This window comes from Amphiura filiformis, chromosome 3, assembly GCF_039555335.1.
Source record: "Amphiura filiformis chromosome 3, Afil_fr2py, whole genome shotgun sequence".
Classification (NCBI taxonomy): Eukaryota; Metazoa; Echinodermata; class Ophiuroidea; order Amphilepidida; family Amphiuridae; genus Amphiura; species Amphiura filiformis.
Genome location: NC_092630.1, coordinates 26,769,961 through 26,836,581, shown reverse-complemented (window position 1 = coordinate 26,836,581; position 66,621 = coordinate 26,769,961). Strand labels below are relative to the sequence as shown.

General features: G+C 36.8%; 4 protein-coding genes and 1 long non-coding RNA gene across 5 annotated transcripts; 2 read left to right on the top strand and 3 right to left on the bottom strand.

The window, feature by feature from the left end:
• Positions 1–11,373: 11,373 nt before the first annotated feature.
• LOC140148290 (uncharacterized) lies at positions 11,374–18,097 on the bottom strand. The gene is made up of 7 exons (XM_072170186.1): positions 17,927–18,097; positions 14,649–15,680; positions 13,863–13,992; positions 13,479–13,643; positions 12,838–12,986; positions 12,354–12,463; positions 11,374–11,818 (listed from the first exon to the last, which is right to left on the bottom strand). The coding sequence occupies exons 1-7, from the start codon at positions 18,084–18,086 to the stop codon at positions 11,597–11,599; spliced, it is 1,968 nt and encodes a 655-aa protein (XP_072026287.1). The 5' UTR covers positions 18,087–18,097; the 3' UTR covers positions 11,374–11,596.
• A 6,667-nt stretch (positions 18,098–24,764) lies between these two features.
• Positions 24,765–37,864, bottom strand: LOC140148291 (uncharacterized). The gene is made up of 7 exons (XM_072170187.1): positions 37,583–37,864; positions 33,037–34,071; positions 31,669–31,798; positions 30,316–30,480; positions 28,367–28,515; positions 26,465–26,568; positions 24,765–25,931 (listed from the first exon to the last, which is right to left on the bottom strand). The coding sequence occupies exons 2-7, from the start codon at positions 34,067–34,069 to the stop codon at positions 25,710–25,712; spliced, it is 1,803 nt and encodes a 600-aa protein (XP_072026288.1). The 5' UTR covers positions 34,070–34,071; positions 37,583–37,864; the 3' UTR covers positions 24,765–25,709.
• A 4,601-nt stretch (positions 37,865–42,465) lies between these two features.
• LOC140147162 (toll-like receptor 6) lies at positions 42,466–44,830 on the top strand. Its single transcript, XM_072168942.1, has one exon. The coding sequence runs from the start codon at positions 42,530–42,532 to the stop codon at positions 44,828–44,830; it is 2,301 nt and encodes a 766-aa protein (XP_072025043.1). The 5' UTR covers positions 42,466–42,529.
• A 10,029-nt stretch (positions 44,831–54,859) lies between these two features.
• Positions 54,860–59,537, top strand: LOC140147161 (uncharacterized). Its single transcript, XM_072168941.1, has 2 exons — positions 54,860–55,881; positions 56,225–59,537. Exons 1-2 carry the CDS (start codon positions 54,946–54,948, stop codon positions 57,617–57,619), a joined length of 2,331 nt encoding a protein of 776 aa, XP_072025042.1. The 5' UTR covers positions 54,860–54,945; the 3' UTR covers positions 57,620–59,537.
• Positions 59,538–59,600: 63 nt separating this feature from the next.
• On the bottom strand, positions 59,601–63,207 carry LOC140148289 (uncharacterized). The gene is made up of 2 exons (XR_011858464.1): positions 61,408–63,207; positions 59,601–60,733 (listed from the first exon to the last, which is right to left on the bottom strand). It is a non-coding gene; the product is annotated as an uncharacterized lncRNA (long non-coding RNA).
• Between the last annotated feature and the right edge of the window lie 3,414 nt (positions 63,208–66,621).

Sequence of the window (66,621 nt, the reverse complement as noted above, 5' to 3'; positions counted from 1 at the left end):
TAGGCCTATGCACCATTGGGAGCTATTGGGGAATTGCCGCACCTGATTAAGGTTGTTCATTTCGTAAATGGTCTATGATTTTGTGCGGTCAATAGCGGGAAATGGGTGTATTTTTTGTTTGCTTTTGTCTTGCTTTTTGGAAACGCTCATGCTCGCTATGTTGTGTTTTGCCTCGTTTATAATGTCTGTCGCAAGGTGGTATTTGAGGCATTGTGGAAGTGCTCTAAACATGTTTTAAAAATATAGACTAATTGAGTAGGGCAAAGAACACTGATCAATACGCCTTATGTTTTAAGCTAATCGGACATACTGTTTTTATAATTCACACATTTTAAATTTGGTTGTATTGTATTATTTTTATCAATTATCAATGAACCAATATGACTCGAAAGTGCTCATGAACATTTTTATTTAATAATAGAATACTGGTTTTAAACTTGGTCAAAGTGTTCCTAATGACTTCCAGATAATTAATTAGTTAGTTGCCCTACTTTGCATAGTTAATTATGCAAATTAGCTAATTATTTATGCAAATATGCAAATTAGAGGGCGGCTAGACAATATAATACATAAGAACATATTAGAAACACTTTGAAGGCAAAAGTCTGCAAAATAAAAGTAGCATGAACTTTATGAGCATCAGCATATCACAATAGCTGGCAAATAGAAAATTGCATATTTAATGTCTTTAGGTGTTGAAAAGTTTTTCTATTTAAAAGCTGGCAGGGTAACATTTGCACTTAAACATGTTAAATTGAGAGCATTTCATTAGTTTCCGCTAAATGCCAATAATGCGCATATGCCCCCATAATCATGATAATGTCATATAGGCCTATATAGGCTCACATAGTGTTTTACATCTCAATGTCGCTCCGGTTATGCGCCAACGAAAATATTTGCACCTATAGGCCAAGATAAAAAAAACATTCCTTCTTCTTTATCGTAAAAAAAAAAAAAAAAAACGAAGAAAAGAAGAAAAACAAAACAAAAAAACAAAAAACAAAAAACAATCTCACAGATGTGACGGCCATACTATGATTCAAATGTTTAAAAAATGACAGAATAAAATGTTCCGAAAGTCATAACAGAAGAAGATCAAAAGAAGGTTGATTAGTGCGGTGGTTATGCCAATATGGCTCGGCCCAATTGAAAAGAAGACCTGTTCTAAAAGTCATCACAAAAGAAGGTTGATGTTTCAAGTTTTTTTTCATTTGTTTTACGTGTCAATATCGCTCCGGTTCGTTACCAAACATACTGGCACTATAGTGCTATCGGGAGCATATCCAGCTTTCTTAGTCGAGGGGAGGGATTTCAGGTGTGGGGACCAAAAAATCCCGGTTGCATCATTTTGACCTGGGACATATAAATAGGCCTATACCGTTATTTTTAAAAGAGACTGTCATGACTGAAGGCTGTAGCCTACATGTTAAGTTCGAGCTTCCAAAAAAGGGCTTTATTGAGACATTAATTTTTAATGTGGTCCATGATCGGGATGAATTTTGGTAAAAACCGGGCTCTTTGCCCCTTTTCTTTTCCTTTGCCTTCTCGGTTATCTCTTTAATTTTTTGTCAAGGGGCTTTTTCCTCTTTAAGTTTTTGTCAAGGAGACACTCTTTCCCCTTTCCCATCCCTCCCGCTGGCTGCGCTACTTTGTCTGCACTGTATGAAAACATTACTTCTTTAGTTTTCGTTAACTATTTAGAAGCCGACAGGGCAACTATTAAAGTAAGACTACTTAGAACATTTGCACTTGAATGAAAATATTTCTTCATATAGGTCTAGTCAAACAAATCAAACTCAAATGATTTATGTTCAAATTACATACCTTTAAAATCTTCTGAAAGTCACAAAGCCATTTACTAATTAATTTCTAGAATATACCTCAAATACCACCTTAAGATCTAAGCATGACGACATCATAAACTTTTTTTTTATTGTCATTGCATGCTATTTAGCTCTTTTACTGCTAGCAACATTTGGCATTTATTGAACATTGACTTCAACGTACCACACCACCAGGTTCAACTAAGTTAGCAGATAAAGGTAAAACCAGTTATTGACTTTTCTCCTCAATAAGCAAACACTTATTGATTGGCTTGAGCAAATAGTCCGGGCGATTTGTATCGCACAGGGCTCAAAACTCATCAATGCTAATTGTATCTGAATATAGCTGAACGAGATTTGAAATTTGCGATAAAAAATGCTGTTATTTTAATCGATAACAAAGGAAATGTGTATGACATTTTTCAATATTTAATTACCTACTGAATACGCTGAGAATATCTCATCAAACTGAAAAAAAAGTCGGGTCAGATGGGGTATGAAAAGTCGGGTATGAGAAGTAGGTCACAAATTGTACCGACCCACCATCTTGTAGACCTATTAAATATTTCTTTAATGTGCATGCATCGTGCGAAAGTTGAAAGGAAAAGGAGGTCGGAAACCAACCATCTTGTAGTCTTAATTCTTTTGGCCAATAGAGCTAAATAGTTACTAAACACCTTCAGAAGACATAGCATGTGTTGCAGTCAGATAGTTAATAAAAAATATTAATGTGCATGAAAATCAGGAGAAAATTATTTCGAAACCATCTTGTAGGCCTAGGCCTATATAAAAAATTTTTAATGTGCATGTATCATGCGAAAGTCGGAGAAAAACGAAGTCAGGAACCCGTCTTGTAGGCTTATTCTTTTGCACCAATAGAGCTAAATAGATAACTAAATACCTTCAGAAGCGTCTTCATCTAACAGCTACACATGCTATGTCTTCTGGTGGTATTTAGTTAACTATTTAGGTCTGCAAAAGAATAAGCCTGCAAGATGTTCCGACTTTGTTTTCTCATGACTTTCCCATACAGTGGCACGTTAATATTTTTCTTTAACCATGCATAGACAACTGCTATAATTATGGGCAATTCCGTATGAGAGATGGCAAAACAGCAAAATTTAAATTTTATCAAACCTCTATGAAATTACATTTCCTGTGTGGACAAATTCATAAATTGTAAGGAACTGAAAACCGTTTTGGAATAACTTAAGTGGTTTTCCTGAAAATCCGATTTGAAATTTGAACATTTTTTTGGCTTGACTTAAGGACCCTTGGCTAAATTTTACAAAATTCAATAAATCCTTGAATCAAAAACTTATTCTTATGTATACTTTCTACTTTTACATGTTTTAACCCTGGAAATGGATCTTATTTGGTAAAGCACTTTGTACAAGTGGTTATGGTATTTGCAGGAGAGAATTGTCAAATCTGCCCATTTTTTGTTGTAATTCCGTTACCGAAATATGAAAGAAGTTTTCCTCATGAGCTTATTTCTTGCTGAATTATTCTGTAATTGTAAATTCTCTTCCTTCATCAGTCTACTTAAAGCCTAAAACACCAATTTCTAAAATAGTTCAATGTATTCCTATTAAAACATTGGTAACGGAATTACATTGGTAACGCAATTACATAATTACAACCTGATTTCTGGAGGCTACAGTTTGATCAAGTAAAGGATTTTATATGATGCTTTATCCCATAAACTGAGCCAGGACTACAGAGTTTGAAACCAGTGACCATAAAAACAAAGAATGACTGAATAATTATGCATGTATGTCGCCCATTCCCATTAATTACCATGAAATATTATATTGTTTTCCCATAAACAAAATTTGTTAGTAGGTATATCCTCCCAATAGTTTTCAGTTTACCATACAGGTGACTTCTATTTTGGTTGATATTAGCATTGAAGTGTTAAAACAACCATTTCTGATAATCAGATGTTCAAGAATTGGGATTTTTCAGGTAAACTTACAAGGATGTAACTCCATTTTTATTTTTGTAATTCCGTTACCGCTGCCATTATTTAGACTATAAGGTTGTGTATGGAGTACCCATGAACACATAACCCAAATCCTGCCAGGATATAATTGACACCATACTAAGGGACGCACCATTAGATTCTCAGGGTGGGGGTAGGAAGTTTTCAAAAAAAAAAAACTTCACCCACTACATGAGCAAAAAAAAAAACTTTCCCCACCAACACTAAAAAAAAAAAAACCTTCCCCACCTAACTGTGTATAATGCATGAAATTTAAAAAAAAAAAAAAACTTGCTGCCTTTGGCGGCGAAAAAAAATTCTTCCCCGACCCTAACTTCCTACCCCCTGAGTATCAAATGGTGCGTCCCTAACAACGACTGACTTGCATATTGGCATCATACACCATTTTATTAAAAAGAACAATGTCATGTCGTTTTCCAAATAAGCAATTTTAGGAGGTATATCCCTAACAGTTTTTAATTTGACAAACAGGATTTGTATTATGGTTGATATTAAAGTTGGTAACATTTGAAGTGTTAACACATCCATTTCTGATGATCTGATGTTTAAAATGTTACAAAATTTCCATTTTTCCAGGTAAATTTCTGAAAATGTAATTCCGTTACCATTTTTGTAATTCAGTTACCGCTGCCTTTTAGGGGAAAAAAGGTCGACCATGGAGTATCCAGAAAATGTAACCCAACAAAATCCTTCCAGGGTTTAGTTGACACCATACAAACAAAGATTGACTTGTATGGTCACCACTTACCACAATTACTTTGAAATTTTATGTTGTTTTCTAAATCAACAAATTTAGTAAATCAATTATGGATGGGCTGTATAGGGGTAAAAAAACGGGTGATGTTTTAAATTCCTTAGGGCTCCAGCTTATTTGGTGCAGTAGGATCTCCTGAGCATTTTGACACCATTTTCATTGAAATTGGCCAAAAAATGAGTTGATGCAGTCCAAAAAACAATTTGGAGAGGGGGGTCTGTGGGGGGGTCTGACAATTACCATTTCGCGTCGAATGTCTATGTAACTTTTTTATTCTATGTCCTATTTTACTGATTTTGGTGCTGTTTTCTATGTTTTTGAGGTCAAGGAATTCAATGAGAGTGGTTAATTACATTTTGGGGTACAATTTATATGTGAAATTTTGTATTTTCCATTATTGATATAGTTTTTATCCTATCTACAGAAGTTACATGACCAAATTTGAAATACAGGCGACTTGTATTATGGTTGATATTAAAGTTGGGAACTTGTAAAGTGTTAACAAAGCCATTTCGGACAATCTGATGTTTAAGAAATGTTATTTATTGTGGTATATTTCAGAGACGTAATTCCGTTACCATTTTTCGTAATTCCGTTACCGCTGCCGTTTTTGGGAAAAGGTCTAGTACAGGAATATCCATAAAATATAGCTGAAACAATTCATGCCAGGTTATAGTTGACACCATAGGTAATAAGAATCAAGATCAACCTAAGGCCAATACCTGATAGATTTCATAGAAATTCTTTTTGAAAGTCAAGGGAAAAATAAGACCCAAATTTGTGCCGTAATTCCGTTACCAGTACTCTTTGGGTCTTGGATCTTTCCACATGCAGGAAGTTTCAAATTGTTATTTCTATATGATAGCAGAGGTATCATCTGACCTGATAAAAGTTTTCATAATCAGTTTGACCATAATACTAAGCCACATCATTTATAACTGGGGCCAAAATTGCTCTGAATTGTAATTCCGTTACCGCGGAATTGCCCACATATAGGCCTACATACCCAGTACAGTCTTCTAATTGACATTAAACTGTTTTACTGTGGAAAACATGAACGATGTTAGGCCTACTGCAGAATATGATGCACGGTCAAATTAACTACAATGCATCTAAGGGTCAATATTACTTAACTTATGATCCTATGTCAACTCCCAAGAACATGACCTGTGCATGCTTATTATTACAAACTACTGGAAAAATACTACAGCCAATAGACCAATCACAAAAGCAATGTATCTGGTACTTTGGGATAATGAGTACATCATTCTGCGCTTGTGAAATGTATCCATAAAAGCTGATAAGGTATATGCCTACGCCCGCCTCACTTCGAACAAGTACATATAACATTTCCCATAGTCCACCAGTCTAAAATATCCCTAATAAATTTACAAAATAACGCAACAGTAAACCCACAGTTCCGCCTTCTTATTGTTACACAGTATTATTGTATACATCATAGTGTACCCCTACTTGAAGCCTAACCGCGAGATACCAACGTTACAATATAATAAAATAAACCCACTCCACACTCCCCAACCACTATCCTAGCTACGCCTATACAGGGTTCTAAAAAGAAACAAACATCTAAACACAACCACGCAACGTTTCACCCAATACCATACCATCACCCAAGAACCAAGAACCTTACACACGAACCGCGAATGCCGAAAACCGCGCAACCCGAGAACCGCTCTAGTGGCCGGTTATTTTTCACACAGCGACGTTAACTAGGCAATGTACTATTACCTATAACATTAACTAAAACACCAAAGTACGAATATTTCCAAACATCTAAATTAGCTAAAATTTAGGACATGTTAAAAACTATATTTTCTAGAACTTTAGAAGAGTACTTTTAATATTGGCCGGTTATTTTTCACACAGCGACGTTAACTAGTCATATCCCCATACTGTTAACGTAGGGCTATTTGTAAAGGTCACGCGTCAATGGGAAAGAGCACTGTGTATTGTGTATAGGAAAACGGACAGTAACTGCAGTATGATAACACTGCCGATACGACGCGAGACTTTATAACAAAAAACTATCCTTAACAATTACTACATACAGAAAGGTGCTCATTTTTGTTCTCTAGGGAATGTTGGTGAAGACGTCATGTACATTTTTGCTTGATTTTCTAATTTGTTAATATGGTACTACACCCCCTGATCAATTTTGTGACTAATTTTGCTTTTTTTTTTCCACAAAATAACTACACACTAGTAAAAAAGTTATGTATATTATAGGGTAAGGAATCCAATTACTTCACTGAAATTTCAGTGATTCAAGACAAGTGGTTCATTACATATGTGTTACGAAATGAGGTACATTCTAGCGGTACCTCTTTTCTAATCATAAATAACGTACCTCTTGTCTTGAGTCACTGAAACTCCCGTGTAGTAACTGGATTCCTTGCCCCTATAATATACATAACCCATTCTCTTCTAAAAATAGGTCTACCGTATGCATATACTTACTTTGATACAATCTAGATCTGAAAAATGGGCTGGTATGAGCGAAGTATTCTAGCCAATACTTTGGTATGAGCAAATATTGTGAACAGTTGAGTGCAGTGGAGGACAACTTCGAGCTGAAATTGTTGATGAACCCATCATCGGAGACTATATAGTACGAATTATGGATCAAAAGTCTCAGGATTCCGATACCAGATCTATTTTTGATTCGAACATTATTTTTACGTATTTTTGTGAGACCTGCGAGCACATCAGACATATCGAATTGCATTTTGAAAACGAAGAACGTCCTTCTGATATCAAATAATTTTGATCTTTTGGAATTCGCGATATAATATATATTTTATGGCAAATGATTAAAAATATATTTTTGAAATTTTAAGTATTAAGTAAATTCTATAAATCTAATATGTACTTTAAGGTGTATGTAGCTGGGATGAAAAGCCGTCCATCATATGAACATTTTGACTTTTCGTATTGAAGATATAGATTTTTCCCCAGACAATTAAATTGATAAATACGCATGTACGTCACCTGTAGTATATATATTATAATATACCGTTGCACCTTTCGCGCATTGATTTGGTGTAATGCGCCCTGAAGTACACGCATGTTCTGCATGTACTTCAGGGCGTGAACCACCAAATAACTTCTCCATTGAAAAGCACGTAAAAATCAACTTTTTAAAGCGGCGTTTTCTACCAGGCGTGACAATATTTTTTCACTTTTTAACGTCATCCCTGTAATAATTAAGGACTGAAATTTCATTTAAGCTTCAATTTTGGGGAAAATTACAGATTAAGTTTTTTATTAAAAAATGTTGAAAAGCGACGCCGCTATTTCAACGCCAAAACTAGCATTAAAACTTGTTCCGTTAGCGGTAATTCGGATAGGGCCTACTTTTCTTGTGAAATAGATTTGTATAACTTCATATCTATTTTAGTCATAAATAGGTTAGCATCTTTCATTTAAATCAGAACATGCCAACCTCACGAAAAACCATGGTCCCTAAGGACACCACGTTGTCTCCAGTAGCCATATACTCATCACCATTGCACCTTTCGCGCAGTGATTTGGTGTAATGCGCCCTTCACCTGACAAAACCATTTTGCGGGTTTGTCTGCTCACTTCACAAACCCATCATACATTCGGAAGGCTTGCTCTGCTCAGTACCAATATTATGATATACTTACCTCTAAACATCGTCCAACTTGTTCTAACGAGAATGTTACTGGTTTCACAGGTAGGCCGATCATCCTCATATGTCAATGTTCTGAGAGCCAAACCTGAGAATAATGCCAAAAACACAAAACCCGTCGCCAGAAAATAAGACTGAAGTTTTGTACGCGCCATTTCACTCTCAATGCTCAACAGCTCTCAACGGCGATTATGCTTACTATGTGTTCTATATGAACTTTACCAAACTGTTACCTTTATTGTTCAATCGCAACTTCCTGAACTTTTCATATAGTTGTAGGGCGTACAACACCAAATCCTTACAATTGGTGTAATCGTTGACAGAAAAAAGGTCGTATTTATTCAATCACCTATATTCAAACATACAAATTCAAAGGAATAAAGAAATCAACAAACATGCAAGACAACTGGTGCCTTTACTGACTACCAGGCATGGCATAAACGAAATACATGTACATATTACATACACACACAAACGTTAAGGTTAGCAACTAGACTAGGCCACAAAAAGAAAATTGTTTGATTGGCGTAACATAATTTTTTTTTTACTTTTAAAGCTGTAAATTGCGTTTGATAAAGGCCTTGGAACTTTTTTCTTCCTTTTTTAATTTAATCAATAAATTAATTAATTAATTAATTAAATTTTTTGGCAAAAAAACAAAACACTCTAGGGTCGGGCCTAATTTTAGGGTTGGTCGGGTTACTTACGGCAATCAAACAATTTTCTTTTTGTGGCCCTATTTTAAACAGTTGCGATTTGGTAGTTCACAGCATCTTGCGAAATGCGAATGTTACTGAGCTTTGGCAAAAATTGCATTGATCATTTCATAGCAAGTGTGTAGAATTCCTAGAAGAATTCAAATATCACAGATATACTTTTATAAGTCCTGTGGTTCTTGAGTTATGTTGTAAAGAGGGCTGAAACAACAACACTTTTGTGAAACGTACATAACTCAAAACAACAATAAATCAAGCAAGTTTTCAAAGTATATGATTTATAGAATGAACTTTTGCAAAACATCAAAGTGTTATTTTTCAATAATATATTGATTTAGATAATGAAAATTGGCTGCTTCGACCAACAATACAACGTGTACCCTTAAACACGGAACACCTAACAGCACATTGAGCAACAGGCGACAGATACCCACCCTGATACGGGCTATCATGCGATATTGACATTCCACTCTTTTTCATGCCTTGCCTGAAAGATGGAAAAAGAAGACGTGAGAGCCATTTTGGAGATGTCATTCTTCAGATCTTTGCATTTGATGTGTGACTTGTAGCACAATACAAAAGAGGAGAAAGCAATCACTCGCCGTGGGTTTTAGGGAGCACGCATTTGAAAAACAACAACAACAACAATAAAAAAAAATTAAAAACAAAACAAAAATCCGGCAACATGAAAACCTTTTTTGATCTGGTGAACAAGGTGCATTTAAAACGGACGTAAACCATGTAAACGAAAGCTATTCAAACGGATTCTGGCAATTATGTATAAACATACAAAGATAATGTAAAACTATATCCAACGCACTAACATTTCTGGGATATTTTAAATTGGTGAGAAAACTTGATTTTAAAGAAAAGTTTATATACGTCTTTTATACGTTTCTTGTAGAGAAATTAGCTACATGTATTTGAATGGGGCTCCAATTTTGTCAATACTGCTGTTTTCTTCTTCTTTTGTGTCATATTTTTCATTTCAAAATTCCTAATGAACAATTTGAATGACTTATCCTTCCACTTTTAGGCAAATTATAAACAATTTTAATTTTGTTGCACTTACGCTGGGATCACTGAATGGGCCTTTAAATAATCGGATTTAGAATGTTATTCTACTTGGAATCTCAAAATATGGATTTACAGAGCAAGTATGTGGGATAATTTTGCAATTCAATTAATACTCAAATTTGATGATATTTATCTTTTGTTTTTGAGTATTAATAAAAACATTTTGTGGCCAAAAAAAAGAATGGTTAAAAAAAAAAAAGAAAAAAAAAAGAAAAGAAAAAAAAAAATCCCGACCGTCCGACCCAACTTTCCCATTTTCCCACTTGAGGGCAACACAACAATATTTTTTTGGCCTAAATACTTCTTAATTGATACAAAAATGCTATTACTAATAACTTTTTTCGTTATCACTATTCCTATACGAAAACGTTATAAAGAACGAACCTGTTTGTAAACTTTATTGTTTCATAGTTTTATTTACTCGGGAATTAAAAAAAAAAACAATAACAGCGCCGCGAATAACTTTGTTTCAATCTATATCTACGCTTAAAGTTTTTAACTGCTCTTGTTCCCCTGAACTCTTATTACTTCACTTTAATACTAATCCCGGGTACTAATCGCGTCAATATTTTTTGAGACATACGTGTACGTCTCGCTCACTTTACTGAGTCTACTATTTAAACTACTAGTACTACTTTATTGTTTCATATTTTTTATTACTCAGGAATTAAAAACAATATTTAACACCGCCGCAAATAACTTTGTTTTAATCTACATTTGTATACACATCTGCTAACTGCTTAACTGCTCTTGTTTTCCTGAACCTTTATCATGTTTATTACTTTATTTTAATTAATACTAATCGCGTTAAAATTTTGAGACATGCATGTACGTCTCGCTTCACTTTACTGTTCTATCAAGTCCACAAATTCATCAGGATTGTCCATTAATTATATACATACAAATCAAATCCAGTATAAAATACCTCAATGACGTTTCGTGCTGTAACACAGCACTTTCTCAAATTGAATGCCACATAAAACGCTCAGAAACCATCTAGTTCACCCAAAGATAAACGGGACGTCAAAACTACAGCAGATTGTGTTTATGAAATTCCTTGCTTAGGTTGCCCAAAATCTAACATCGGTGAAACTTCAGACTCTTTGGTACGAGAATGAAAGAGCACAAATCTGAATCAGACGCAGCTTCGGAAAACCCTACTCCAGGGCACAAAGAAAAACATCTGTAGAAAGCGCCTAGGAAATCCGCTCTTACGGACCATGTCGCTGAAGACAATCACGTGATCGGTTGGGTCGAAGCCAAGATAAAAGACATTGAAACCAACAGAAAAATTAGACATATAAAGGAATCAATTTGGATACGAAAGAGGGGGCAGGTATAGTGATTGTGGAAACTACTTCCTTCCGCACATCCATGAGCAGCTACTAACAGCGCCACCTACGTCAGCTACCAACAGGAAGCAACAGACGTCTAAGGTCAAAGCTGGTCATTCAATTTGAGAAAGTGCTGTGTTTTCGTCATTGAGGTATGCAACATCACCTATTTTACACTGGATTTGTTTTAGAACTATGTAAATAATTATACTCTTTAAACTACCCTGCTGTCCAACATCAACTTGAGTGTACCAGCAGTTTTCAGCTTTCGTGGCATTTTGAACTGATTATAAGATGCCGTTGAATTAACGATGATGTAATCTTGCAGCGCCTTGAATGTGCCTGATTTGACGAGGTAAACAAGAGGTGGTAAAATTGTCCCAGCATTTCGATAGCCTCTGTAGTAGTTGTTGCGTTCCTGTAGAGCCTCGTCAAACTGCAATGAAAAAAGGGTGTTTTTTTTATTAATAAGTCATGAACTTGAAATTAATATTTCCACAATTGTGTACAAAATCTCTCACATATTTTTATTTTTTATCACCGTCGTCATTCCACCGAGCTAAGTTATTACCAATCATGCATTACTAACTGTGTCGCGATTCTTATTTTTCTCACAAGATTTGATTGCTGTCTGCGAGGGGAAGCTTTGGTGTCAACATACGACATATACTACTTGTACTATATAGTATTTCGATACCATGATTTATAACAAAAATCTACCAAGCAATCCTATCTATCAACATCTTTGTTTACTGGCTTCTCATCGACCCCCGATCTCAAACTTTCCCTACTACTCAAAAGAACACATCAACATTCTCATGATTGTCGTCGAATCATCATCATCATCATCATCATCATCATCATCATCATCTATCATCATCATCATCATCATCATCATCATCATCATCATCATCTATCATCATCATCATCATCATCATCATCTATCATCATCGCAACCACCACTAGCATACCTGTTGTTGGTGTTTGTCATCCAATGCGATGTTGCCTTTTCCTTCACCCTCCAATTCGACAAAAATGAGGTAAAATTGAGACCCCTCGTCGTATTCAACTAGACCTATGGCTGAATAAAAACAATCAATAAATTAAACTGAAAATGAACATCAGGGGAACAGATTTCACATCGGATCATGTAAGCTGGTTTTCGAGAAGGGGGAAGAACGAGAGATTAGATTAGATACGAAACATCATTGAGAAATGCAAGGAGCGCAATTAATTCCAAACTACGTTTCATCAACTACTTCAAAGCGTTCGATGGTGATGATCGGTCAAATTTATTCAGGAGTACCGTAGACGGCTGTGCATGTAGAGGTAAACCTGCCCCAAGAAGGGCGTTCAAATGGACATATGGCATAAAGGCAGGGATAGAAATATGCCGGCTGACTATATTATAGTATAAGTTTACCAAATATCAATAATAATAATAATATACTCAACCTTCACTCATTCCAGAAAGAAGTGTGTTTTCAGCAGATGTCCAGTTCGCAATCTTTGTTTCTGCTATATTGTTCACCATGTGCTGAACAGCTTCATCCACAGATAACTCCGTCACCTTCTCAGCTCGTAAGTTCAGTAACTGTCCAGATCTATTTTATTAGAGAAACAAAGATCGGTCTTTAAATAATCTACACCCGGGATCTACACGTCCTTGGTAAAAATACATCCAACACAGACACTAAAGGGTACGCAATTCCCTGGACGTGAATGGGATCATATTTCCGCTAGCGAGTTATTTTTTCTTCTATCTGTTTTTGTCTCTCCTAATTCTTCTTGTAATTGTAAGCTACATGCCTAGGCTGGCTATTTTGAAAGAAATGTCAATTGCGATGTTTTTTTATACATTTAAAATTTAATATAATCAGCTCAAAACGCAAACGAAGTGAAGCTAAAACATATTTTGACACATTTTTGGGCGTGTGCTCCGGCTCCTTATTCTATTATCCTCAATAATTGGAAGCATGTAAAGTGTACTCATGGTGTGATAGTGCTCTTTTCTGGTTTTCCCAAAGCTATTAGTTAAGCATGTTTCGGAGCGAAACAAGTGTCTAAGCAAACGCAAGTAACCAAAAAGGACTCACCTATACATGAACTTGATGACGGGCAGGTTGTAGTAAAAATCCACAACTTTGACGACGTCACCAAACCGATACCTATAAAATCCACACAATGGACTAACGAACATCTCATAGGTCTCGCCTTTCTTTACCTCGTCCAGAAGCAATGTCTTTGGGTCAGCTTCATTGCTGAAAGTGTTGATATCAGTGATCAAAAAGAAAGGGAAGAAAGTTGAAGAAACTTATGGTTAAAAAATCTAAGTATAAAAACACATAAATAGGGTAAAAGCATTAATGTAGCGAGTAAAAGCGAGTAAGACAGTGAAGAATAAACGCACAGCTAGAATATCACAGTAAAAAGGCTACAGATATTATGTGTCATGATTTTTCTATTTATTTTATGCTTACATGTTTTCTTCTGGTATGAACTCATAAATACACAGATTGGGTAGCAATGCATATTTGTCTTCATCACACCATAGATTTACACCATAGTCTCCTTCAGTACTGGCATACATAGGAGAGACGATTGGTACACCTTGATTTAAAAAAAAATAGGGTCAGTCCTCAGTTTAAACTAATTTATCAAATGTTTTTGTTTAATATTATTATCAAAAATTCTCGTTTTCATATCTGTACTGACAATGAAAATAGCATTCTTACGTATTGTTTCGTTTGAGGAAATTAAACCAAATTTCTTGTGTGTAAAATTCAGTCAAAAAGGAACTAGTCCGCAGAATAGGTTGCTCCTAAAAGCTAGGCTGTCCGGACTGAAAGTATCCTGTCCATTTATTTTATGTGTAACTTCGGGCGCTGTCTTCTGTTTTAGCTATCAGTGGACAAGATTTTCAAGATGGGCCAAGCTGACCCGCTACAAATGACTTTTAGTGTGTGCGCGAAGCGCGCAAAAATTGCAAATGTAATGAAATAGGCCTAAATTGTGGACAAAAAGGACAAACGGGAAGATAACATTTGGTCAATTTTGTCATAGTATGTGCCCCCCCAGACCCTGTGCCCCTCTCATGGTCGATGCCCCCCATATGATAACTCACGCTACGCCACTGATGTATACAGCAAACAATATGACACGTAATGCCCATTTCTAGAAATTGAAGCGGCAAACGTTGCAGTTACTAAGTGACATAATGGGAACATAATTATTTAACCAGTTTTCGCTTTTAAATATTTTCTTACCTTTTGCGTATTTCTCTTGCAGTTTTTGAGTAAAGTCAGCCGTATTAATTCCAAAGATATACTTCAGATGAGGCCATACCCGTCGCATGATGCCGTTAAATCCTTTCTCAAATTCCCTTCTCAGTTCCTCGGCCCTTTCTGGTTCTGGTAATAGCGCCTTTTCACAAGCTTCTCTTACTTCTGTAGATATCTTCAAATCTTTGTCAACAGTTCCAGTCTTAATATCATGAACAAATTGTTCCCAGTGATTTTCGACATTTGACATGGCTTTGTGGATTTGAGAACTAAATGGACCAATCCATCGTCCGATGTCAGGATCACGAAGACCAAACAGCAGAGTGAGATAATGGGCTTCGTGTTCAGTGCTGATATTCGTTGCTTCCCATGGAACACTTAAAACCTGCTTAAAAATAAATTTCATATCGTCTGTGAACAGATGCAGTGGGCCGACAACATCACCGCCAGGAGTTTTAGTGGGTCTGGGATTCACGTACAACATAAGATCTTTTTGTAACGGACTGGGATTACCGTATTTTCTTCCACTAGCAGCCTGCCAAAGAGCTTGACATGCGGTGGCTTGACTAGAATACCGAGACTTAGGTAGTGGTAAGAGTTTCCCTTTACCAGTTGTTCCAGAAGTGATTCCAAATCGCATTAGCGTTTCGCAGATCAACACGTTCTTCTCACCATCGGCCATTCGTTGTATATATTCCTCATAATGATCGTATGAAGTGAGCGGATGATAATTTCGAAGATCTTCAAGGGATTTAATATTGCTAAACATGTGGCGCTTTCCGTAAACGGTATTGGCATCTCCCTTCATTCTGCTTTTCAGGAAATCTTCTTGGGCTCGTCTAGGATCCTTAGCACGTGCATCAAATTTGCGCAACACAATTCCACTAAAGAGCATTAGCATTTGATTAAAGATATACAACAGCAAAATACTGGGCAACGTGTGATATTTGCTGGCTCGTACGGAAGAAATGTGGAAACATACCGCAGCCAAGAATAAAGTTGTTACCATAGATGAGACTGAAATGAAGAAAGAAAACCAGAAACTTACATGAGCTTGATCATATGACAAAAATTGAAAATTTAATCGGAGACTAACAGTACGCATTATGTATGAAAATAAGTCTCAGGATTCCAATGCAAGAATTGTTTGAATTATTTCTGGTTCGAAAATTAATTTTTAGACCCGCTTTTTGGACCAGTTTTTTATTTGGTCATATGGGATCATGTTTTATTTCCGGGTCAAATTCACCAGTTGATTTACAACTGTGTGACACCCTTCAAATTGGCTCAAATTTAGTGTATGGTGTAATTAAAAGTGAAAAGGTTATAATTTAGTTTACAAGTTTTAGCCCTATCGGAGTCGGTTTGCTGTTACCGCCCGCCAGTTTTCGGAGAGTTCGTCCGGTTGTCATTTGCAGTTCGTGTTGTGGCGGACTAAGGGCGCATATCAACTTATAATATAAAAACAGGGAAATCTGTTCCAACTGACCAGCAGGGAGCAAAAGGAAGGATACACTAGCAAATGACATACAATAAAACTGACCCCTGAAACTGAAACAATGGGGGAATAACACAAAAGGTATAAACAAAGTTAAAAGCCCGACGTTTCGAAAAGACAAAGCTTTTCTTTTTCAAGGAATACAATTAGAGGCCTGCTCTTATACAGTACAGTGGAGACCAGCAATAATCCCATAAAAAGATAGGGATAAAAATATGCATTGATTGAAACATTGATCAAGAAAATAAAAGAATCTACAGAACAGTGGCAGTTTGGGCGGGCTAGCGGACAGCCAATGTGAAAAACATGAAAACCATAACAACAACCACAGTATAGAGAGCCAAATGAGAAAAAAGACTGGGAAAAGGCACTTGGCAAAGCAGGTCACATATTTATATTAAAATCCACAATATAGCGGGTAGGAGTGTGGTGTAACAAATGAATTTGCAATATCTTTATTGTCTCCATTGGTGCATAATTATTTATTTGAACACGAAGTAGAGAAATTGTATTCAGTAGCCGTCTGTAATATACATTCTGCACGTAACCGACCGATCCCGAAAAACACAGGAGTTTGCATGGTCAGTTAGTTTATCATGTTTATCTAAGAAGATAATTCATGTGTATACAAAATGACCGTTACTTACTACAGTGAGCACGGTAAGCAAACAATATAATCAATAGAGTGTAACTAGGGGTCTGCCTATTTTCTTTGGAATAGGGGGGTCATGAATATACTGGAGTCATACAATTTTTATGCCCAAAATAGGGGGTGTCCTAATGCATACACCAAAACTAGCTTGGCGTTATAAAATTATTAAGGGCTGGTGAGGGCTACGCGGCCGGGCTACGCGAGCATTCTTTTAACTTTTAACAATACAATCTGTAAGTTACATAATGCAATTTTTTGCGCACGCATTCTTTACACTTACGAAATGTTTGCATGTTGCGCGCCCTTTCATAATGTTCACTTACAATCTAGGTTTTTGCGCGCTTCATGCCTTAGTTCCAACAATGGATTGAGTCTGTGTCGACAGAAGGGGGGGGGCGCATAAAACTTTTCAGGCCGAGATAGAGGGGGTCATAAAAGTTTTAGCTCGCGATAGGGTCATACAAAATTGGCTCCGGTCACCGACATATTCATGACCCCTCCAGAAAAAAAAATGACATCCCCATTACTGTTGTCCTCCCCCCGGTGTTGTTCACCATGATGTTGTTTCACACTGTATGTAAGCTTAACCTATGTTTCATTTACGAATAATTTATCAATAAGTGATGATGAGTATGTAGTACCCTAATACAACATAAATCGCGCGGTGTTTCTTGATGCAATGATGCAACAGGTATACAAAATATTAATAAATCGTCGGTCGTAACATATAGTTGCGCGGATGACGTATGTGAAGGCATGTGTTTAAGAGTCTATATGTAGGACAAAAAAGGACAAAACTATATTTTCTAGAATTTCAGAGAATACTTTAAATATTGGCCGGTTATTTAGGCATTAACTAGGCAATGTCCTATTACCTATAACATACACTATAACACCAAAGTGCGAATATTTCCAAACATCTACATTAGCTAAAAATTTAGGACATGTTACAAAACTATATTTTCTAGAATTTCAGAGAATATTTTTATACACTATTTGTAGAGGTCACGCGTCAATGGTGAGAGCACTGTGTATTGTGTATAGGAAAACGGACAGTAACTGCATTTTGCAATATATATTTACTCCCGGTATTTACTCCCGGTATTTACTTACCTCTAAAAATCGCCCAACTTGTTCTAACGAGGAAGTGACTAGTTTCACGAGTATGTGTATCATCCTCGTATGTCAATGTTCTGAGAACCAAACCTGAGAATAATGCCAAAAACACAAAACCTGTCGCCAGAAAATAAGACTGAAGTTTTGTCCGTGCCATTTGAAATCAATGCCGGGCTCAACAATGCTCAACTACATGTATTTCGAGTTATTAATTGTGCTTTATACTGTTACTATGGTCCGACTTGACCGGAACTTCCTGAACTTAGGGCCGCACCATTTGATACCAGGGGGCATAGTTGTAGGGCGCACAACACCAAATCTCTGCACGTGGTGGAATTGTATATAGATGGCCAAAGGTCTCTTTCTAATTGGTATTTATTATGACCATATCTATGCAGGTATATATGACTGGTAGACACGGGGCCCATTGTTGTTGATAAGGCTGATAAGGAAGTATAATGAGATGAGACACTGACAAATAAGTAGATTCAGAATGTTATCGCCATTACGATTTAGAGCTGGGGTGCACATCATATATTTTAGGTGGGTATGTTCCCCCGGAATTTAATACAGGTGGTAGGTAGAAGCTGTAAAGTAAAAAGGGGTCTCTTGGAACAGTTTTTTCTTGGCTTTATATGGGTGAACATCACCTGAAAAAGAAACAGAAATGTGAGGAATGAGCAATTTAGAACTGAAATTATCAAAATCAAGGGTCTTTCGGAGCTGGAAAATCCAAAAAGGGGGCTCTATATTTCAGGGGGAACATAGATATAATATGTGTTAAGGCTACATGCTCTTTTTGGTTGAAATTTTTGGCGAGAAATAATCCCGCCAAAACATTAAAGTAATCTTTTCCCACAACTAAATATCATAGTCAGGAAATTAATGATGCATCTGGTAGCTTAGATCATAACTTTCATATAATTTAGTTGCAATTATCCCAGAAAATTCTTGATTTGTTTTTACAGAGTCTTGAATTGACGAGGTTTATAATCAAAAAACGTCACTCGGTGTATTTTTTGAAATTCGAGGCCATAACTCTTCTCAAATTAGCCTCAAATCATAATTTATTATATACACGTGTAGCAAACACCAATGGGAATAATTGGACGTTGTTTGCGGAGCCTAAATTTGATTTGATTTTATTTCACAATATTTCTAGCGTGAGAATTTTGACCTGTCAATCCCTTTTCGGATTTCGCATCCGAATTCATTAAAATATGATATTTTGAATAAATAATGAGTACGCTTACCTTTCTGCAACACTTCCCGGTACCATTGCGCATCTGGTGACAGCCAACATTTTGGCTGAAAACAGTCCCTTCCTATCATTTTTGAACAAAATATACCTCGAAATTACGTACATGACACGTATATATTGGCACAGCGAGGAAATGAAGAGAGCTATTTACGGTGGGGTAGGCTATTGGAAGCTATTATGGTACCAGGCATGTCAAGCAGATGCATACATAAGGGCGGTATATTCAAATGCTATTGTCTGGATCATTGAGTATCGATCGCGCAAGTAGGCTTATACACGTAGGGTGTGTTGTCATAAATTACAATTTTTGACATAAATTACAAGGACGTCTTGCATGACCCAGCGTTTTTATTATATTTATTAGAAAATTAATCGTCGTTTATTACGATCGAGTCCTAAGAGTCATACCAGTTCAATTCATTAAAATTAATTTGTATTAAATGAAAAACAAACAGACAAGTAGAGTCCAATATCTTACTATGACTGTATTCCTACCAAAATCTGCTTTTCAATACACTAGAAACGTGTTGATATGTATATCTTTGAAAATCGTCAGACATTAACCACAGGTACCGCCGTGGCACAGTGGCATCGTTCACTGTTCAGCATCCATAGGCAGTAGTTCCAAACCCTGGTGTAAATTTTAGTATTTTTTATTCTTTCACGAATACGCTGTGCCGTTTTTCAAACACGCCCCTGAATGAAATTCATGGGCAAGTACCCTTAAGTACTCCTCTCCCCGGACCCCGGATTTAGAGAGCGAGTGTGGGTGGATTTTTCCGGCTGGATGGGGAGCAATGGGTGGGCAAAATGAAATCGGGGGAACAAACATCGATTGAATGTGTAAATGTTGGCATTTTTGGCCAAAAAAAAGGGAACAGGTGATGCATGCTCCTACCCCATCACTGCCCCTGTATTGTATTAGACAAAGTACGTAGGCCTATATGGTGGTATGGTGTTCTTAAAAAATGCCATGTAAGGGACGCACCATTTGATTTCCACACTTTTGACGTAAAAACAATTTCCCCCACTATTATGAGCAACAAAAAAAAAAGACAAAAACAAAACAAAACAGAACAAAACAAAAAAAGCATTCCCCACTATCACTAAAATAACAAAATGCATAATGAAATTAAAACATAACAACTGGGCATTACCTAGTGAAAACAATCTCGACACCTCCGGCAAAAAAAGTGTATTCCAGTAGGATTTTTCCATTCTTTGGGATCTTTAAAAAAATCGACCTACCGACCTAAATCAATTTTGAGCTGAAAGAGAAAACAGATCTTTTTGGCCTTGTGATAGGTATGTTTGTTCTTGGCCAAAATATATATAAAACATCTTTATCCAACCGTAAAACCTACCAAATTTTGATATCATTTCTGACATTGAAAGAAAATTTCCTTTCAGAAACATTTGTCACTTTTTAATGGGGGTTGAATTTTGAAAACGTGGGACAAATTGAGCATTTCTCGCATCTTCAAAAACTCTCCATCTGAGGAAGCATTGGGCTATTACAATTGAAACCCACACTACCCCTGTGGAAGATTTAGCTAAAGTCTTCTACAGAGGGAGTATGAGAGTTTGAAATACTCACTCCAGCTGTAGCAGATATAGGTAAAGCCATAATACAAGAGAAGTATGGGTTTCAAAATGATTAACCCCGACCAATTACATTTGAAAAACATACTCCCCTTGTGGAAGATATTTCTGAAATCTTCCACATGGGTAGTGTGGATTTGAACTGGAATAGCCCATTTAGCGTAATCAATCAACCAGTACGGTGCTACTTGAAGTCAACACCAGGCAACATAAAATTCAACTGCACCCATTTTTACGTCCGAGATCATATTTTCAAAACATTCTTATTAAATGAGCCCTGGGTTTCTGCAATTTTTAGCTGAAAGATGTGGTTATCATAATGTAGACACTGAATGATAGTGAAAAACACATTTTAAAATGTCACTAGATTCGTTGGGACCCACTATTTAAGGGACTTCTTGTATATTGCACTTTTCCTTCTTGTTGGTGTTGCAGATGACAAGTTTATATCTATTCTTTACATACACTGTACATAGTAACGAGTCGGAATGACTCGAGGCCAAATACCCTTTTCCCAGTTCTCGCACGAATGCATAACAACGTTAACAACACACTGTATGATTAAGGGGGTACTACACCCCTCAATAAATTTGTGTCTATTTTTGCATTTTTCTCAAAACTAATAACACAGTGGTAACAAAAGTTATGTATATTATAGGGGCAAGGAATCCAGTTACTACACTGGAATTTCAGTGACCTATGATAAGCGGTTTGTCATTTATGATAAGAAAAGAGGTACCACCAGAATGTACCTCGTTTCCTATCATATATACCGAACCGCTTGTCTTGAGTCACTGAAATTTCAGTGTAGTAATTGGATTCCTTGCCCCAATAATATACATAACTTTTGTTACCAGTGTGTTATTTTTTTTTGAGAAAAATGCAAAAATAGTCACAAATTTACCACAGGGGTGTAGTACCCCCTTAAGTTAACAAAATCTAAATCTTTATGAAAAGTATGATACGATTGATAATGATCCTGCACATAAACATAAGCGCATACCACTTTATAAATCAAACTACTAATTGCTACTTATCCGGCAGTCTTCTTCTTGTTGATTAAAAAGTTCTGTTGCACTCAATGTCCCGGGTGACTGATGCATACCCTGCGAAAGATTACTGTTCAATGAAGTCCACGGTATACTTGAATTTATAAAAAATTTATCTGCTGCGCACAGATGACAATTAGTGCTGCTTTCAACAATCACTCTTTCTACAGAATAGGCTTTTTGGGGGGCGCCCGCCTTAAGCGGGCGCCAACCTTATAGGCATGACTTTGTGAAAAGCTTCTAATTTCACTCTTGCTAAAATTATGCCCACAATTTGCTTGGATTTGATTTTATTATTGTTTTCTGATATGCAGGGGATAAAATCTTGTGCGTATATTCTTTGTTTAAAATACAAAATTAATGGACTTATAATAAAAAATCCTTTAAAAAAGGAATGGGCGCCCAATGTGAGCTTTGGACGTGATATTGTGAATTCCATGGCATGGTGTTTAGATTTGATATTATAATGATTTTTTCTAGGGAAGAGTAGAAGATGATCAAATGCAAATGTGTTTGATTGGGGAAGGTGTATCACAGGACCGTTTTGGATGAAATAAATTGAATTGGAATGAAGCTGTCGTGTCAATTTGCGATTATGTGGGGTGGGGGAGTTCTGTTTTTGGGGCATATTGTAGTGATGGTATTGCTTTGGATATTGAATATTGTTGAATTTCGTTATGCATGGGGGTATATGATGGATAGTATAGAAGACGCAAGTAAGTAAGCTCCCCTGGCAAAATATTGGGGGGTTATCCCCATCCTGGATCTACGCCTATGTTGACCAAAAGAAAAGTTTTTAGGAATGTATAACGTCTGTGATACATATACATCATCTACTTGCTAATACACTGAAAATCTAATAGAGATGAAGGATAAAAAACAATTACAGAACATTCATTCTTCATAAAAGTAGCTATGGGTATACAATGTTTACAAGATAAGAACGTTAATGTTTTGTACATGAACGTAACGTCTTTGATACATAGTTGTTAACACACTGAAAATCTGACTAGAGATTTACAATTTGATGATATCCAAAAGAATACTTAGCATTGAAGAATTTAAAAAAGTTACAGAACTTTCATTTGTTAACATACACGTAGCAACAAATTGAAAATACAAACGTAACGTTTTGTTCATAAACGTAACATCCTCGACACATCTATGATCCGCATAATTTGTTGATTAATGTCATATACAGTCACAAAAGATTTATGGTCTGATCATTTTATCATTTTAAGGGGGACCCGATATTGCATTTGGAAGAACCAGTCTTTTCAATAACTATCAAAACTGCTGGGTACCAAACTTTTTGATACAGCTTGTACATGTTGTATAGTAATTTCAATTACACCATGCAGATAGATAAGACCTTGGTAAGATAAGCATGTTAATTGTTATGTCACTATCACTCTCTTGATCTTGATAAGATGCCTACTCATACACTGTACCCTGCTGCCTGCTTATTAAACAGGGACAACTATACAACATACATGTGTACATTCATTGAATGACTTTGAAACTTTGGGTACAAAAACTCATACTCTGCAAGTTAGGTCAACTTTTGCACTATGATTGTTTATTTGAGGTTATTGGACTATGCCATTGAGATTAGGCTATTGTGGTCTATAGTGTTGGTCACCGTCTATCGGGTTCTAAGAGGCGGTAAACTGGTTTAAGTTAAGCCCGTACAAAGGTCACGGGTTATTTGGTGTTTTAATTAATTTTGTATTTTAAACAAAGAATATACGCACAAGATTTTATCCCATGCATATCAGAAAACAATAATAAAATCAAATCCAAGCAAATTGTGGTTTTATTTCTGAGCTGGGCATAATTTTAGCAAAACAATTGCGAAGTAAATCTAGCAAGACCGAAATTAGAAGCATTTTGCAAAGTGAAGCCTAATAATGGGGCCGCCGCCGTAGCGGGCGCCCCAAAAACACCAAATAAATCGTGACCTTTGTACCGGGCTTAACCAGTTTACCGCCTCTTAGAACCCGATACACGGTGACCAACACTATGGACCACAATAGCCTAATCTCAATGGCATAGTCCAATAACCTCAATAAACAATCATAGTGCCAAATTTGACCTAACTTGCAGAGTATGAGTTTTTGTACCCAAAGTTTCAAAGTCATTCAATGAATGTACAAATGTATATTGTATAGTTGTCCTTGGTACAGTGTATGAATAGGCATCTTATGAAGATCAAGATAGTGATGTTGACATAAAAATTAACATGCTTATCTTACCAAGGTCTTATCTATCTGCATGGTGTAATTGAAAATTATTGTTTTAAGGATGAAACAACTGGCAAGTTCTTTTGCATGGAAATTAGAACAAATTACTATACAAGCTGTATCAAAAAGTTTGGTACCCAGCAGTTTTGATAGATATTGAAAAGCCTGGTTCTTCCAATTGCAATATCGGGTCCCCCTTAAAATGATAAAATGATCAGACCATAAATCTTTTGTGACTGTTTATGGCATTAATCAACAAATTATGCGGATCCTAGATGTGTCGAGGATGTTACGTTTATGAACAAAACGTTACGTTTGTATTTTCAACATTGTTAATCATTGCTACGTGTATGTTAACAAATGAAAGTTCTGTAAATTCTTCAATGCTAAGTATTCTTTTGGATATCATCAAATTGTAAATCTCTAGTCAGATTTTCAGTGTGTTAACAACTATGTATCAAAGACGTTACGTTCATGTACAAAACATTAACGTTCTTATCTTGTAAACATTGTATACCCATAGCTACTTTTATGAAGAATGAATGTTCTGTAATTGTTGTTTTTTATCCTTCATCTCTATTAGATTTTCAGTGTATTAGCAAGTAGAAGCAATATCATCACTACAATATACCCCCAAAACAGAACCCCCACCCCACATAATCGCAAATTGACACGACAGCTTCATTCCAATTCAATTTATTTCATCCAAAACGGTCCTGTGATACACCTTCCCCAATCAAACACATTTGCATTTGATCATCTTCTACTCTTCCCTGAGTAGATCATTATAATATCAAATCTAAACACCATGCCATGAAATTCACCATATCACGTCCAAACTGACATTGGGCGCCCCATTCCTTTTTTAAAGGAATTTTTATTCTGCACTAGTCCACTTTATTGACAGCTGTGTTGTTCCAGCAAGCTTACAATTATTTTTTTATTATATTTGCTATTTATAGCTTCAGCAGCAAAAAGATTGCACTTCGCGCGTGAGCAATGGTCAGCTTACAAATTGAATATTTTTATTCGATCAAATTATAATAAGAATATTTCATTTGGTGAAATATGAATATGAGTCCATATTTCACCACATGAAAATAATCATACCATTGTACTCATAAACATTCAATATTAATAATGTTACGCTGAACCATGACTTCACCTACAATCGCGTTCATTTCCCCTGAGAAACAAATGTTTCTCGTGTCACATTCATTGGTTACTGAAAACCAATCAGAGACTCCGTTAGTAAATTACTAGCCGTGCATGAATATTGTATATATAATTGCACGGGCGCGCACTCCGCGTAGTACTCGCGGTGCTTTCGGACGCATTCATTTTTCTTGCGAGTGGACGCATTTATATTTGCTTGCCTTTTCCAACATTTTTGGTAACAATTTTGAAATAAAAATAGCAAAAATCACGAGATTTTTTTCTCGTGTAAGAAATATGTTCATAAATGCGTATCACTTGTACTGAGATGTTGATGCGTCTAATGCACTCCCCCCCCCCCTTTCGGGGCTCGTGCATTAGACACATCAACATCTCAGTACGCGTGCATTATTTTGTACAATCTCACTCCCAACAACATGAACAAGTGATACGCATTTATTAACCTATAATTAAACTACTCTGCTATCCAACATCAAGTTAAGTGTGCCAACAGTTTTCAGTTTTCGTGGCATTTTGTACTGATTATAAGATGTCGTTGTATTAGCGACGATGTACTCTTGTAGTGCCTTGAATGTGCCTGGTTTGACAAGGTAAACACGAGGTGGGGAAATTGTCCCAGCATTTCGATAACCTCTGTAGTAGTTGTTGCTTTCCTGTAGAGCCTCGTCAAACTGCAAAGAAGAAATGTGTGATCAACAAACATGCACATAACTATTCTCTCATATATATTTTTTCAACGTCATCGTCATGATCGTCCATTCATTCATCCCAATATTTTAAATTTATATCTATTTAAAAGACACATCGATTTTTCTTCAACTTGAACAATGTTGAAAGTGATTTACAAAGATCATAATTCTACTACTTTTCCATTTCGGCACCTGGATTTAAGAATCGACCGAGCAATTATTTGAGAAGCAAACAATACTTTCTAGTAAAGTGTTCCTCCTATTGTCGGTATCACAAACCCTCTCCTCCTCGTCCCCCTCCCCCCCCCACACACACACCATCAGAACTCTTTAACTATTCCTACTAGTAACAACATGAACACTCATCAACATTGTCATCCACAATAACATCGTCATAATTTATTCATCATCATCGTCATCACCACCACCATCATCATCATCCATCGTCATCATCCTCATCCTCCCCTTCTTCCTCCTCCTCCTCCTCATCATCAACACCAACAACAATAACATACCTGTTGCTGGTGTTCGTCATCCAGTACGATGTTTCCATTTCTCGTATCCTCCAATTCGACAAAAATTAGGTAGAATTGAGACCCCTCATCGTACTCAACTTTGACTGATTAAAAACAATAAACACATTAAAGTGAAAAGCAACTAAAAGAAGACTCATGATGGGCTAAACATCTGGCAGAGATCAAGCTACGCTTTCATAGTAGGGGCAACAGTATTCTCCATAACCGGGCACCAAGCAATATGACCAAGAATTATAACTAACGAGACGATGCATTTGAAATGTGCTGTTATAGGCGACTTCTGATTGCAAGTCAGAGAGACGGCATCAGGAGCTTTCTATCAGGGTATTAAAAGAAAGCTTCAGTACTTTTGGTCATATCATGATGAAGGCGATCAGCATTGAAAAGCAAGTACGGTATTCGATCAAACTCAAAAGCAATCAAAATCATCACGCATGTCGGTGAATTTTACTGACTACAGGGTGTCCCATCAAGAAAGCATAATCTGGTGAATGCGCCCTTGAATGCGGCGATAAAATGTGTTTTTACGTGTTTTATATGTGAAAGCTCTGGTTTTCTGCAAATTATACTTTACAAGATTGCAAACACTGAATGATTGATGACAACACATTTTGAAATATCACCAACTTTGCTGGAACCCGCTTTTTATGTTAACCTTTTGTAAACCAACTTGTAAAATTTCATGTAAACAAATCCAATTGATTATTTGGTAAAATGATGTTAAACATACCTAACAAAGGTCTTTTCGTGCTACATCGTAGCACTTTCTCAAATCGACTGACCAATTATCCCAGTTCTCCTGGTCTGCTTCCTGTCGGAGCTTGACGTTGGTGGCGCTGTTTTAGGTGGTTTTAGGAGTTGGTCATAGATGTGCGGCAGGAATTGGACCCTCTTTTCCGTATCCAAATCGCTTCTTTTATGTGTCTTCTATTTCTATTTTCCTCTCTGTCCTTTATGCTTGTGTCATCCCAATAATTTATTGATCACATGATTGTCCTCCGCTACATGATCAGTAAGAGCGGATTTGTTGACCTCTCTGGTGACCGAGGCCTTCCTCTGAGCTCTGGTATAAGCCTTAGTTGGGGTTTTTCTGCTTCGGTTTTGTGTTCTTTTAGCCGCGTACCTAGCACTCTAGAGGTTTCACCAATGTAGGTTTTTGCGACAAGGGATTTCGTAAACGCATTCGGCTGTTTGTAATGAATCGCGTTTGTCTTTTGGGTGGACCAGAATGTTTATTAATGTCTGGTGTGGCTTAAATGATGTTTGAATACCATGCTTATTGAATACCCTCCTGGCACGCTGCGAAAGACCCTCTTTGTAGGGGATGACGACCATACCTCTGGTGACCGACTGTGACGGTTCCTTTTTTTGGGGTTTCTTTTTGAAACCCATTCTGGGTACCCACATAGTTTGAGGGCTTCCTTGATTTTGCTTTCTCCCATTCGCTTGTCTTCCTCCTCCTCTGTAATGACTTTATCCTTTCTATCCATAAGGGTTCGAATGACGCTGAGTTTAATGGAGCCATCAGGTTTCTTGACAATGAGGGTGTCAAGGAAGGCGAATTTGATGTTACCGGTTTTGTCTATCTGATTAATGTGTGAGGTGAGCTGTTCCGCTGATACTTTCTTGACAATTTCAAACTCCGACAGGAAGCAGACGAGGACTGGGAGAATTGGTCAGTCGATTTGAGAAAGTGCTACGATGTAGCACGAATCGTCATTGTTAAGTATGTTTAACATCATTTTACCAAATAATCAATTGGATTTGTTTACATGAAATTTTACAAATGATATCTATTGACAATCCTGATGAACTTGTTTACGAGACCCCTTGTCTATATTATAGTAAAATTATGCCAAATATCACGAATATATACTCAACCTTCACTCATTCCAGAAAGAAGTGTGTTTTCAGCAGATGTCCAGTTCGCAATCTTTGCTTCTGTCATATTCTTCACCATGTGCCGAACAGCTTCACCAACTGACAACTCCGTCACCTTCTCAGCTCTTAAGTTCAGCAGCTGTCCGGATCTATTTTTTAACGAAACGGAGATTGGACTTTACATTCGTACACATTATCAATCATTATGGTATTTTCTTAGATCTGTATTATAGCTTTGTGGGTATTTCTGTTTAATCAGGGATATACATCCCTGGTTTAATTAGGCCTCAGTCAAATCAGTATACCAGCTTGCCTCCGGCTCCTTGGTGACAATAATTATTACGCCCAACACCAACTAAGGGGGATAGGTAATTGGTTCCGGATGGGCGTGAAAGAAGCCATTCACATCAGGACAAGCAAAAGCGATTTGAGCAAGGATCTGGGCCACAGACTTTCCGGAGCTTAAAACTCCTTACTGCGTCAGAGCACGTCACGTGACTCACGTCACGGTTCAACAGTCTCTGACCAGTAACTGGCATATTTTACCAGTCCATCTACCGAGTGAACAAGGAATAGTGCTACATTCCGAAAACTCTCAGGTGAGCTAATTTCCGCTTTGAGTATAAACAGTTTAATTTTCTTCAACAGGATAGGTAATTGCCTCGACGAGTTCGCATGTCGTGTATTCCGCCGGCCGGTGAGTTCTCTTTCACTTGCTACGTAATTCGCTTATAATCCCACTTAGGCAATATGGCTAGTGGGTTTTCTGAAGTGCGGCAGTGACACCAATGTTTTTTGCGTAAGCGTGCCGACAAACATGCGTCCCTACCAACCGGGTGAACCAAAGTGAAGACCTGAGCGCAAGAAGACCGTATGTCCACTTGGCCCCTCAACATAATTTATATACACTAAAGTTGCGTATAGTTTCGTATAGTTTGGTAATGTTTTATACATGTTCAGGGTCCAAACCAAATTTTTCACAACCTTTCATGATGTTTTCACCCTGGAACGTGTATTAAACATTATAAAACCCTAAGAAACTATACGTAACTTTAGCGTATACATGTTGAGGGGCCAAGTGAACTTACGGCAATGAGGTAGAAAGGATAGAGTGCCCTGCTCGCCGAATCTGTGAAGCCGGTTTGGGTCCCGGTTTGGGTGCTGTATTTTTACACAAAGTTGAACAAATCATGTATTAAAACGCATTAAATTTCCCAGTATACCATTGTTTTTATCAAAAAATTGCTGAATTATAAAGGCAAGCACGCCTGAATCTGGTATATCACCAGTGTTGCCACTCTAAACAACTCTACCACTTTTCGAAATTTCGCCTTCAGTCGCCGTTCCTGTAGAGCCCTCATGGCAACGGGCGAATGAACTAGATTTAGGAGCGTGCTTGCCTTTATTATTCAGCAATATTTTGATAAAAAAATGGTACACAGTAAAGTTGAATATGCTAAAACAAGTAATTTATTTAATTTTATTAATCCATACATGCTAGAGTAAATTGAGTTCCCATTTTAGTTGCATTTGATGCTAATTTTGTTAGGTCCCTTCATTTCATAATGGCTTATTCAGTGTGTGATTGTCAATGAAACGGCAACGTACCAGCTCGAGCTCAGCGATCTATGTTTTTCTACGTTATTGACTTACGGTCTTCTTGCGCTCAGGTCTTCAAGTATAGACGGGACTTTTTTGTAAAGAAATGTCAATATCGATGTTTTGCTTTATACCAAAATAAATTATAAATTAGCATGATGTTTTTTGTAAAAGTAACCCGCTCCGCAAACGATATCTTGGGCGTGGCCTCTTGTTCTTTATTGCATTACCTTCAATAATTGAATCAACGCGGGCCTTTCAATATAGCCCATTAGGTAGTATGAACACTAATGAACCTAATTAATACAAAGTGTAATTTGCGCGGATAGCGTAAAGTATAAAGGACTTACCTGTACATGAACTTGACGACGGGTAGGTTGTAGTAAAAATCCACAACTTTAATGACGTCACCAAACCGATACCTATAAAATCCACACAAGGTACTAACGAACATTTCATACGTCTCGCCTTTCTTTACCTCGTCAAGAAACAGCGTCTTTGGGTCAGCTTCATTGCTGAATGTATTGATATTCGTGATCAAAACAGAGAGGGAAGAAACAGCAGTCAAAATTAATGGGTAAATTTTCACGGGAAAATTTTCTGGACACGTGACACCCAAGAGGGCAGACATATTAGCATTATGGAAAGTGACCCCGAGCACAGCGGGTGGTCTACTAATGTATTTGAATAAGAGTAATTCCTCCATGCACAATAAGTTACTTGTTGCACGTTAATAATAATAATATGGTGAGAGTTTCCGTAGATAAGGGACCGGTCACAAACACTTGTTAGGGTGAGCCTGATGCAAAAAGGGGGGCCCTGAAAATTTTTGACCCTCCTAAGGGGGGGCCCTGAAAAAAATGACCTCAAATTTTGAGTTTATATGCTTTTCTATGGGGTTGACCCATGATGTCAAAAAGGGGGGCGGGCTGACATTTTTGAGGTCTGTAAAGGGGGACCCGAAAAATTTTCGCGATGAAATTTGTTTGCATCAGGCCCCCCTAACAAGTGTTTGTGAAATATATTTTTGATATTGCGTTTTGATGATATTGTGACGAAATTAAGATTGTATAATATTCAATAAATTAATTGTGCACGAATTTCTATTGAAATTGCGGCCAAGAATACTATTCCAATTCAAAATGATTTAAAGACTTAAATAGCGATGTCACCGCCAGGGATCAGGGATCAGGCTTGAGGTTACACTCACATTGATCGCTCATTTCAAATTATAAATTTTGGTTTTTCTTTTGTTCAGAAACCAAAAATCAAGGGATTAAAAATTGGAGCAGTTCTGATCTGCAATCATAACACTGTTGTGCTGGGAGGACACAGTGTAGAGTATATAACCATAAGTATATATAATGGCCTATTGTGCTAACATTTTCATGATCGAATTCAAAACAAAGGGTACAGACAAAGATATGAATAATGACATCACTCAAGAGCTTAGGCAGGATAATAGAAACCACGTGACCAAAACCAAAACTAAAACTCAATATTTGATACGCATTGGTCACGTGTCCAGATAATTTTCCCCGAGAAAATTTACCTATTAATGGTATGGTTAAAAATGGTAAAGAAATTGTATCGAGTAAAACTTAATTTTCGTGACAAATTAACAAACTTAAGTAAGATTGTTTCAAAGATTTGTCTTAAAAGATGCTTTTTTGATTCATGTATTTTTTTCGTGTTATACTTACATGTTTTCTTCTGGTATGAACTCGTATATACAACAGTCGGGTAGCAAGGCATATTTGTCTTCATCACACCATAGATTTATACCATAGTCTCCTTCAGTACTGGTATACATAGGCGAGATGATTGGTAAACCTTGATTTTAAACAAAAATGGGTCATAGATTCATTTCATCAGAATGAAAAACATTTAAAGACGTTTTGGAGTAGCAATGAAAGCAGAATAACTGACGTAATTTTAACCAAAAAATTAATAATTGTGATCCATCAAAAAAACAAATCTTTTATCAATTTTGAATTTAGCCCATGTACATCAAAAACGGTGCAAAAACCCTTTCATTCTCTTTCTTTTTTTAAAGTTTTTACTATTACTATGAACCATTGTTGCTGCTGTTTCAGATACAATGTTTCAAACACTCCAAAGAAAGAATGTGGCCATACATTGTTCTGTTGCTACAATGATCATGTTATTCGCCGTAGAAGTGATCATGTAATCCGTGATGTACCATAGCATGCAATAGGTTAGAACAATATTTGAATATATCGGACAGCACTAGCACGTCGCACATGTATAAGATTAGTATCTTTAAAAAGATTGATTTGATTTACCATTGGGCCAGATGGGCTCGTACCCAGGAACCCCAAATTATCATGTGCATCTTCATGTTAAGCTCGAAAACACTGGGGGAATAGGATATTGCAAAATATTGCACTGGCTCTTTAAGTAAAATTCACCTTTATTCCGGGCTAAAATAGTCTTTTTCAAATGTACTACTAGTCAAATCGGAACAAAATATGCTCGTCTGCCTCTAAACTTTTTGCTTCCGCCGCCACTGTCGCTCTTATGTAGTCTGTATGCGTTCCTCGCAGCAGTAATTTAGACATTGATTTTTATTACATATTTAAAGGTAATGGTGATAAGTATATAAATCACACACCTTTGCGCTAAATATTAACGCTTATTTATTTCTTTATTTGTTTGGCAAAATAGCCAGGCGAAACACAATACTGAACAATACTGAAATTTAAGGGTAGCCCAACATCAAACATACTAAAACATCAGATGATACCTCATTGCACTGGAAAAAGAAGGGTCCTTGCACTTCCCCGTCAAAATTTAAATTTGAACTTTGAGGAGCACAATCAAACTATGCAAGGTTTGTCTTATCCAATGCACAAACCCGCGTTGATTTGTACAGATTTTATCTCAACGAACAGTACTTGTGCAAGTAAACCTATAAATTTGTGAAACATGTTATAAACCATTTACCATGAAAAGTAAGTGAATGTGCGGATTTAAAGTTACTGACATAATCTTGTTGACATAATAATGCGAACATCGCCAGTTCAGTTTCGCTTTTTAAAATTTCTTACCCTTTGCGTATTTCTCTTTCAGCTTTTGAGTGAAGTCACCTGTATTGATTCCAAAGATGTACTTCAGATGAGGCCACACCCGTTGCATGATGCCATCAAATCCTTTCTCAAATTCCCTTCTCAGTTCCTCGGCCCTTTCTGGTTCTGGACATAGCGTCTTCTCGCATGCTTCCCTTACTTCAGTAGATATTTTCAAATCTTTGTCAATAGTTCCTGTTTTGATATCATGAACAAGTTGTTCCCACCAATGATTTTCAACCCGTGACATGGCCTTATGGATCTGAGAACTAAATGGGCCCATCCATCTTCCAAGATCAGTTTCGCGGAGACCAAACAGCAGAGTGAGGTAATGGGCTTCGTGTTCTGTGCTGATACTCATTACTTCCCAGGGCACAACTGCCATCAGAGATACAAGAAATTTCATATCGTCCGAATACAGAAGCATTGGACCGATAACATCGCCTCCAGGAGATTTAGTGGGTTTGGGATTCACATATAAGATAATATCCCTCTGCAACGGACTAGGATTACCAAATTTCTTTCCACTACCAATCTGCCCAAGAATTTGAAGTGACGGGCCATGACTGTAATATCGAGACTTAGCCATTGGTATGAGTTTTCCTTTACCAGTTGTTCCAGAAGTGATTCCAAATCGGAACAGCTTTTCGCCGATCAAGACGTTATCCTCACCGTTGGCCATTCGTTGTATATATTCTTCATAATGATCGTATGACGTGAGTGGGTGACTATTTCGTAAATCTTCAAGGGATTTAATGTTGTTGAAATTATGATGCTTTCCATACACGGTGTTTTCATCTCGCTTCATTCTGCTTTTCAGGAAGTCTTCTTGTGCTCGTCTAGGATCCTTAGCACGTGCATCGAATTTGCGCAACGTAATTCCACGAAAGGGGAGCGTCATTTGATTAAAGATATACATCAGTAACATACTGGATAAAGTGTGATATTTGCTGGCTCGTACGGAAGAAATGTGGAAACACACCGCAGCCAAGAATAAAGTTGTTATCAAAGACATGACTGAAATGAAAAGAAGAAAAGAAAAAAAAACATGAGTGTGGGCATAATGCAGTAATATTCGCGGGGGGTGGGGTTCTTCGAAAGTTTTGTTTGAACTTTTGTTTTGGATGTGTCACGCATACAATTTCGGATGCTGGCTTTCTCTATCCATACCTACTTTTTGCTGTTTTTGCGGCGACCCATCAGCGCTTTTAAAGCACTTTTACACAAATATTTCACCCAATTGAGCTCAATGGGTGCTACTGAAAATCCACCCATCGATATACCTAAATCGCTTAAAAGTACCTCAAAATGGTGGCGCATCCCCTCCGCCACCACCACCAATACGCGAGACCTAGTCTCGATATGCATTATTCGAACCTAATATCTATTCATATTTTCAGCTCTTCTCCAGAGTACCTCTGTTACTCAGTTATTTGGAGCGTCGTGCTAGTATTACGAAGGTCGCCGGTTCGAAGCCGACAAGATGCACTGTTTTTGTTTTTAAGTTTTTTGTTATTTTTCCTTAGCAATTTGCAAAATTGCTAAGGTCTGTTTCTGTCAAGTTCTTTCTTTCTTTCTTTCTGTCAATCTTATAATGAGCCACCGTAGCCATATGCTTTGAGCCATGTTGACCATAGTTGGTCATTAGGACCATTGGGTGGGGGGCCAAATGAAACATGGTCAACTTCAGGTCAAAGGTCATCCACTTCCGGTCAATGGCCAAAAACGTGATTTCACTAAAAATGCTACTTCTTCCATAACTTATACAGCACGATGATGGCACTTGGGTACATGCATCAGCTATACCCAGTGTCTAAAAGTTATTGTCCAGAATTGGGGTCAAAGGTCATTAAGGGGATACTTCCGGTATATGACCAAATACCCTAAAATGTTGCTGCTGTCGTAAATATATATGGTACAACAATGTTACTTGGTCATCAGGACCAATAGCTGGTGGCACAAATGTCACGTGACCAACTCAAGGTCAAAGGTTATGGAAAGGTCATTATGGTCGAAAATGTTATTTCCTGTTATTTTTACTAAAACTGCTACTCCTTACACGAATTACACAGCAAGATGATGTCACTTGACACATGCATTAGCCTTGAGGTCAAAGGTCATACAAAGGTCATTATGGCTGATGTGATTTTCTGTTCTGTTACTAAAAATGCTAAGTCATTCCACAAATTATAATATAGCATGATAACATTACACATTGTATTCATCCATTGGGGTCAAAGGTTATTGGGGTCAAAGGTCATGCAGATATTACTTCCGGTATGTAGAAAAATACCTTAGGAAGTCGCACTCTAATAGCGCATGACCAAAGTTGCACAGAAATATTTACATGAATATTGAATAATTTTGGTTAACAAAATGATTTCACAACTATGGAAAATAATTATGTAATAGGCCTATAATTAATAATTATAAGGCCAAATAAAAAAATAAACATGTTTCATGTACCCTCCCGCTTCCTTTTTTGAGGTTTCTTCAATTATACATTTATTCAGTTATAACTTTTCAAAAAATATATCTATGAAGCAGAAATATTTCTTTAGACTTGCTTATATACAAGAAACACTTTGGAAGGTTTTATGAAAATGAGAGGAGCCGGCCTATATCCTCAGAACAAAAATAAAAAGAGGCCTCCTCCTTTTTCCAGGCATTATTGTGTATGCTAAAACAGCTGAAATTATGGGTATTCACACCGATTTTGCCATGAAAATATAAAATAAAAAGCCCCCTCTTCCTCCTTTTTTACAAAAACCCGGACTTGAAACATGTTTTTTATTTTACTTGGTCTAATTATATGATACTACAAACTTCTGTTGTAGTTATACATGTATATTCCAATGAATTACACCAAACTGCTGGACCTTTTGAACTCACATATGCTATAGGTGAGCTAACAAATTAACCGTGCTCCCATTGTCCCTATGGTCAATTTCAAATTACAGTGCATTTCAAAAAAGAGCTCTCAGTAAAATCAGCATATTATACTACTGCTGGTTGTTTATGCCTTAATACATCGATGCATGCTAGATAGCTAGCTGGGCTAATTAGCCATAGGCCTAGTTAATTAGCTATTGCTAAGGTCGCGTATATGTGTATGCGCAATTAGCTCTAGTTTTGTTTGTTTTTGTTTTTTGTTTTGTTTGTTTGTTTGTTGTTGTTTTTGTGGGGTTTTTTTTAACGTTCATGTGCACTGGCTGCTCTAGTTAGATATGAAAGTTGGAACAAATTATATACACCTGATTCGTGAACTATTTTTTGTTTACAGAATGGTCAACTGCAGATCCGTCGGATAACACTTTTTCAATGGGAAATGAACTTTGCTGCTTGGATGATGGCACGACGAGGTTAGCATTTATTCCGTATTGAAATGCGTGTTCCGACGGATCTGCACTCGACCAGCCTCTTATGTTGGAGGTGTTCATGTTTGTAACAACAATATCAACATCCAAGGAGAGCGTGGCGCAATGGTTAGGTACTTGCCTTTAGTGCATGAGGGTCCCGGGTTCAATTCCCGGCGGTGGCGATTTGCTGGGATATTGACTTGGAAAAAAAGTCTGAAATTAATTGGCAACATCTGTAGATTAAATTCAGACTTCCGCTCTCCCATGGTTCATTTAGAATTGGGTAAATGAATCATGAAAGTACCCCGTCCTTCGGAGGGGACGTTAAGCCGTCGGTCCCGTGTGCAGAGAGCCATTACTGTAGATGTATCGCAGCCAGTTTCGAAAAGAGTATAGGGTGTTAACCCCTGACTGTTCCCAAAACGTCCCGGTATTCAAATGGACCCCAATGGAAATAAGCTTCAATAGAGGCTATCCAGGGTTATCAAAAACCCAAAACAAATCAAAGCATGCGGGCGCTATTTACTATTCGCTGCACTCTAAACTAGTGACACGGTACTAAATTAAGACTGCACCGGGAATTACGCAACACTATTTCCTGGTTCTGTAACAGCGACTGCCAGTCACTTGTATAGCCACACAAACAGAATCCCCCAATACATATCTATAACTAGGAGACTGTGAAGATCAATTCAGTGAGAATGATGTTAAATTGATCATGTTGAGCGTCTGAGCGATGATGTCTTTGTTATGTACATTTTGTTTGCGAGTCTGTTTAACACACAAGGGTCAAATCGAGGACCATTTACTCTCTGTTCAAAAAAATCATAAATAACATTAAAATACTTCCTACGTATACGACCAATATCTTAATATTCAAGGAGGAAAGCTCGAGGGAAAGCCATAAAATTTATTTTGACATTTGAGCCTCAAGAACGATACTTCGTCTTATATTCTCAGTCTCAATGATTAATTTCTGAATACTGATATCATTTGATGTAAAATTTTAAGCACTATTTAACTTTGACCTATCAGGTTTAAACTTGTACTCTCGAATTGCCCAGGAGTAGCAATTTAATAATAGGCATACACCCCTTCAAATATCACATGGAACATAGGTCAATATTCAGGCCCGGGAATCAGGCCGGGGAATCAGGTTATAAGCTTACCTTTAAAAATCGCCCAACTTGTTCTAACGAAGAAGTGACTAGTTTCACGAGTATGTGTATCATCCTCATATGTCAATGTTCTGAGAACCAAACCTGAGAATAATGCCAAAATACAAAGCCCGTCGCCAGAAAATAAGACTGAAGTTTTGTCCGCGCCATTTTAAATTTTCAACGCTCAACTGCTTGATATAGGTTTACATGTAACCCTTTTCCAGGGTCTATGGCGCACCTCAGATTTTCCAATGTGGTCTATCCAGTATCTGTGGGCGCACAACACTATATACTGGTGTAATCCTAGCCCGAAATCGTAGGTTGTCAAAGGTTGACGATTAAATAAGCTTGTTTAATATATAAATAATCGACATGATAAGAACAGTGCAGAGCACACGTACATACTCGTGAGACGGCTTCGTGAGACAGCACATAATTCACGGTTTTCATTTCACAACCCCGGGTTCACAACGCAAACTTTCCGTGGTTTGCGAGAGAATGGCCTTGTAGAATTGAGCTATTCCAGAAAATAAGTATGTATAAAACATCAAGGAATTGTCTGAAATGAGCCCCTTAAAGTTAAGATTTTCGATTTTGAACTTTTTGCTGGATATTTTCGTGTTAAGATATTTTGAAAGTCTAGATTTCCAACAATCATTATTTCATTATAGTTTTATAGACCATTCTGTCACATTCACTTCCTGGGGAATTCCCATAATTATGTCATTTCCACTTTACAATCTTGGGGATTTACACAATTGTGCAACACAATGAACTTTCTGGAATAGTGGGGATTTTCCAAGATAATTAATAACTCTGATTGAGTTGACTTGTAATCATAAATCTAAGCAGAAAGAAATATACATACAAAATATCAGAAAAGACTTGATTATGTACAGCTCAACTTACCGTACTTTTCCTAACCAGACAGTCCATGCCAAAATTGTTACTACACCTTTACATTTCATCGAATCTCTTTTTGATGTCTGTCATTTTGAACATCACACTTGAAAGATGTACGCTATGTAGAAACTTTATTTTGCAATTTCATAATTTGCATATTATTAGCATATTTACAAGAAAAACATGAAAATCAATAAATACCTATATTTTTCACAATTTCAATATTTTCTTAGAAATTAAGCATGTAGGCCGTTTGTTTTGACTTGATGAATGAAGCTGTTAAAACAGATTTTGATATTTTTGCTTATTTTTCCTTTTTTGCCCTAAAATGTGTAAAAAGTTTTGGATGACCTATATTTTCTTTGAATATTTATCAAATTTCTTAATTTAGGTATAATACAGTGCAGAAAAAGATGTCAAAAAAATCTGTTAAACAGATTTCCAATAAATTTTCCATTTTGGGTTAAATACTCAATTTTCATGCGCGGGATATTTGAAACATAAAATGAAAACATGTCCATTGCACTTTTTCCTCGAGATGTACTATAATATCAAGGTTACGGAATACGGATATATTATAATCCCTTCTTATCTTCACTGATCCATCAGATACCTATTGTTATGAATGATCAATGAAAAGGTTCAGAACTGGGCTACTAATGGTCTGTCAAGTATCTATAGTTATTTTCATGACTGTGTCAACTCAAAAATCATGCAAGGTCGAATGTAGGAAAAGTATGATCAGTTGAGCTGTAGAACGACATGTAAAATGTATATGCAAACAAGACTAGTGTCAGTCCCGCGCCAAATTGAAACTTGAATTTCTCAGTGTTGAATAATTTGATGCTTGATGCTTGAACAGCTATAACGCACATTTATAACTTAGGATGGCAGTATAGTAAAACATGGGGGAAAGACCCAACTAGAGCTACAGAGCCACGAATATCAGGTGGCGGCTTCTGTTTGATCTCATTTAACTGTTGACCTGGAATAAACTCATTTTGATTTTTTCATGCTCCCTCATATCAAGGATTATTTGCAGCAAGTTTAAGCCAAATCAGGCCCATTGTAACATTCGACCTCATGTGACCTTTGACCTTGGGTGACCTCAGGATGACTTTCATGTTTCTCTTATATCAAGGATGCTTTGCACCAAGTTGAACCCCAATCGGGCAAAGTTTACCAAGTGACCTCATTTGATATTTGACCCCAGGTTGACCTTTTTATGTTCACTTTATATCAAGGATGATTTGTACCAAGTTTAAGCCCAATCAGGTCCAGTTTTACATTTTACCTTTGACCTCAGGTGACCTCTTCATATTCCCCTCATATCAAGGATGCTTTGAACTAAGTTTAAGGGAACTGGAATGAACGTTTATGGCGTTTCGACAGTATTTTTTATGGGCCATGAGAGCACCTCAGACGTATCGAATTGCATTCTGAATACGAAGCATGTCTTTCTGATATCAAATAATTTTCATTTTTGAAAATCACGATATAATACAAATTTTATGACAAATTATAAAAATTTGATATTTTTCAAATTTTTGATATATAACAGTCCTCGAAGTAAATTTTATAAATCTAATGATATATTCTTAAAGTGTATGCAGCTGGGAGGAAAAGCCGACGATCAATTGAAAATTTTGACCTTTCATATTAAAGATATGGATTTTTTTCCCAAAAAGACTTAATTTTTTTTGGTGTTTTGGGAAAAAAGTCCATATCTTCAATACGAAAGGTCAAAATTTTCAATTGATCGTCGGCTTTTCATCCCACCGACATACACTTTAAGTATAAATCATCAGATTTATAAAGTTAACTTCGAATACTGTTAAATATCAAAAATATCAATTTTTAATGATTTGCCATAAAATGTGTATTACATTTCGAATTTCAAAAAATCAAAATTATTTGATATCAGAAGGACATTCTTCGTATTCAGAATGCAAATCGATATGTCTGATGTGCTCTAATGTCCCACAATAAATACTGTCCAAACGTTCATACCCCTTCCCTTAAGCTAAATCGGGCAATTGACCTTTGACCTCTGGTTAACCTATAAACAATGCTCAGTGTATCGGATTTATTTATTTACTTATTTACTTACTAATTAATTAATGGATTAATTGATTAATTAATTAATTAATTAATTAATTAATTAATTAATTAATTAATTAATTAATTAATTAATTAATTAATTTATTAATTAATTAATTAATTTATTTATTGATTAATTAATTAATTAAATCATTAATCGCGGCCCTATATAAATTAATATTCGCACCCCTTATAAAATCATGTCTGCAAATCTGTGTAAAAGTGCCTCCCTAAAAAAGAATATAGGCCTATTAAAATTATTTCCCTACGGGGGTGACACTCCTCATAAGACCCTGGGTCAGCATTCATATTTGGGTCCTATTCATAAGAAGGTATGACCCCATAAGGTGTGAAATGAAAGAGAGCAAAGTCCCCCACCCTCTCGGCTGATGCCACATGGTCCAGCTATGGTGCAGTATCACCGCTCTAGTTTTCTTCACATGAGCGGTTTTGATTGTGGTTAACCTGAATGCGTCAGCAGTATGATGAACATGAACAACAAACAAGGAATTGTTGTGGTCATTGTTTCATATTTGGAGAATCAACAAAGAAATTATTTCGGGATTCCCTCGCCGAATACCAGGCGACTGGTATGATATGAGATGATTGTGTGTTTTGGAAATTATAGGGACCGTTCAGAAATTACCTGGGTCTCCTAACAAATGGCCATATGCATGTGAGATACAGCACCATCATGACAAGTGGTTGTGAAAGGTCTCTAATTTAGGTACATGTTCGAACCTGGTCGATGAAGTTGTAACGAGTCAAAATAAATTGGGTAATTGAGTCATTTGCCGTCACTTTTAGCGTATTATGGAGACCAGTCACTATAAAAATTTAGTGAAGTAGAGAGAGCATGGTGGCGCAAAAACCCAAAATTACAAAAATATCCACATTTTGCGGTAATTTTGCGCACGATTTGCTTATTTTCCCCTTTAATTCACTTTGCTCCCTCCCCATGCCCCTCCCCACCCACCGAAAAAAAAATCCTGACGACGCCATTGCAATGATGTCAAGTTTAATATGAGTCTTAATAATAACTTTGGTCTTCTGATGAATCCTGTTTTTAAACAATATTGTTTTAATAACCTTTGGATATAAATGCGTTCTCTCTTAACAAAACCTTGTTATATTATTGCATGTCCCTTCATTACTGATAATTATTTCTGTCCGGTCCCTAAGTAAGTAGGGCGTTGTTCAATCTTGCGTAAAAGTGACGTGACTAGTAATAGAGGGCGATTGTATAGCCCTATGTGGGTTTTTAAATAACAAAACTCAAACTGCGAAACCAATTTCTGCTTGTATTATATAGCAATCTCATGTATAACATACGGAACGACTTTCAAAATGGCGGCAACAATAAGTATTTCTGTATTAATCTGGTGGTCTTTATCAGCGTTTGCAATTTTTCTTGTCGGTAACGTTGGGCAAACTACATGTACTGTTTGGGACACAACGAAAGCGGCCGAGTCAAAACGTCTCCGGTTGGCAGCACTTCCCTGTAAAATGTACGATAAATCAAAACTTGACTGTGGCAAACGTAGTCTCACTACTATCCCTTCACCACTTGCAGTACATTCCATCGCGGCCATCGATTTCAGCAACAACAACTTCACTACAATTCCAACGACGCCATTTACAAAACATCCAGAACTTTTATTTTTGGATTTCACAAACGGAAATATACACGATTTGCACCCAGACGCGTTTCTTGGCATACAGAGTCTAACCTCTCTCATCATGGCACAAAATAAACTTGTCACATTACCAATTGGAATTTTTCGGGATCTGACTTCTCTGGAAGTTCTTGACTTGTCGTTAAATCTGCTAGAAAACTTTCCGAGTGAAGTGTTGAAATCGGTGACTTCGCTTGCCCACTTGAATCTGATCGGTAATCGAATATCAGTCTTAAAACCGAAACTGAATCCACTCGTTCATCTTCGTCATTTGGATATGACAGGACAGTTCATTAGTCATGATAATATCTATACAGTCAATGCTGACGATAGTTGGATGATATCTCCAACCATCATGTTAGAAAAGGACTCTTTCGCATATCTAACACATCTGAAGGAATTCAATTGGCTTTTCAACACTATCGCTAAAGTAGATCCGCTAGCGTTATCACCATTGAAGAATATTCAAACACTACGAATCCATTGCTCAGCATATAACTCACTGGGAACTCTGAACCAAACTTTAATTAATCTAGCTCTACATTGCTCTGAATATGAAGATCGGAATGCGCTCATGGACTTGGTACCTGATGGTGTTTTGAGCGCATCGAAATTGAAGACTATGTCACATTTTTCTATCTTATCTACTCTAACTTTAAGTTTGAACTTAATGTCCATATCAAACGGAGCATTTTCATGGGTTTCTTCCCTACGAAAGCTGGATCTGAATGGAAATTCCCTTATTTATCTTTCTCAATACGCCTTTGATGGCTTAGACCATCTTGAAGAACTTGATCTTAGTTTCAACTCATTTACGACATTACCTAGTGGTGCTTTACAAGCGTTTCAATCTTCAAGCAGATTAAGAGTCTTGAACTTCGACAGTAATCAAATCAACACATTGAACAATATGTCTTATTCGAAACCATTCGGCTCATCTGAACATTTGGAAGAGTTGGTTTTGTCTAATAATAGAATAACCGGCAACCTTTCAGAATCTATTTTTGATACACTTCCTTCATTGCGGTTGCTTGATTTGTCCGGGAATCCCCTTTCTGATACCGGTAGCTGGATGCCACTTCCCACTTTGGAAGAACTTTATCTGAATGAGATTGACAATGGCGACACTGGGAGAATAATTAGATGGAAATCGCTGATGCCAACTCTGAAAGTTCTTAACTTGAAAAACGTTCAACCGCATGGTTTAACTGATGGGCAATCTTTGTGTTCTCTAGCTCCAAACCTGCAGACTATCACCCTTGATGGGTCAGGATTTTATTCGTTTTCATTTCTTAAGCAATGCCATAATCTGAGGATGCTTGATCTGTCAAATAACGAGATACAATCGGACCTTGACTTTTATAATACAAACAACTACAATGACTACATTATTGTGTATTTTTACGATTATGGTGATGATGATGAAGGATGGATGGAATTGAGTTTGTTGAAACTTGAAGTTCTCATACTTAAAAATAATAAGATTTCTTATTTGAAAGAAAATACATTCGAAGTCTGCACTTCGCTTAAAGAATTAGATTTGAGCTACAACTTATTAAGTAACGTGCCGTCTGAAGTTTTTAAACCCCTCCCGTATTTAGAAAGGTTAGATTTGTCGAGTAACAAAATTGTAAATCTAAAGCCCGTCTATTATTTATCCTATATAACATTTCTCAGTGCAGCTTCAAATCAAATTGTTGAAGTTTCAAAACGCTTTCTACAGTCAACTAAATCTACCATGCAGGAATTGGATGTCAGTGGGAATCCGCTGGAATGCTCATGCAAAGCCAGTTCTTTTCAGGATTGGATTTTATCCGATACACGCGTGCTTTTGAAGTTCAGTCCTGGATTCTACGATTGCGCAACTCCAGACACGTACATCGGTATTGCAATAACAGAAGTACATTTGAATTGCAGGAGCCATCTGTACATATACCTTAGCATTAGCGTGTCCATTGTTATAACAATTTGTGTACTGATTTTCGTGGCCATAAGATATCGTTGGCACATCAGCTACAAGTTCTTCCTTATCTTCAAACGATCTAAGAAAGAATCTTATATTGATGAAGAGACTCTGGTCGAAAGTTCCTCTGGTGACGGTGTTTTAGGCAATAATCGTCAGTATGATGCCTATGTTGCTTACAGCAGAGGAGACGAAGATTGGATTTTAAACGAATTTCTACACAAGTTAGAGGACACAGAAGAACCGCTGAGACTATTCATTGGTGATAGGGATTTTCCACTTGGAGAATGCATTTTGGATTGCATCGCTGAAGGAATTCAAAGATCACGCAAGACGGTCCTCGTTCTCTCTCCAAGGTTCGCGGAAGACGAATGGCGTTACTTTGAGATGCAGATGGCTCAGCAGAGACTATTCCAGGAAGGTCGTGATGTTCTAGTTTTGGTTCTTTTGGAAGATATTCCTGAAGAAAAATTGACAATGTTGATGCGGCACATGTTATGCCATAGGGATTATCTTAAATGGCCAAACGATAAACTTGGACAGGATTTATTTTGGCGAAGGTTGAAAGAGGAATTGAGGACACCAAATCGAGTAGATAGAATTAACCACATGTAAATTAAAACATAAGATAGGGAAGCAATTCTCAATTTCAAAGTAAAGAAAGAAATACAATTGAATATATGAATATAAAAGCCACCCAAGTCCATACTTTGGCCAAATTGAGTTAAGCATGGGAAATTGTTGCTATACATAGGCCTGTCATATGTATGAAAGAACAACTCTAATTCATCCTCTGTGTCTATTGAGCATGTGAAAAATAGCATGTATGAAAGAATCACCCAATTCCATGATTTGAGTCTTGTAACACATTGATTGAAATCCAGTATGTATAAAAGTCCACTTGTAACATCTTCATTGCTGGAGAGTGACTTTTGAAGAAAAAAAAATGGGTTTAATCAAGGAAAGTGTGTGGTTTATATTACATGGTAGAATGCTTATCAACATTATACATAACTGTGTGCTTTATTTTGTATTATCTTACTAGTGGTAATATCATTCCAACCTTATTGTCTTTGTATATGATTCTGTGATGTACCCTGTATAATTGTGTATCATGAAATAGGGGAAGTTACCTTTACAATCATGCAATAGTTTGTTTATTATTACATCTAGGGGAAAACCCAGATGAATGCAATAACAACATCATTTGTCAAGACTATTTATGTCAAGGGGAAATCCCTGAGACTGTAAAGAAAGATGATGACATCATGGGAAAAACCCACAGGAAGTGATGTAAGGTGAAATGTTAATGTCTATGATTAGACACATTGGGAAAATCCCAGATGGGGATAAAACACAATGTTAATAATAATTCTAGGCAGACCTGTATCGATATGATTGCAATGTGAATGGATGTAGCTATAGCTCTTTAAAAGAGAGCATTTAATGTTAACCAGTTATTCTGGATACTCAGGGAGTATTTCAAAGTGTAGCCATGGAGGATTCAGCCTTGCCTGAAATATGGTTATTTCAAAGCTACGAAAATTGACCAAAGTAAGACATAGAGGGTCTTCTGCGGATTGTGAAGGACTTTACGGAAAAGGTTACAATTATTATCATCTGGATACAGATCTGACAGGCTGCAATAGCCTTTATTATTGTCACAGTGGATAGTGTTGATCTGGGCTAGCTAGCTAATATGCTTACAGTCCAATTCCTTCAAAGAAAGGAAATTGCAAACCAGAAATATTTTATGTAGTCAAAGTACTACTATTTACCAGTGTTGTCGGAGAAGATCTAGAATACGTCAAAGAACGTTATTCTTCCAAGAAAGGAATATATATTCTTCTGTCGACTTGCTGAAGTCTGGTGTTTTGATTCAACACAACTGTCAAAATAAGTGGGGACAACTGCATCGCAGTCCTGCTTCCTGAAGATATTGTGTGAAAGGTGGAAATAGCACCAAGTTTGGAGAAAGCAGCGCAAGGAGTTAAATTTGGAGAACTGCGCAAGGAGTTTAGCATAGGAGAACGGCGCAAGGAGTTTAGAATAGGAGAACTGCGCAAGGAGTTATAAACGTGTTTGGAGAACACCATTTTCGTGTAAGGATTTTATACGCAAGGATTTATCAATGCAAGTGTACAAAGGACTTAGCTGATTTTCGCAGGACAAATGAATAAGGATATATTACAGCAGTCGTCCAGAACATTGCAAGAACTATGATCACCAAGAAGAAGAATGCTGGCTAAGTACTAAATAGATAAAGAGTGATTATATTAATTTGATTATTATGTATGTACATTTGTTGTCATATATTGTACCAATCATAACTGGCTTTCAATTAAAGACTTATATTTTATTAGCTTAATCAAACAGTGTATTTGTGTTGTGCATTCGTGTGAATTTGGGTTAAAGGTGATTTTGGCCTTGAGTCAAGTATGACTCGTAACAATTCAAAAAACCACCCAAGTCCAGAATTTAAAATGAACCCCACGAAGTCCCTGAAATGTTAATCGTCATACCTAATACAGTTTAACCCACCCATTTGCACGTACAACTTACCATATTGACTAGGTAAATGTAACTGAAGGAATTAAAATGATACACAGGTTTTTTTCTCAAAATCACTTCCCATGGACTTGGGTGGGTTTTGGATTCATGTATTCAATTCTCAATTTCAAAATAAAGAAAGAAATACAATTGTATGGAAAGCTCAATAGCACGTGATAGTGAGATAGACAATAGAAGCGTCAATATTTCTGTCCGGTCCCTAAGTAAGTGGACGTATCTTGCATAATAAAAATCAGGGACGAAGAAGTGACTTGACTAGTAAATAGAGTGCGATTGCTATAATGAAAGACAAAGATAAAGATAATGTATCGCGTCTGACGTCACCTGTCAATCAAACTCGAGCACGGTTTGTTTACAAGCGTCGTGATGATGACTTGCTGAACGCGGATTTATAACCGGGCGCCTTATTGTTAATTTTGCACCTTTCGACATGCAAACCATCTCAAAAGTTAGGTCTTTATAGTAGGAAACTTTCTTTGGTGAAGGCATCATGTCCACAATGCCTAGAAAAGCTGCTTTTTGCCTCGTAAAAGTACGAAATTTTTCGCTATTTGCTGCTATTCCTTTTCTCCGATCAGCACCAGACAGATCGGTCTTCCTTTTACGCGCTGATTAACCTGTGTAAACCAATCAAGGATCGTAATTGAGAGTGACATCAGACGCGATAAATTCTTTTTATCTGTGTCTTTAATTATATGTGGGTTTTCTTGTTTCACTTCCTGTAAACTCTGAACATGACACCATTCCCCTAGTTATACCACATATGGTACAATTATGCCCTCTTTGATAGATCGAAGCATGAGAGTTCCCACATATGACGTACATGGTCCAACGTTCATTGTAAGATGTGGAGGCATTTTGAATTTGACCCATAGTGACCCCTTGATGTCACAAAAGGTCATACAGAGGTAAGAATAAAAATTTCTTGTTAAATGATACACAACATTATTCGTCTGATCACAAAGATTTCAAAATTGTATAGTTTGTACTATCCACGACCTATCGTTACCGAGTTATTATACAAAACCTTATTTTTGGGGTCAAAACCCTCTGGGTCAAAACGACAAACTTTTGGGTATTTTTCTGGGTATTTTTTACTGCGGCACCATCATGTTGTACACGAGGCGCCCATCAATATTCTGAATGAGAGGAAACAGTACGTAATACAGATACAATACTGACTTTAACCAAATTCAAACTTAATTTTTGCTTTCTCTCGCATCCTTTTTATGTCCAAATAAAATCTTACATCCTCATACCCACAAATTACAACTTTAAGTTAGTCCAAGCCAAACTAACAGGCCACCACGAGGCACTGTGTTTCAGATGAAAGAATAACTCTAAATGTACAGTTGAAAGGGTTTCCATTTTCTTCACCACCCTGATTGGCACTGTAATTATTATATATTCAGTGACCCTGGTCTTGCAATAAAGATTATGTATATTTGAATTGTCACACCTACCGTTGTTTTAAAGATGTTTATTGTTTACAAAGTTTCAATGAAAAAGGATCGTTAGTTGGATATGACAGTCCATCAATGCCTATACCAGGCCGTTGCAACTCGTATACCAGCGCAATGCAAAAAGGTGGCGACACCGTCGGCTTCCCCCGTGTATCACCCGCCAGCGCCATTGATAAGTCACGGCCGCTGCCATTAATATTGAATATTGCTACAATTCATTTGTTTATGTTTCTTATATTCTTTCTTTTATAACTGTGACCATTTATACATGTACTTTAAATATCAACTGTCATTACTGTATCCGTTTGTTTGGTAAATTTTCATGAAATTTGATAAATTGAAGAATTTGTCATTAAACCCTGGGCGCCGCCATTTTAGAAAAGTGAAGAAAAATGCTGCTGCCACCACGATAGTACTAAAAGCTACCTAAAAAAATATGCGTAGTGCTGTGGAGACTTACGTTAACATGACGTCACGAATATGCTAATTAAAGAAAAATGCTGCTGCCATCTACGTCCCCATGTTGCAAGCGTGACGATCGCTGACCTCACTTCGACGATCAGAGTTGCAATTCGATCGCACTTCGTGCTCTATTCTTTATTCCATGCCTATACCGACGATGGGGTGATATATCTCCAACAATCCTGTTAGCAAAGGAATCTTTTGCATATCTAACACATCTGAAGGAATTTAATTGGCTTTATCCCCATTGAAAAATATTCAAACACTACGAATCCAATGTTCGGCATATAATTCACTCGGAACTCAAAACCAAACTGCATTAGCCTACTTCTGCAGTGCTTTGATTATGAAGATCGGGACACGCTTATGGACTTGGTACCTGATGGTGTTTTGAGCTCATCGAAATTGAAGACTCTATCACATTTTTCTCTCTTATCTACTCTAACTTTAAGTATGAACTTAATGTCTATTTCAAAGGGAGCATTTTCATGGGTTCCTTCACTACGAAAGCTGAACCTGAACGGAAATTCCCTCAAATATATTTCTCAAAACGCCTTTGATGGCTTAGACCATCTTGAAGAACTTGATCTTAGTTTCAACTCATTTACGACATTACCTAGTGGTGCTTTACAAGCGTTTCAATCTTCAAGTAGATTAAGAGTCTTGAACTTAGACAGTAATCAGCTCAACACAGTGAACCATATGTTATATTCGAAACCATTCGGCTCATCTGAACATTTGGAAGAGTTGATTTTGCCTAATAACAGAATTGCAGGAAACATTTCAGAATCCATTCTACAGAATGTAGGTGCATTGTGGACAAAATTGGAAGTGAGTATAGCAGTAAAAGGTTCATAAAAATAAAAACGTAGATATGATTCGCTTTCTTTTTTACACAACGTGGCTATATGGAACATAACATATAAAGTTCAACTGAAAAGTTTTTTGGTAGTCCAAAATAATTATGGCATCTATGCCATAATGCACTTTTTTATTCATCCTGTATTGAAATACAACTCGGATTTGAACCCATTCAAGTGTGCACACCAGTAGCCAATAGGCTAGCCCGTACATTCAACACCTCCCTTGAGACTTTCTTCTTATGTAACACACACCGTCGACGTCCTATACGATAAATATAAATTTAATACTCCGTTGGTGAGCGACGGGCGAGTGGTAGTGAGCGACAGGCGAGTGGTATTTCACTGAACGCAAGAAAAGGAGTTCTATCTGATTGGCTAGCAATCGATCGCTTAGGTCGCTCAGTAGTCAACTACAAACTCATGCATTCAATTCGATTGAAATCGATTATTCTATTATTGACGAAGATAAAGAGCGTGATAGTGTGTCAATAATGTACATTGTATTGCACCTGGCTTTACCAGCATTCCTTTATAAAATAATTTTCTCAAAGAGTTGAATATTATCAAAATTTTTACCCAGGATTTCAAATTTTTACCCGCAAATTGCAGTTAAACATATCCACAGCAAAATACCGGTCCTCACTAATTAGTACATTTAATTTCCAGTTAGTACATTTAAACGAAACCTGTGATTTACGTGACAACAAATAAAATTTTCTTACAATAGAAATATCATATGGGATACTGATATGGTAGGCCGCAACCGCCACAACGTGGAGCTGCTACGCGTAGCTGACTTTTTGTTCCGTGGAGCCAAATTGACCAATCATGTTAGAGTTTTCATTACTCGGAGGTAAAACTGACCAATCAAGTACGACTTACTCATTACGTGAAGCGAATTTAGTCATTAAGAATTTGCCAGACGAGCTTCACGTAGTTGCAAGATATCCTCGGTCACGATAGTTATGATTCAAAAAGTAATTTATGAAAAGTACGAACCGACTTATTATTAAGATGGACATGCACTCACAAGAAACTCATACAGTATTGTACACAACTATATAGCTAGGCAGAGTGGTGGTAAACCATGCACACAATTCAGGCTGATTTGTACATCTTGCGCGGCGTGGCCTGCGGAATTCGACCTTCAGCAAACCAGTTCGGATTTACTTTATATACTAGTAGTAGGCCATACATACTGTAGTTACGGTACTGCCCGTTTTCCTATACACAATACTCAGTGCGCTCACCATTGACGCGTGACCTAGTGTATGTTAGAAGTATTATGCCATTGCCTATATGACGTCACTGTGTAAAAAATAACCAGTCAATATTTAAAGTATTCTCTGAAATTCTAGAAAATATAGTTTTGTAACATTTCCTAAATTTTAGCTAATTTAGGTGTTTGGAAATATTGGTACTTTTGTGTTTTAGGAAGGATATGTAAACGACAGATAACACCAAAAAATATGAACAAATTATTTCTAAACCGTGTTAAGTCTGCAAACCATTATGCTTCTCATTTTCAAGAACGCTGGTTAACAATAAGCAGACTATTGTCTCATTTCGTAAACAAAAGCCCAGACAGTATTGTTACCTTGCGTTCGCTTTATAATCATTCACCCAACTGAAACTATAATACCAGCTCATTGTTCATTGCACAGGTAAAACAGACACAAGTGCAGTGTGTATTTAACCAGAGAAGATCTGATGTAACATAGTTGAGCTGTTTTCATTGAGTGTTATCTTGGTTTAATAGCTTTTAATGGGGTTTAAGTCCTTCAAAGGTCGTGGTGAATTCTACTGTAGACATGACTGCATCATGATTATTTTAAAGTCAACAACATTCAACAATATGATCACCGTGATAGTATGACAGTATCAGTACCGTGGGTGTCAGTGATCCTGGCCTGACACAGTAGACAAACAAACAAACACGCCACACACATGGCACATGCATGCAAGGTAACATTGACTATACACTAATCAAACAATGGTATTGATCCTGTACAACTGTTTGTGGTTTATTTACATTCGATTCATTTAAAATCCACATAGTAAACATTAATTTTGGCAAGAGTTTTCTCTCTGGAACGATGATGCATCAACTGGCTCCGCGTAATGAAAAGATCTAACATGATTGGTCAATTTAGCTCCGCGAAGCGAAAAGTAAGCTACGCGTAGCAGCTCCACGTTGTGGCGGTTACGGCCAGCCATATACTGATCATGCGAAAATCGTAAAACATAGAATAGAAACAGTGTGGCCGGCTCTCAAAATCTCAAATTGTATGCATAGCCTGAGTCGCACGGCCTATCTCAAACAAAATAGCTCAAAATCACCATGCGTAGTTGTTGAAAAACGTGAGGATTTATCGTACTACCACGGCAATTTTTAACACGAAGATATAGGGATGTCGACGGTGTGTAACATGCACTGCACAACTACCACTCAATCAGGCAAGTGAAGGAGTTATTACTATAAGAAAGGTTTTTTTGTCATACTACGTTCCCCGGGACTACTGCTGCTTCGAGGTGTACCGACCGAGGGTATTATGTCCGATGAACAAGTTCGAAATCCCACCCCCTCCCTCTCTCTTCCTCGGTGGACCTGTCCATGCGCGTATTTTGGGGGGCCTTTGGGGCGCCAGCCCCCCGGGGTAAAAGCAGGGGCGGCCAAAATGAAGGGGCGGCGGAAGAAGAAAGGGTGGCAAAAACAGGGCGGCAAAAACGAAGGGGGCGGCAAAAAGAATTATTAAATCAAAAAGGGCGGAAAAATTTGATAAAGCATAAAATTTTTTGAAAAAATGGTACTATACATCAAAATGTGCTGCTTTTAGGGCGCTAGCGCCTGAAACCGGTTTTTTTTTTTTTTTTTTTGCTCTTCACTTTTTCAAACGACCGAGAAAAAAATTTGGTCAACCTTTTCGGGGTGTTGAGGAAGGGCGGCAAAATTGAATTTTCTTCAGCCCCCGGGGTTGGGGCGGCCACGGTACGCCACTGCTGTCGTTTCGGCGCGTTGTTCCCTAATACACCTTGTTAGCGAAATTCGTGTCTTCATCCCCACAAAGGCAATGGGATTAATTTACTCTATTGTATTTCTTTTCAAATCAATTGATTTAGCTTTTCCCCATACCACTATAATGATGTTATTTCAATTTCTAGTTCTACCAATTACGCATTATTGTTAGTTTGGATTATTTTCTTCACACATTCACAGCGGTCTCGACAATTCAGTATCGAAGTTACGTAATGTTACTATGTCAACGGGATCACGCGCTTGAGTTATGAACCACGATCGAAACAATCACCACACAAAGTATAGAGGGTATGCAATACGACGTCACTCATGACAGAGTCATCCTCATTTAAATAAAATTCTGTCCTCCATAAGGTGCCACGGGGCAAATCGCATGATAATACATTAAAACAGGTGATAGGTATGAATGGATGTGGAATCGATCTAGAGACCTTTCCCTCTGTCATCTTAAGCTATTTTAGAACTGTCCTCCAACATGGCTGCCATCTCAATTGTTATATCGTTCCGGTTGGTTTATTGCATACACTCTATATGGCACTTGAAGGCATATCAAAATAGCGTGATCCGGTAACCAAGAGAATTACGTAACCACTTCGATGCTGAATTGTCGTAACCTTTTGTACCTGAACAGTATTATGCCTATGAACAACGATACGAGTGTATCTTGAACTTGAGTATTAACTATCAAAATATACTTCCCGGATTTCCCTAACAAATACCATAGAAAGGCCCTCAGTATATTTGCTATTATATTGGAAATATGCCACTTAGGGGGTCTTAGGGACCGTTCAGAAATTATTCACCGGGTTTTCTAGTTCCCGATGCATGAGCGATGTTTGTATATGTAAATGACGTTAAAAACACACAACGTGAATTGTTAACCGGTGCACACACTGCCCATTTTCTGAGGCGTACACACATTATGACGTACCAGCGGGAATGGATGACCAGCAACTTTTGATTTTTGATTTATTTTATTTTTTGCAAAGCTGCACAGTTTCAATGTCAATTTGAAAAAAAAAACCTGTGTGTGATACTTTATTTTTCACATGATGCAGTCATGTCTACAGTAGAATTCACCGCGACCTTTGCAGGACTTAAACCCCATTAAAAGCTATTAAACCAAGATAACACTCATTGAAAACAGCTCAACTGATTAAATCAGATCTTCTCTGGTTGTGCACATGTGTCTGTTTTATATGTGCGGTATCGCAATGAGCTGGTATTTATAGCTTCAGTTGGGTAACCGATTATAAAGGAAACGCAAGGAAACAATGGTATGTGGACCTTTGTTCACGAAATGAGACAATGGCCTGCTTTTTGTTAACCAGCATTCTTGAAAATGAGCAACATAATGATTGTTGACTTAACACGGTTTAAAATAATTTCTTCATATTTTTGGTGTTATCTGTCGTTTACATATCCTTCCTAAAACACCAAAGTACGAATATTTCCAAACATCTAAATTAGCTAAAAATTTAGGACATGTTACAAAGCTATATTTTCTATAATTTTAGAAGAGTACTTTTAATATTGGCCGGTTATTTTTCACACAGCGACGTTAACTAGGCAATGTACTATTACCTATAACATACACTAAAACACCAAAGTACGCATATTTCCAAACATCTAAATTAGCTAAAAATTTAGGACATGTTACAAAACTATATTTTCTAGAATTTTAGAAGAGTACTTTTAATATCGGTCGGTTATTTTTCACACAGCGACGTTAACTAGGCAAATCCCCATATTTCTAACGTACGCTATTTGTAGAGGTCACGCGTCAATGGTAAGAGCACTGTGTATTGTGTAGGCCTATAGGAAAACGGACAGGTACTGCAGTATGAAAGCCCACTACTCATCATATTTAAGGCCCCTCAGAGGTCTACATGCAAAAAAGCTCAGAAATAGTTTGGGAACGACTACCTTAGAGCGTCAATACGCCCCCCCCCCACACACACACACCCACACGCGCGCATTGCTCGCAACATAACAGCTTTTATAATTATATCTGGACACTTTGCATTTGCCAACGCGCTGTGCGATGATAGCTCATGTGAAATATTTATTAAAATCAATACGAGAGGTAGATTAACTTATAGCCGGAATCATAACCCCTGAAAGTCAATGAAAGTTTTTAGTAGTATGTAACCTTACTATCAATCAAGTCACGGCCACTCAGACTCTTTTTTGACCGGTCCCTTTAAAAGTAATGTCTGTGCGGTTTAGAGTGACTAATTTCGCGATTTCACAAAACGAAATGCAAAACCTATTTTATATAGGCTTGTCACGATTGTAACAATCTCATTTTAACCTACGGAACAATATTCCAAAATGGAAGAAACAATAAGTATTTCTCTGATTTGGTGGATTTTATCAGGCTTTACAATTCTTGTTGGTAACGTTGGGAATACTACATGTACTGTTTGGGACACAACGAAAGCGGCCGAGTCAAAACGTCTCCGGTTGGCAGCACTTCCCTGTAAACTGTACAATGAATCAAAACTTGACTGTGGCAAACGTAGTCTCACTATCATCCCTTCACCACTTGCAGTGCATTCCATCACGGCCATCGATTTCAGCAACAACAACTTCACTACAATTCCAACGACGCCATTTACAAATCATCCAGAACTTTTATTTTTGGATTTTACATACGGAAATATACACGATTTACATCCAGACGCGTTTCTTGGCATACAGAGTCTAACCTCTCTCATCATGGCTCAAAATAAACTTGCCACATTACCAATTGGAATTTTTCGGGATTTGATTTCTCTAGAAATTCTTGACTTGTCGTTAAATCTGTTGGAAAGCTTTCCGAGTGAAGCGTTAACATCGTTGACTTCACTTGTACATTTAAATCTGATCGGCAATCGGATATCAGTCTTAAAACCGAAACTGAATCCACTTGTTCATCTTCGTCAGTTGGATATGACAGGACAGTCCATCAATGCCTATACCGACGATGGGGGTGATATATCCCCAACAATCATGTTAGAAAAGGAAACTTTCGCATATCTAACACATCTGAAGGAATTCAATTGGCTTTTCAACACTATCGCTAAAGTAGATCCACTTGCTTTATCACCATTGAAGAATATTCACACACTACGAATCCATTGCTCTTCATATAACTCACTCGGAACTCTAAACCAAACTTTAACTAACCTACTTCTGCAGTGCTTTGAATGTGAAGATCGGGACACGCTCAAGGACTTGGTACCTGATGGTGTTTTGAGCTCATCGAAATTGAAGACTCTGTCACATTTTTTCTCTTATATACTCTAACATTAAGTTTGAACTTAATGTCTATATCAAAGGGAGCATTTTCATGGGTTCCTTCCCTACGAAAGCTGGATCTGAATGGCAATTCCCTTAAATATATTTCGCGATACGCCTTTGATGGCTTAGACCATCTTGAAGAACTTGATCTGAGTTCAAACTCATTTACGACATTACCTAGTGGTGCTTTACAAGCGTTTCAATCTTCAAGCAGATTAAGAGTCTTGAACTTCGATAGTAATCAAATCAACAAATTGAACAATATGTCTTATTCGAAACCATTCGGCTCATCTGAACATTTGGAAGAGTTGATTTTGTCTAATAATAGAATAACCGGCAACCTTTCAGAATCTATTTTGATACACTTCCTTCATTGCGGTTGCTTGATTTGTCCGGGAATCCCCTTTCTGATACCGGTAGCTGGATGCCACTTCCCACTTTGGAAGAACTTTATCTGAATGAGATTGACAATGGCGACACAGGGATAGTTATAACTTGGAAATCGCTGATGCCAGCTCTGAAAATTCTTGGCTTGAAAAACGTTCAACCGTATGGTTTCATTGATGGGCAATCTTTGTGTTCTCTAGCTCCAAACTTGGAGAATATCACCCTTGATGGATCAAGATTTGATTCGTTTTCTTATCTTAAGGAATGCCATCATATGAGAATGCTTGATTTATCAAACAACGATTTAACTTCGAACTTGAACTTCTACAATATATTCAAATTTGATTCCGATGATGTCGGATGGATGGAATTAAATGTGTCCAAACTTGGAGTTCTCATACTTAAAAACAATAAGCTTACTTATTTGAAAGAAGATACATTCGGCGTCTGCACTTCACTTAAAGAATTAGATTTAAGCTACAACTTATTAAGTAACATTCCATCGGACGTTTTTAAACCTCTTCAGTATTTGGAAAGGTTAGATTTGTCGAGTAACAAAATTGCAAATCTAAAGCCCATCTTTGATTTATCCTATATAAACTTTGTCAGTGTAGCTTCAAATCAAATTGTTGAAGTTTCAAAACGCTTCCTAACAACAAAGTCAATTAAATCTACCATGAAAGAATTGGATCTCAGTGGGAATCCGCTGGAATGCTCATGCAAAGCCAGTTCTTTTCAGGATTGGATTTTATTCGATACACACGTGCTTTTGAAGTTCGATCCAGGATTCTACGATTGCGCAGCTCCAGAAGCGTACATCGGTGTTGCAATAACAGAAGTACCTTTGAATTGCAGGAGCCATCTGTACATATACCTTAGCATTAGCGTGTCCATTGTTATAACAATTTGTGTGCTGATCTTAGTGGTCATTAGATATCGTTGGCATATCAGCTACAAGTTCTTCCTTATCTTCAAACGATCTAAGAAAGGATCTTATATTGATGAAGAGACTCTGGTCGAAAGTTCATCTGGTGACGGTGTTTTAGACAATAATCGTCAGTATGATGCCTATGTTGCCTACAGCAGAGGAGATGAAGATTGGATTTTAAACGAATTTCTACACAAGTTAGAGGACACGGAAGAACCGGTGAGACTATTCATTGGTGATAGGATTTTCCACTTGGAGAATGCATTTTGGATTGCATCGCTGAAGGAATTCAAAGATCACGCAAGACAGTCCTCGTTCTCTCTCCAAGGTTCGCGGAAGACGAATGGCGTTACTTTGAGATGCAGATGGCTCAGCAGAGGCTATTCCAGGAAGGTCGTGATGTTCTAGTTTTGGTTCTTCTGGAACATATTCCAGATGACAAATTGACAATGTTAATGCGGCACATGTTATGCCATAGGGATTATCTTAAATGGCCAAACGACAAACTTGGACAAGATTTATTTTGGCGGAGGTTGAAAGAGGAATTGAGGACACCAAATCGAGTAGATAGAATTAACCACATGTAAATTAAAACATTAAATACAAACCTGAAACTGACCATTTGTGAAAAAGAAAAAATGTTTTAAAAAGAGGAAAGCGCAAAATCATGCTAAAAAAGCTCAAATTTGGCTGAAAATAACAAATAATGCGTAAATTTCACGAATAAACTCAGGAAATCAGCTCAAAAGAGGGACAGTTTCAGCTCGGTAAATAGAAATGTACTCTCAGGATAATATCTAATCGATAGTAAGTGTTGATAATTGGGCTGTGTGCCGGTCGGGATTTGTGTTCATATTATTTATCTTGTTTAATTGTAACATTTCGGGTGTGTTGGTAAACTGTTCTTTCTTTTTATTAATTATATTAAGGGCCTCAGGCAAATGAGAAAATGAAATGGGATAGGGATAGGGCTGATAAAGGAGTGTTAGAAGTGCCCCCCCGCACTGTTCCTTGTCCATGCACCCCAGGACCTTGCTACGCCCCTACAGAAGCGTCAATATAATTATCAGGCTTTTAAGCCTAGCTCGCGCTTTTTGCTTGATATGGTCCCATCAGGCATAATCTGAGGTTGGTTATTCTGAAAATCTCCAAATTGGGAGTAGGCACAGTATGTACTCAGACTACAAGAACAGAGCTACTTCAGAACATTCCCCAAAGAAGCTTCATTGATGTTCTGTGTGACACAAGAGATCATCTTCTTTGTACTAGCCCTAACGGCCTAAGGGCTTTATGGCGACGGGAAGGGAAAGAAGAAAGGAAGGAATAAAGAGAGAAAACAAAGAAAGAAGTTGTTTGCTCTGGGTGGGATTTGAACCCGAGACCCCTCGCATGCTAAGCACTGGGTCGGTGACACTTTGCCACGGGTGTTGGGCTTCACTGGTCAGCGAAACCGTGCCTATATTCGCCAGCGATGTGTTACGTGTAATCCGATTATTATTATGTCAACTGGATCACGCTTTTGAGTTCTGCACCACGATCGAAATGATCGCATCGCAAGTAATGGTTTAAATTATAATCACGAGGTGAAATAGTTAATTATATTTCACGAGCCGGGCACAGCGAGTGAAATGGGATTATACATCTGTCACTGAGTAGTGAGTGATTATATTTTTATACCAATACTTGAACTTGTAGCAGTTCATACATAAAACTTTTCACTTTATTTGACATTTTGCCGTAACATAATCAAATTTCGACTAATTAACCCACAAAAGTTTTGCCGTGACATAATCAAATTTCCAATAATTAACTTACAACTAAATCTGCGAGTCTGAAGGTGACTCACGCGCACCGAAGCAGTGTTTAAAAGTCCCTTCCATGTGCATGGCACATGGCACAAAGTATTAAAACAAATAATGCTCGGCTAGCACTGGTGCAGTTCCCTGATCACGATGCCCTGATTTCGAGCGTGGACGTGGCCAAGCGGCGGCGAGCACAAATTGAGTTGGAGTTAATGTCATACTGTTCAACGACGTGTCTGAGGGTAAAAATATTGAATGGCAATCAGCCAATGGACTCTAGAATTTATAAGTATGAGTTCTTTAATAACAGAAGTGTACTGATTTTGTTTGGAATATGTCTTCCAGTTTTCAAGTATATGAAAAATGGACACGACCATATTTTATTTAATTATTTTCTATTGAGATTTACAAAGTTAAATTTATGATTAATACAAGCGCACAATGGAAGAATTATCATCATAATTAATTGTCATAATTGTCAAAATTAGTTTATCTTCTAAACATGCTAGTAATAGGCATTTGAATTTACTGTGGAATTTTCTAAAACAATAATTTAGTAAAACTGAAAATGCCTTAAGTTTTATAAAAAATGATATGCAAGAAAATGGTTTACAAAATTCAGTAGTCCATGACTAGACAAACTAGACAAAAGTTACATACGCTAATTAATTTGCATTGATACCACTTAATCACTCTCATCTTCTTTACAAGCTTCAACCTGGGAATTTCTTCACACTATTATATCATTCACATCTGTCCCACATTGTATAACAACACTTCCACCAAAATTTCAAATAAATACAATAATCAACATGATTAAGATTGTGCTTTAGCAAAAGCAAGGGTCAATTAAGTTTTACAGTGATAAGCTTGTACAAAACTGCACTTAGTAATATATCACATGGTAATAAACATGCACAGATAATGGTTATTCTGTACACTGGAGTACTTCATCCCACTGTAACACTCTACAAAATCACACATCTCCATGTGTTACAGTCATTTAGATTGGCTGTGTACACACATACTAATATTAGTCAATTTAAGACCTACTAGCGGTGTTTGCACTCAAAATAATGTTGGACCAAATGAAGCTGCCCCCCCCGACACATAATGGGTTCCCAATGCTTGATATCATTTCCACCCATGTGCATGATTTTTTAGTGAAGGGGAAATTGGAAAACACCCAAAACTTTCCGTTTTGATATACAATGTGATTACTGGCTTCCTTGGCTTTATATTTCCCATAAGATCAATTGGTGTCTAAATATTAGGAAGAAAGGCATACAATGCAGTTTTTAAGTTAAGGCCAGAGTAATGGGAGAGAACATGGACCTTTCGAGCATCATTATTTCTGAATTGCATGTCAAAAGTATATAAAACTATACATTTTTTGAAAGGAAATGAGTCAAGAAATCCCATGGTGACGTCAGATTTGTCACTTTTTTACCCCAACTTTTTTGTGACAAAATCCGCGCACATGATCACAATATTTCGCATTCGCGCATTTCTGACTCATTATTTCCTGCCAATTTACTAAGCTGTCTTGAGCCATGTGACTTTTTAGAGTTGAAAAGAGGGAAACAAATCAAGCAAAACACAGGTAAATATTAGCAAGTTGTATTTTATCAGTTTCAAGTGAAAGAATACAGTTAATGTTGACAAATATCAAGAAATCTCAAATTTGGGCGTGAACGAATGTGTCTTCCATTACTCTGGCCTTAAGGGTGGTCCGAACCCTGGAATTATGGAAACTTTCGGGCTTCATAACTGCTAAATTATTGGTCTAAAGAATATAAAAGTATACATTTTTAGACTGGAAATGACTTGATGAATTCATCTGTGAGGTCCAATTTGGGCCAAAATGCTCATTTTTGGAGAAAATCCAAAAAAACGGGTTTTGGCCAAAAACATTTTTTTTATTAATTTTTAAAAACTAGATAAAAATATCTAGGGACCGTTTTTTTATTTTTTTGAATTTTGACCAACTTTGAGAAATTTGCAACAAAAATGGTAAAAAAATGCAAAATTTTCAAAAAAATCATAAAAAAAGCCTGATTTTCGCACAAATTTCAAATATTTTTGGTGAAGTTGGTCAAAATTAAAAAAAATGAAAAAACGGTCCCTAGATATTTTTATCTAGTTTTTAAAAATTAATAAAAAAAAATTTTGGGCCAAACAATTTTTTTGTTACGTTACGTACGAAAAAATTTGGGCAAAAAACCCGCTTTTTGGGATTTTCTCCAAAATGAGCATTTTGGCCCAAATTGGACCTCACAGATGAATTCATCAAGTTATTTCCATTCTAAAAATGTATACTTTTATATTCTTTAGACTAATAATTTAGCAGTTATGAGGCCCAAAAGTTTCCATAATTCCAGGGTTCAGACCAACCTTAAGTTGCTTATGTTGATGACAGATACAGCAACCTAACCACAGCTTAACTGGTCCCCAAAATTATGGGGCTTATATTTGGGAATTGACCAAAATTGATGGTATATCCTTTCACAATATCCATCAAAAAATGTATCAGATATTTAGGCCCATGACTCCAACTCATATTGCCCCTGTAATCAAAAATTCTACTTTGAACAAAGTGGTCACACTTTCAAAGATTTGGAAGTAATATTATGGAAGTTATCAACTATAAACACACACTTGCAATATTATCTAAATATGATCACAAAGTCATATCATTCTGCAATAGTTGCCACTTGTATTCTCATTTTCTTTTACTCATATGCCCTATATATCATGTAGTAATGTTCAATGGATTATACTAACAAATGAAGCTTCAATACATTATTAAATGTACATGATATAAACCACTAAAACACTATAGTTTTAAATAAATATTTTGCAGCATTTTCAAACCAACAGATTTGTGTGTAATTATACTGACTGCTTGGTGCATTTTTGTCAAATCCATCAAGTTGTACACTTAACTATGAGTATTAATTATAATGTGCAAAGCCAGGACTAACAGACACTTCTGAAATGTCCAATCAGATTTTCTGTTTACTGCGATCAGATTTTTGTAAGTAACAGCACTCTGAAATGTCAAATGCCCGTATGTCTAGTGTAAAAGCCTGGGATGTGTATGTAATAGGTAATGGATACATATTCTGTATGGTCACACACGTCTACAATTGTAATTGTTGAGTAGCCTTCAATCTTCCCAGCCTAAAGATACATTTTTTGACATTTTTACCAATTAGGTGAAAAAACCTCTTCTATGGGCCTGAATGTGCGAGCGAAACATGTGAATTTTTTTTAAAATTTTTTTTACAGATTTCTGTGCTGAAAAACACTGGCAAACCGAATGGCCCTATCTAAATGGGCTGTCCGGTCAATAGAACAGGGTTTTTTTAATCCTCTTACCTGAAAAACTGCAAGACTGCATGAGTGTAATATCATGAATTAACATTTTTAAAAGAGAATGCAATTGATGAAAACATGTTCTTCTAAACATATATAATTATTGAACACATTGAATATGGAACAGCATTTCACGTAAAATTAAATAAAATGTGTCTGTTCCAGCCCTGTGATATTTAGATTCATACATTTCAGTGTGAGTACAGTGATGTCGTCATACACACAAAGGTTTTGAATAGCTATGACGTCACTCTACCCGCACTAGAGCATGAAGCTATCCCATAGACACGTTCGACACTAGTGTGAGACTTAAATACCACATGGTGGGAAACGGCACATTTCATTTGATGGTTTGTGGTAAATATCATCTCGTTTTCGGTAAAACCAGTGTATGTGTTCAATAATTACATTTATAACAGATTAAAGCATATGTTTTCATCAGTAACATTCTTCTGTAAATGTCTAAGGTACTTGTATCAATACTACTGAAAATTAATTAGAAAACACTAAAAAGTTGACAAACTTGATAAAAAGTTGCTACATTTCTTTTTGCAAAATATGATTTCAGATCTAAAAGTATAACAAATACAAGATGATGATGAAGATCCATAAGAAATAAACTGATCTACATGTATACACCAAATTGCTAATGAAGCTTATGATTAAATCAAGGTTTAGTCAGTGACATACTGCAGAGAGCCAAAGGTCGAAAAAATACTTGAAAAAACAATACAAGGTTTTGACTTTAAGCTTTCATGACTTATTTCAAAACACTGATGATGACCAAATAAGAGACATTTTCTGTCTCCCCTCTTTTTGAATTGCTACATATATATAGCATGATCCCTGCATACACGTTCATAATCATAACACAGAAAATGACTGTCTTTACAGAAGTTCCAGAGAAATGTAACTTTAATGTAAAGCCATGATTTTTCCGTGTTACAAAATTTAAATTCCGTGTTACAAATTGGACGATTCCGTGATTTTCCGTGTTACATTATAAAGCACTGAAAAGTGAATACAAGCATGTTTTAAAAGTGTAATTTGTCTTATATAATTATATGTATCGGCCAGAATCTTGCATCGTAGGCCTAGAATTAATGCTAGAATGGATTGTTTAATGGTTGATTAAGTGTAAATTATCACTTTTCTTTGTTTTCTTTTGCAAATCAACACAAAAGTTAGACATTTTACACAGTTTTTTACTATTTTGTGGCATTTTCAAATTTCCGTGAGCAAACCCCGAATTCTGTGAATTTTTCCGTTTTTCCGTATCATGGAGAAATCATGGCTTTACTTTAATGTATACTAGCTGAACTTCTGAAGTCCAAAGCCTAGGCAACTAATCAGGTACGAGCTTTCGATATTTATGTAATTTCAACTGGATGCTTAAACCTGAGCTAACTGATGCTATGTATTGAGAATTGATCATAGAGCTTACACCAAATTCCCATTCATCTCGTATCTCATACTATACTGCACCAAAAAAGTATCCTTACAATTGAAAAAAATAATCACAATTTCGAAACTGAACCATATTGGGGTAAATTTCTAATCCTGTACATTATGACACCATATTGAATCCGATGGGACTTCAAGAAGCAAAGTTACAAGTATTTGATTAGACGAAGGTCCAGTTTTAAAAGTGACCAACTGACCTATTCAAAACTCCACGGACTAGACATCTGGTTCAAAATGAGAGTGGTGAATGGCTAGTTTATGCGCGCCTTTAATTTAAAACAAAAGAGAACAAGAGAAAACTGGAACAAAAGAACTGACAAATAAAATGAGAGTTATGAAAAGTACAGAGAAGTAAAAACTGAAATAAAAACTGCTTTAAATAAAGTTTCATTAAAGAAACTGTGTTGTCTCTTAATCTTTGTTGCGCTTGTTGGATTCTTTTTGCGCCTTGTATAGGCAAACTGGATCTTCGTCTATTCAATTGCTTGTAACTTTACTTCTTGAGGTCACATTGGATTCAATGTGATGTCATATTATGTGCAGGATTATATAGTGCATCTATTTTTAAAAAATTACTCCAATATGGTTCCGTTTTGAAATTGTGATTATTTTTCCAAATGTAAATCTGATACTTTTTGGCGAAATTGAAATTCATTTCCATTTAGCTTCTATACATGCCATGTATCTAGTACATGCATCATCACCGTACAGACATTGACCCCACATTGGGTTATCAAATTGCTTTAATAGTTTCATCTCATCTCTCCAGAGAATTATGATCTAATATAATTGACCAACTATCCTGAAGGCATTTACTAATGATGACAGTAGGTGGTATAATATTCTTCATGATATCACTTAATATAGGATTAATTTATTACCAGTTTGGATCACATTCACATATATGGTGTACCCAACAGAAAAAAATATACAATTTTTGTACATTGTTTTTAAATTAGCCTACACAAATAGTGAGGAATTTGAGTTCAACTTCCTATGTACACATACATCAAAACTTCCTAAAAGCTCATTAATGATTTACAGATTACCTGAAAAGCTTCATTAATGAACTGAGCAACAAAATATCTTTGACTCATGGTCGTTAACATGACTCTGTTGCCCATTTTGTGCGAAAGACCGCAACAAATTAAGAGGATCAGCATGATGCAATACTCGTGTAAAATTTTTAAAAAAACCTGCTATGCGCACACATTATCATCCTCATTTCATACATTTATGCAGGGCCGTAGCAATCGGGCGGCCGGGGATGCCATGGCCGCCCCACTTTTTGAAAAAATTGTTATGTTTTTCTATAACTTTATGTCAATTTGGGCATATTTGTAATTTGGCCGCCCCACATTTATGATGGCCGCCCCACATTTTTTCAACCTTGCTACGGCCCTGCATTTATGGACAATAAAAACTTATTCTCTAATCAAATAAATAACTGCTTCAGCTCACAGCTTGGCATAAAACTTTATCAGACAAACATTTGGTCATAAAACTTGTACAGTACAAGTACATGTAAGGTGATGATAGAGCCAACTGATCTTTAATCGACAATCCACGCTTAGTCGATCATGTATTACAATAAAGTAACTGTGATAACTTTTGATCTTTGTATGCTATATGACTGGTACAAATTTATGATTAAATTCTAATTAATTAGTAGATAGTTCACATGTCATGTGACACGATCTGGTCCATGGGGCCAAAGGCGGCAAATTTGAAACTGAGATAAAGGTAAAAATATGGACCAAAAAACAATAAAATACATAAGAAAATAGGCATAAAAAACTTCATTCTTTAAAATCAAGTATGTTAAACCTTTGGTGTTTAAAGTAAATGATAGCCTATTGTATGTATAATGTAATAATTACAGTAACTCGATTGTCAAAAATGCCTCCTTTGGCCCCCATGGACCAGATCGTGTCACATATACTACAAGCAAAATCGACAGTCGGTCCCGAGATCAACAAATTTGGCTAGGTGCTTACATGTAAATTCCAGTATAATAATTACAATTTCTTTGTTCTACATATTTTTTTAAAATTGTAATAATGAGTTGTTTCCCTTCTTGTTTTGTTCCATGGTTTACTTGGAAGAGTTGGACCTCACACACAAACAAAGAGACAGACAAAATAAACAAAAATAAAAAACACCTCCCCCCTCACCCCCAACACTCAAGACTAATGGACAAATCAGTGGAATGATTAAAAACAACAAATATCTTGGGCATTAAATAAGAAAAATATGAACTTTCTGATACCAATATCTCAATTTTGGTGAAGGAATATATGGAAGATGAGGCTGCCAATCGGATCTAGAACCTTTAAAAATATGTGTGGAACAAAAACTTTTTGGAACATTTTACTGCACATGAGATGACATATCGAGGGTTGACAAACAGAAGGCCTAATTCAAAAAGTGCCTTTTTGAGGAAAATGAGTAAAATAATATTTTTGCAGATATGTGACCAAGTATTATTGTGCTATAGATTCAATAGGAAGTTGAATTGAGTTAAGGCTTATGATTTTAAGAATCTGTGGGTATTACAGATTATTTTGGTACCAAAATCTCAACATGGCCAAAAGTGAGTTAAGGCCTTCTGTTTCATGTTATCCAACACATGTACTACAATAAGAATGTTGCTTTGTGCAATTATTTGTAAATTTATGTGACTTTTTCTAAATAATACTTTTTGGGATTAAAGCAAAGTCTCATATTATATTTTAAAATAATTAAATATACAGGGTGTCTTAGTAC

What these genes read in the sequence shown, in the direction of transcription:
- LOC140148290 (XM_072170186.1), bottom strand. Translation starts at nt 18,086, where the DNA reads ATGGCACGGACAAAACTTCAGTCTTATTTTCTGGCGACAGGTTTTGTG. An exon ending in TCTTTCTGGAATGAGTGAAG is followed by an intron (nt 12,464 to 12,837) that starts GTTGAGTATATT and finishes GTTTTTATTCAG; the next exon opens with CCATAGGTCTAGTTGAATAC. An exon ending in ATGACAAACACCAACAACAG is followed by an intron (nt 11,819 to 12,353) that starts GTATGCTAGTGG and finishes TTTTCATTGCAG; the next exon opens with TTTGACGAGGCTCTACAGGA.
- LOC140148291 (XM_072170187.1), bottom strand. Translation starts at nt 34,069, where the DNA reads ATGTCTTTGATAACAACTTTATTCTTGGCTGCGGTGTGTTTCCACATT. An exon ending in GTCGTCAAGTTCATGTACAG is followed by an intron (nt 28,516 to 30,315) that starts GTAAGTCCTTTA and finishes GTTAAAAAATAG; the next exon opens with ATCCGGACAGCTGCTGAACT. An exon ending in ATGACGAACACCAGCAACAG is followed by an intron (nt 25,932 to 26,464) that starts GTATGTTATTGT and finishes TCTTCTTTGCAG; the next exon opens with TTTGACGAGGCTCTACAGGA.
- LOC140147162 (XM_072168942.1), top strand. Translation starts at nt 42,530, where the DNA reads ATGACAGGACAGTTCATTAGTCATGATAATATCTATACAGTCAATGCT.
- LOC140147161 (XM_072168941.1), top strand. Translation starts at nt 54,946, where the DNA reads ATGGAAGAAACAATAAGTATTTCTCTGATTTGGTGGATTTTATCAGGC. An exon ending in AATTGAAGACTCTGTCACAT is followed by an intron (nt 55,882 to 56,224) that starts TTTTTCTCTTAT and finishes GTCTAATAATAG; the next exon opens with AATAACCGGCAACCTTTCAG.